Source organism: Schistocerca gregaria, chromosome 5 (assembly GCF_023897955.1).
Source record: "Schistocerca gregaria isolate iqSchGreg1 chromosome 5, iqSchGreg1.2, whole genome shotgun sequence".
NCBI lineage: Eukaryota > Metazoa > Arthropoda > Insecta > Orthoptera > Acrididae > Schistocerca > Schistocerca gregaria.
In genome coordinates, this window is record NC_064924.1 from 431,158,548 (window position 1) to 431,230,636 (window position 72,089).

The following is a 72,089-nucleotide window of genomic DNA, read 5'->3' on the forward strand; positions in this document are numbered from 1 at the left end:
TAAAAAGACGAGGGCTAGTAGAAATCCTTGGGTAACAGAAGAAATATTGAATTTAATTGATGAGAGGAGAAAATATAAAAATGCAGTAAATGAAGCAGGCAAAAAGGAATACATACGTCTCAAAAATGAGATCGACAGGAAGTGCAAAATGGCTAAGCAGGCATGGCAAGAGGACAAATGTAAGGATGTAGAGGCTTATCTCACTATGAGTAAGAGAGATACTGCCTACAGGAAAATTAAAGAGACCTTTGGAGATAAGAGAACCACTTGCATGAACATCAAGAGCTCAGATGGAAACCCAGTTCTAAGCAAAGAAGGGAAAGCAGAAAGGTGGAAGGAGTATATAGAGGGTCTATACAAGGGCGATGTACTTGAAGACAATATTATGGAAATGGAAGAGGACGTAGATGAAGATGAAATGGGAGATACGATACTGCGTGAACAGTTTGACAGAGCACTGAAAGACCTGAGTCGAAACAAGGCCCCCGGAGTAGACAAGTCCATTGGAACTACTGACGGCCTTGGGAGAGCCAGACCTGACAAAACTCTACCATCTGGTGAGCAAGATGTATGAGACAGGCGAAATACCCTCAGACGTCAAGAAGAATATAATAATTCCAATCCTAAAGAAAGCAGGTGTGGACAGATGTGAAAATTACCGAACTATTAGTTTAATAAGTCACAACTGCAAAATACTAACGCGAATTCTTTACAGACGAATGGAAAAACTGGTAGAAGCCGTCCTCGGGGAAGATCAGTTTGGATTTCGTAGAAATGTTGGAACACGTGAGGCAAAACTGACCCTACGACTTATCTTAGAAGCTAGATTAAGGAAGGGCAAACCTACGTTTCTAGGATTTGTAGACTTAGAGAAAACTTTCGACAATGTTGACTGGAATACTCTCATTCAAATTCTGAAGGTGGCAGGGGTAAAATATAGGGAGCGAAAGGCTATTTACAATTTGTATAGAAACCAGATGGCAGTTATTAGAGTCGAGGGACATGAAAGGCAGGCAGTGGTTGGGAAGGGAGTGAGACAGGGTTGTAGTCTCTCCCCGATGTTATTCAATCTGTATATTGAGCAAGCAGTGAAGGAAACAAAGGAAAAATTCGGAGTGGGTATTAAAATCCATGGAGAAGAAATAAAAACTTTGAGGTTCGCCGATGACATCGTAATTCTGTCAGAGACAGCAAAGGACTTGGAAGAGCAGTTGACCGGAATGGATAGTGTCTTGAAAGGAGGATATAAGATGAACATCAACAAAAGCAAAACGAGGATAATGGAATGTAGGCGAATTAAGTCAGGTGATGCTGAGAGAATTAGATTAGGAAATGAGACACTTAAAGTAGTAAAGGAGTTTTGCTATTTGGGGAGCAAAATAACTGATGATGGTCGAAGTAGAGAGGATACAAATTGTAGACTGGCAATGGCAAGGAAAGCGTTTCTGAAGAAGAGAAATTTGTTAATATCGAGCATAGATTTAACTGTCAGGAAGTCGTTTCTGAAAGTATTTGTATGGAGTGCAGCCATGTGTGGAAGCGAAACACGGACGATAAATAGTTTGGACAAGAAGAGAATAGAAGCCTTCGAAATATGGTGCTACAGAAGAATGCTGAAGATTAGATGCGTAGATCACATAGCTAATGAGGAAGTATTGAATCGGATTGGGGAGAAGAGAAGTTTGTGGCACAACTTGACCAGAAGAAGGGATCGGTTGGTAGGACATGTTCTGAGGCATCAAGGGATCACCAATTTAGTATTGGAGAGCAGCGTGGAGTGTAAAAATCGTAGAGGGAGACCAAGAGATGACTACACTAAGCAGATTCAGAAGGATGTAGGTTGCAGTAGGTACTGGGAGATGAAGAAGCTTGCACAGGATAGAGTAGCATGGAGAGCTGCATCAAACCAGTCTCAGGACTGAAGAGCACAACAACAACAACAACAACAGTCTAAGCATGTTCCCAAAGATCTTATTGTAGTCTGGACCCTCTCCAATCTTCTAAAATTTATATAGGGTATAAGCAAGACCATCATTGATAATCAGTTGTCTGATTTCTATTACATAAGGGTACTGTGTGTCCTATCTTCCATTTGGCAGTCTTGCTTTTTTCCGGTTGAAATCTGAGCTGGTCTGGTCGAAGCAGTTTCGAGAGGTTGTATGACTGCTGGTTGTGCTAGTCTCCACGTGAGCCGGTACCTCCATCCCTCTGCCTCATTTTTACCTCTTTGTCAAGAGTGTTCTTCCACAAAACTGACACGGTGCAGTCACACTGAGGTGCCGCCGAAGAAAGTACATCGCGCAGGCGTGCATTAGCGACCTCGCCCGCGGAGCCTGATTACTATTGTTAAGATTCCAAGAACGCCAGTTCCAAGAAGAGTTCAGCGCAGAAGCCACACAAATGGTGCCGAGCGTACATGGCGTGGGCAGGACTTGGCCGTAGCACAATGTATTGAAGCTAAATGTTCCTACAGCGAATAATATCCATTGCGTGCATCCATTTTAGTTGAGAAAAAGGGGAAAAATGTCGTTTTCGATGTTGTGAAAAACTTGAACTTGTATTTTGATCGATAATCCGCTGGTTGGGAAATTGAATCACCACGCGGAATTGTTTTATATTTATTTTCAGTTTTTTTACGTTAGCTACACCGGAAAGGAAAACGGGATAGTACTCAATGTATTTATTAATATTTTCATTCAAGGCATGAAAAGGAAAACCAAGGAAAATTTGGGATTGGAAACAAATTTCGAGGAAGGAACTGTAAGACGTACGTGATAACTTCGTATATAAAATTAGATACAGTTATTAGTTTACAGTTCATGATTTACGCTTGTTGCGGTGATGTTCATGGTAAGAACAGGAGGAAAAACAATTTTCGCGGCATCTTGTATACGTTGTTTAGGCCACATTGTTACAGTTTCTGTTCTTGTTTTGAAGTTTATAATTAGAAAAAAACCGATTTACGCTCCTAAAAGGTTCTCTCTCGTCGCACAGCTTAGCAGCAAACCGCGCGTAACGCATGATGCCCGTCAAAAACTGGTGAAGATAGTCTTTCCTGCAGTCTTCTGGTGATGTGATTTTTTTCCCTCTCTCCACAAGAAGAGAGCTTTTTGAAGATTTATGATCAAATTCTTTAGCTGACGATATGAATAGACATTGCAGGGTTGCACTAGTGGTGTGCATTTGCGAGGAATTGCTTTAATACGATACGGTGGCAATCCTAGTTCATCTTAAGAAGTCTCATCGTGTAATTGTGGATTTGTTTGCCCTCCACGTGAGTCAATTAATACAAGAAATTTATTTTCCTGCGCATAGGGTTCAATCACATCAAGTACGATATGCTGATTTCCGTTTCTTTACAATGTCAGTACTGTGAAAATTGATTACAAAATAATTTACGTACCCGCATAGGCACTCGATCACATGGTCGTCGGACTATCGTTCTATACTCTTTTGGCTGCATCAGTCACTGCTAGTGCGTGTACTAACATAAGTAGCTTATTATTAAATGAAACAACAAGTTCACCTCCATCATCAGGTGGATTTACATTTGATAATAATTTACATTTGATAATACATTTTGGATTTACATTTGGTGTGTGTGTGTTGTGTTACGATTTTTTGGAGGCACATGTGGCACTGTGTAGCGGAGAAAGAAAACACTGTTTCAGGACATGTTCAGAACGCGTCGCGGAGATAAATAAACAGTAATTGTAACACAAAACACACACACACACACACACACACACACACAAATATCATACTATCAAATGTAAATCGACCTGTTGATAGAGGTTTAGACCTTTGAAACGCGTCGTGGAGATAAATAAATAATGATATATTTTTCTAAACAATTGACCATCTGGAGCTCACTTCCGTCACTTTAATTTCCTACCAAGACCCGGATAAACCACACATTTGAACGAAATAGGTGGTGGCGAGTAGGCGCGATCGCCTTGTGAGTGTTTTGGGTCGTACCGTTTGGTGACTGTCTATTAAAGGCTTACCCTCTGTGTGAAAGTACTCTCGAAGAAACAGAAGTAACTGAACTAAGAAAAAAAATAATTCATAACTACATTATTAGTCTGTAACTAGACCTCGGATCCCTTTCACCAAATTACACAGTAAATATCAGTGAACAACCTCCGTACTTTTTTTCGCTTGCGTTGTGGTTCATCCTTTATACCTGGTCGCAGGAACGAAGGCCGGTGACCACATTGGATCCCAACCAAATCAAATCACACTTGTTAACCATTGCTATCGTGTTATGATATACAGGGTGAGTCACTAACTATTACTACCTAGAATAACTCCGAAAGTATGATATCAGCTGAAAATTTTGTGGGACAGAAGTTGCATGGGGCATTGGGGCCCACAATATGACGTTAATTTTTGCTTGCTAGGTAGGATCGCATCGTAGATATGAAGGTCAACTTTGTTTTTTTAAACGGTATGCTATAAAAAATGATTCAAATGGCTCTGAGCACTATGGGACTTAACATCTATGGTCATCAGTCCCCTAGAATTTAGAACTACTTACACCTAACTAACTTAAGGACATCGCACAACACCCAGCCATCACGAGGCAGAGAAAATCCCTGACCCCGCCGGGAATCGAACCCTCGTACTCGGGCGTGGAAAGTGAGAGCTCTACAGCACGACCACGAGATGCGGACAGGTATGCTATAAATCGAAACTTCCTGGCATAATATTTTTATGCTGTCGCGTTGTTTGTATCAGTTACCCCCGCAACCGTCCAAGGATAAGATTCTCTTAATGTTCCGCGCACACGCGTTTCACAATTTTAAAAAATGCAGCGTACATAAACTATAGCTTTCCGTTGCGTACAACTTTCGTGGGTTCCAAAACTATAATAGTTTCCCAAGAGTATTTTTCCCAGCTAACACAAAGTTCGAATTATGTTGTCGGGATCATTTTCACTTCACCCGACAATAAACGTCTCTGATTACTTGGTGACACGCAATGCATTTTAAATGTGCTTGGAGAGTCTTTAAATAATCTCCTTAACGAATTTCGCAGTCGCGTGCCACTTTTTCATCGACTAGCCCGATCGCGATAACTGAAGGTAGAGAACTCAATAATATGTTACATGTTCTTTTATACGTATTAAAAAAACAAACGCGCCCCTATATCTTTCTGTCCTGTTTGGTCTTTGCTACTTTGCTTTTTATTACTTTTCGTTATATTGCTTCTTATTAATACAGTGCAGTTATTAAAGTTTCGTATTACTTTCTCCTTTTTAATTCTTCCAAAATAAAGTACATTTATCCCCCATTTTAATTAATATGATGCTAATTGACTCGCCTGCCCGCAAAGTACACTTATAATGTCTATGAAACGTTCCCACATAGCAACAAAAAACCAACGTCATATTATGGCCCCCGTTTTACCATGCAACTTTTGTCCCACTAACTTTTCAACTGCAATCATACTTTCGGAGTTATTCTTGGTGACAATAGTTAGTGACTCACCTTGTACATAAAAACCAGTAGGGGCACATGATCGTGGAATGAAGAACTTCTCGGTTTTCGAGCACTCATGCGACTACAGAGCTTCCGAGAGCTTGATTAGCAGAGCTACACACTCTGATGAATTCCCACCAGGATCCTTGATTTCAGCCGAGTTGCCGTGTCCCATTTCTCGACCCGGCTTGCAAAACTGATGAGCATGCAGGGCGTCGGCAGCAGCTGACGAGGGGGAATGTGCGGCCGCGGCGAGCAATGGAGTCTAATGAAGCGCAGCTGCAAGCCGCGGTCCACACAGTCCGCGCAAAGTCGCGCAGCCGGCCTCGCGCCTGATGGATGCGACTGCAGCTGGATACGCCGAGCCATGGAAATGTATGCTAATTGCCGCCACCGCCGCTCTCTGCAAAAATAGGGGAAGGGGAAGAGCTAGAGCCCTCTGATTGCCTTGTTCGACGGTTCGACGAGGCCGCTGCACAAAGCAGTCGGCCGTTCCACAGCATCGATGTTTAGCCACGTTTGGGGCACACAGTGGGAAGGGAACCACACAACCAACAAGTCATCTTTCTCTCGGTTTTAGTACGTACTTAAATGCAACAAATGGTGTCCTAGCGCGATGTCCTTCTCAAGTATTTCAAGGAACCAAGTTGCTAAGTTTCTCGAACCTCTTGAAAACTACATGAGAGTACAATTAGTCAGGTAATAGCTTTACCGTAACCAGCTTGATCGACTGATCGGAAGCTTGCACATGTTGTTGTTGTGGTCTTCAGTCCAGAGACTGGTTTGATGCAGCTCTCCATGCTACTCTATCCTGTGCAAGATTCTTCATCTCCCAGTATCTACTGCAACCTGCATCCTTCTGAATCTGCTTAGTGTAGTCATCTCTTGGTCTCCCTCTACGATTTTTACCCTCTATGCTGCCCTCCAATACTAAATTGGTGATCCCTTGATGCCTCAGAATATGCCCTACCAACTGATCCCTTCTTCTAGTCAAGTTGTGCCACAAGTTTCTCTTCTCTCCAATTCTATTCAGTACCTTCTCATTAGTTATATGATCTACCCATCTAATTTTCAGCATTCTTCTGTAAGCTTACACATACACTTTTTTTTTCTTTTGATGAAACGAACTTTTGAATGAAACCAGTAGTTTCGTAGAAGATTAGAAACAAAAGCTTGCACATACACTTTTGTTTCTAATCTTCCACAAAACTACTGATTTCATTCAAAAGTTCATTTCATCAAAAAAAATTATGTCACTTAATGATACAGATAGCAATTAACTAGTGTTTATCACAAAATATAAACACCGTGTACTATACAGGTTGGTCATTTTAACTGAAGAAATTGAAATATCTCGAAAAGTACCCATCGTACCAGAAAAGTTATAATTTAAATTTGTTTGTCTCTGTGGGGAACATCCAATGATACACTCGACCGTTAGCCCGTGCGGGGAAAAACTGTTAAAATCTTCAATTGGAAATCCCGGTTTTTATTGCAGATTACGATTCTACGACAAAATCTGCATGCGTTTCGTGTGAAGTATTTTCTTTGTTTCGACACAGATGGCGCTGTATTCGGAGGGATAGAAATGGATATGAGCCGTGGCGCTTGTTACTGGCGCGCCAGTCTCTTGCATGTCCATTATCGATCTTCCGATGTTTGTTATCTTTGCTTGCCTTGTTGTTTTCCACATTCGTGGGGCGAGAGGCAGTTGACGTTTGCTCGGGCGACCTGCTGAGACGCTGCGAGGTAGAGGTGGCAAGCAACCACTTACATGGGAAATTGGTTGTACGCGGTCTGCCGGTTCAGGATGGAGGATATGTGTTGGCTGCCAGCCTGTCTGCTCTCGTGATTTTGCTCGCCGTGCCTTGCGACCGACCACCTAGCTTGGGTTGCTGTCTGCTGCATCCTACACGTGCCATACCGGACGTCCAGCAGGAGTTAAGCAGCCGTGTGTTTCTTTTAAAGAAAAGGTGCAAATGTATAAGACTTTTGTAACCAATTTTGGTGGCCTCTTAAGTGTGGCCTTAGCGTTTACACTGCCTTTCGGGAGAGCTAATTCTTTTAAATTTAAATAGTTGGGGTTCCCTGTTCTTAATAATCTTTTGGGGGTTTTATTTGAATTTTCTCTTTGGGGTTCCTTCCTTGTATTTGGTTAAATGTTTACTTGTATAGCGGGAAGTACTCGGAGAAGGTGTTTGATGTTACTGCCGTCTCCGGCATTCGTATTTTCAATTAAGTGTTGTCATCCCTTCGAGCGACCTGGTACCACTCCTCGTTAATAAATGCTGGTTTATGTGTACTTACTTTTGAATTGGCCATCTGAATTAATATTTTGGAACGCAGTATAGCATTAAGGCAACCTCATTGTATACCACCTTGTGCCCCGGTCTACTACCTTAACTTACAGTGGCACGAGTTAGCTCCACTACCGGTTTTACTGATGTGCTCCCTTCAAAATCTTGTATAAGTTTGCCCCATGTGTGTCTGGGAACACAGAGATGAACTTAAGCGTGACTTCAGTGCTAGTCAGTTAATGGAATCTTCATTTTGGCTTGGCTTCCACTGAAGAGTTTGAGTGGAGCGCAGTGTGTTTGATTTGTTATTCATTTAATTACTGTAAGTGTGTTTACTTAATGGGGAGCAAGACATTTAAAGACTGTTGATATTAACTCCCCTAATTGCTGGGCGTTGCTAATTCGTTCCAATTGGCCTACAACTTATTCAATGGCAAGGCTGTTGATTAGATGGTTACTGTGAGTACAAATTCATGCTATTTATTTGTTGCCGAAATTGTTAAAGTGTCTGTGTCGTGTTTCAGTCACTAGCTACGTGCTTGAGCTAAACTGATATAAACCTTACATTGCCTCCTTAAAATTTGTTGCTAGAAGAAACCCACACGAGAACTAACTTTTGTCACTGCTTATGATAACCTTTACTGGGAGCAATATTGCATGAAGTTAAATTTTGTCTGAAAATGTGTATTTCTCTGATGTAGTAAACGAGTGATAAAAGAAAAAGGAGCCTTTTCCTCCCTATTTTGTCCGGTTTGTAACAAGTACCAGCGTACACAGTCTAATATACTACAAACTACTTAACGACCCCTGAATATCCAGTGGCACGTGGGGTCCAACCTCCGTGCTGCGAGGGTAGGACAGGCCAGTATTTCATAACTTGTAACTGGAAACTCCATTCGTAACATTCTATTCCTCCAACATACCGAACAGGTGACTGTTCGACGCGCCACTTTCGCCATGTAGCGAACTACGAAGTATAATAACAGGCAGTAAACTGCGACCGGAGCTCACACATCGTGCAGGCTTAGAACAGACAGCGGCTGTAAACGTTGCAATACCTACGCAGTGTTTATTGCCTGCACACCTACATATCATCTGGAGAACAGATGCGCAAGTGGGTGATGAATGTAGCAACCACAGAAGAAAAAAATTGAAATGTTTCTTAGTTACGGGGAATGTAGGAGAAAAGTTGTATGCCGAGCTTTTTCCAGAGAAAGCTCGCTCTCGCTCGTTCTTTTACAAGGATGTTATCACCTATACGTCTGATGGCACCGTACAGACCAGTAAAAGGAAACAGAGAACGGGAGGTATTAGACCGTGTTTATACTGGTCGGTGGATCGACAGAGGTGGCCCTATTAACTGGCCCACTAGATCGCATGATTTGTCGTCGCCGGATTTCTTTCTCTGTGTGTACTTAAAAGATAAGGTGTACCAGCAAGTGCCAACAGGCTGTGAAGATATGGTCGACTGTATCAGAAACGTCTGTGCTGACATTCCCGCAGATATGCTTCTGTCCTGTGCACGATTATTTGTAAAGCGGACCACTAAGTGTACTGAAGTTGGCGTCGTTACGTTTGTACATGTATTGTAATTGGAAAAGTAAGTAGACTTCGCATCGAAGCATGGCCATAGTGGCACCTCCAGTAGTCCCCTGTTCGATATATCGGAGGAATATAATGCTACGAATAGGGTTTCCGATTAGAAGTTATGAAATACTGACCTTCACTACCCTCGCATCATTGAGGTGATGTGCAGTTGGATATTCAAGGGCCATTGAGTAGCATGAAGTAAATTGCTATTGTGTACCAATTTCTGTTCCTCCGATTACAGTGCCATCCGCTGCGAAACGAGGACAAAACTCGTGTAGATTTTGTCGTAGAATCGTAATTTGCAATAAACACGCAGGGGTTTGGAGTGAGGTGTCTAGTGTGGTATCATTGGATGCCTCCCTCCGAGACAAACAAATAGAGGGACAAACAAATAACTTTTTTTGATCCGCTGCGTATTTTTCGAGATATTTCAATGTCGTCGGTTGAAATGAACGCCCTGAGTAATCAAACTGCATAAAGACAAGCAATAATTTTTCCAATGTAATTAATCTAAAGTGTTCATCAGTCTGACTGCACATTAACATAAATACACAAACTTATGTTTCATTTATGTATAAACAGGGTAAAAGGAATGTAAGTGCAGATATTTCTATTCACAACTGATAACAGTGTACTGCACAACATTACATCAATATTTACCTCATTTGCAGATTAATAATTATTGCTATTATGAATAGTATGTTTTCAGGTTTGTTAGTACATCCAACATGACACTGCTATATTCAGTGTAAGTGATGAAGAAATTCATGATCTGCTGAATGGAATGAACAGTCTAATGAGTACGCAATACTGCTGTCAATCGACTGTTAAAAGCATTGAACTGTGTTTCATTTACAAAGGGATAAAGATCTACCTGACTGATAGTGTAGTCTCACTTGTAGCAGACCACGCGGGAACGAGTCGACCTAATTTACCGTTACAACACGTGGAAGGATACTACGATGTCGCTTTCGCGGCGATCTCTGAGCGTTGTTCCCTGATCCAGTCCCACATCTCTCCCCTTTCCCCTCCCCCTTTTCACAAACACGTGGCCCCTTTATCAAAAATTAAATTAGTTCTCCGAAATGCTGCTGACCGGGTACACGCAAATTCCATTAAAACCGCGAACCACGGTACCGAGAGTTTTCACGACCAGAGCTGACTAATAAAGTCTTCGCATATGGTCCGGTTGCACGCCCGTTTTTGCTTCATATGAGATGCAATGGCCTCGTGCGATAATAAAAAAAATAATTAAAAATGCTTTTCATACTTCACTCGAAAGCCGGAATTCTCTGCTCCCCGAACAGTTGAGCGCTGTTCGCAGAGGCTAACGGTGTGCGGCTTTTTTTTTGCGCTTCGGGAAAGTAATTTAAAAAAAGTATGTTTTGTCACTGCCGGAAAGGGCAGTTAATTGAAAATTAGAACAATGGAATTACGGGCTGATTTCGACGCTCGAGTGCCGTGGCCGAGCGGGCGTGAAAACGGCGACTGACAGGCCGTTCCATTTGTCTGCCACCGCCAGTCGCCCCCTCCCCCCCTCGCAGTCCCCTCCTATCCAATCCCCTCACGCCGTGCTGACACGGCTCTGCAAATGCGTCGTGTCCCTGGTTCCAACCGTTCAGCCGAACACACTCGCCGTAGTGTTGAAAATGCCTATGCCATAACTACTGCATATGTGAAAATCAGAAATATTTTTATTTTTATCTAAACTATAAAGGGGAGTGGAAGTGGGGAAGCAATAGTGGGAAGACAAGTGGGAGTAACAATAGTGGGAAGACGTGGAAGGCAATGTTAGAGTCGAGAGGGCTGCAAGACAAGGTTACGGCTTATTTGCAGTGCCCTACAACCTGTGCGTCCCATAGGCGCTAGGGAAAGTGAAAGAAAGTCTCGCAAGACAAATGAAAGTAGCAGGAAAATGGAAATCAATCGTAGGTTCGCAAGTGACATTGTCCTTCAGACCGATTCTACGGAAGACTTGAGAGATTTATGGAAACTATGGACAGCATACTTACAACAGAATATAGATAGATTATGGATGAAAAAGCAAAGACCATGGCTCTGCAGACTGGCAGAAAGGAAAGTAACGATTTGCGTAGCATCCAAATTTAGAACGACGTGCTAGTGGAAGAGTGGAAGAAGAGAAAGAAATCTCTTTTCTTCAAAGTAACATTATAAATGATAATTACAGTCAGGAAAATTGTAGAAACGTATTGGCTCACTATAAGAGAAGAAAGTGTTTTTTTTCCCAGGAAATCTGATAGTATCCAGGATTAATACGGCAAATGAAACTAACTTCATGAAAGTGCACATCTGGAGCACAGTAATTTATGGATAATAGTAAGTCAGAGGGAGAACAAACTGAAAGAATTTCAAACGTGTTGCTATGGAAGAATATTAAAAATTAAATGTTTCCAGAATGAGATTTTTCACTCTGCAGCGGAGTGTGCGTTGATATGAAACTTCCTGGCAGACTAAAACTGTGTGCCCGACCGAGACTCGAACTCGGGACCTTTGCCTTTCGCGGGCAAGTGCTCTACCATCTGAGCTACCGAAGCACGACTCACGCCCGGTACTCACAGCTTTACTTCTGCCATTATCTCGTCTCCTACCTTCCAAACTTTACAGCAGCTCTCCTGCGAAGGCGAAGTAAAGCTGTGAGTACCGGGCGTGAGTCGTGCTTCGGTAACCCAGATGGTAGAGCACTTGCCCGTGAAAGGCGTAGGTCGCGAGTTCGAGTCTCGGTCGGGCACACAGTTTTTATCTGCCAGGAAGTTTCAAAAATTAAATAGATTGATAAAATACGAAATTATGAAGTTCGGAAGAGAAAGAAAATCGCGGGAGGGGGAAACTAGTCTACGGAAGGCTCTTGCCCATAAACAGGGAGAGGTAAGATGAATAATACCATGAATAGTAAACTTGGTACTAGAAGCAGAAATAGGCAGGAAATATAGTACAGACAGTCAGGGTCAAGAATATATAAGATACATCATAGAGTATATTTAAGTGCAGTAATTCTCTAGAGGTAATAAGATTACTGTATGATAGGAAACGGTCTACGAACGCGTAACTCTAGTGGAAAGTATGATAACTTTAAGTGCGAAATGTCTCTTAGATTGAACAGACATTTTCAGTAATTCGGTTCAGTGTTACTTTCCGTTACGGAATGGCTGTGGATATTTTAATTATGTAATTTCCTATTTATATAGTTTCCCTTAATTTAAATTGCCCTCAGTAATTGTTATGAAAACAAGGACTCTGTGAAGACATGATCGCGTTTGTTCTTGGATCAAAGTCTCGTAGAATTTTTAAAATTTCATCACTTTCGCCATAGAGTACACAACTTATCACAACATACGCGACAGCAGTTTCAACTATAGGTCACATTCAAATGCTTAAAGCTGCTGAAAAAACAGCAACTGTCAACATTGGACTGATGTTGACAACTGCTTGGTTTTCAGCACCTTTAACCGCTTGAAAATCATCTAGGGTCGAAACTACAACCGCAGAAATTGTAATAAGTATTACAGTCGAAGACGAATATAACGTGAGGTAAGAAATGTTGTATAGAGGTAATAAGTTTGGGAGGGTGATACATGACAGATGGATAACTAGCTTCCTGAGCAAAAGAGTGAGAGAGAGACTGTTGTCGAGCGTTGACTGACACCGCGCATGTGTGAATCAGCTGTGTCTTGTTCCGAGTAATTAACCAAGTACACCCAATGGTAGTTTCATCACTCAGTGTTATTCTGAGTGGCGCGGCTCCAAACTAATTTTACTGTGATGTAGTTCATATCTAGTGAAGGTTGAATGCCAAGTGCGCCTTTAGCAGCAAGTGCAAACGTGGGTTAGCGAAGAACTTAGTCTAATCGCCGACGCTCCAGAAAATCCGGCTAATCAACGTATGAATTACTGTTTCGAAGGTAATCGTGTTGACTTCAAGAAAGCAGCCACGGCTGCAATTGTGAGTACCGACCATGTTGCAAGCCGCTTCTGATACAGATAAATGACCATGAACAGGTTGACTGTCAGGAAGATTTCCCTGCCATGTTTTGGTAATAGAATTTAAATAATGAATGTAAATTTCCATTGACTATATTTCACGGTGGAAGTCTTCGAGTCTCACCTTACCCTATGTCTTCATAACCAGTTTTATCAAAGCGAATGACTTGTGAGATTAATAAGGATAAGGACTTACCACTGTCTACAGTGAGCGTAATTTTTCTATGGGCAAAAATCCATTTTTTTTATTAGAAATCTCGTGCGTTCTGGAAATGACTTTACCAGAAAAGGCGTGACTCGAACGCTTCCGAAGTGCTTCTTCTGCAATTTCGTCAATATTTTGTTTTTGATTTAAGTTGTTTTTAATAATTCTAAAATGACTTATTGATAGTCAGCTGTTGAGAGATATTTATATTAAAAATTGAAGTCATTCCAATGAGTAGTTTAACTAATAATAATAACAATACTTTAACGTTTTGGCGCCCTTGCTCCGAACACAGCAGCCAATCACAGTGCAGTAGCATTATGCAGGCGGTCTTTCTCACGGGAATGATACCGAATCTAACATCTGTCACAGGTACCTCACACCACATTTCGTCATCTATATACTTCTTGCATCTCCACTTCTCTGGGAACAGCTTCTTGGAGCATAATGTGATGGCAGACTAAGCCAGAAATATTACAACTGATGAGATATTTTTTTGTGGTAGCATTTATGTATGTGGATAGAAATTTCTACAACGTATGCAGGGTGGTAATTACGTCATGAGGGCCTCAGGGCAAGTCCTCCATATTCCCGCATCAGTTCCCTACCCGGTGAAACATTGACCATAGTTCATGTCTTATAGCCCTCCCTCCACCCTACCCACATCACCTCCACCAACCCCGACACAACCTCGGCCGCTCTCCTCCTAAATTAACCAAAAAGTAAAATGTGTCTTCAATTTTTAATACTTTTGAGAAACAAGGTATGATCATAACAAAAGATTTTCTACAGCTGCTCACCCCTAGATCATTACAGATTACACATACTGTACACTACCCTAATGTAAATGCGCGAAAGCCACTGCGTGTAAAAACTTACCCAGACCAAGAAAACTAATTACGAGCTGGCCACGCTATTAATTTACTATGCCCATCTTTGATGGATAAAGCGATTTCTTCGAAGGAAGCACTTGAGATACTAATTCATGACCTCCAGAAACGTATGACCCAAGTAGGCCAATATCGATTATTTCTGAGAGGTGCATCTGGGGCCTGAAGATGGCATAATGAACTGCCAAAATTGTTAGCGAAAGTAAAATAAAGTAACATCTCAACTGGACGACTGTTAGGAAAATTTCGCTGTCAAATAATAAACAGTATCAGTGAGTCACTTCTGACGCCGGTAATCGGTCAGCTCATGGAAGTACGTTCCTGTAATGATTTGTAGGGATAAGAAGTGCAACCACAACAATGCTCAGTCGTAAGTAAAGCAAGTGACAGACTTCGGCGCACTGGTGGGATAACAGGAGAGGACAATCAGTCTACAAAATAGATTACTTACGTGTGACCCACCTTAGGGTACTGCTGAAAAGTGTGTGATTCGTTATAGAATAGGACCAACAGCGGATCATGTGATATTTCAAATATGCAAAGAAGGATGACAAAAATGAATACAGGTTTGTTCAAACCTTGCGAGAGCGCTAGAAGCTATGTCGAAACGTCTCAACTGGCAGACGCTTGGAGATATACGCCAAATTTCTCAACAAAACCAACTTACCGTGTTTCAAAATCTAGATTTAAGCGAGGAATCTGGGAATGTACTACAACCCCTGCGAATCGCTCCTGTATTTATTGAGAAAAGATTTCACTAATCACAGCGCACACAGAGGCGTAACAGAGTCATTTAAGCAGCCATTCTTCCCACTCCCCATACGCGAACGTCACAAGAAGACATCGTAAAATATGAAATACACCCTGTTGTGCACTTCGCAACTGTTTTCAGAATATAAATTAAGACTGTAGATGTAGCGACCCTTCATATGCTGTTTTCCTTCCAATCAGCGTACTTGTTTGTCTTGTTGCGGTGCGGTGGGGTAATATAGGCCCTATCGTGTACGTGACATGTGTCTGTGAACTACTGACAAAGTGTGAACGGACCGAAATCCGTTTAGCTTCCCTTCGAAGTTCGAGTACCGAAAACAGTTACTGAACACCAACATACCACGCACATTTACGAACATGCACCGGTATACGCTGAGTTGACGAAAACTTCCTGATGTCGTGCCGGGCCTCATTTGCCCTGCGTAGTGTAACAAGGGTGTAAGACAAGGCTGTAGCCTTTCGCCCCTACTCTTCAATCTGTACATCGAGGAAGCAATGATGGAAATAAAAGAAAGATTCAGGAGTGGAATTAAAATACAAGGTGAAAGGATATCAATGATACGATTCACTGATGACATTGCTATCCTGAGTGAAGGTGAAGAAGAATTAAATGATCTGCTGAACGGAATGAACAGTCTAATGAGTACACAGTATGGGCCGGCCACGGTGGTCTCGCGGTTCTAGGCGCGCAGTCCGGAACCGTGGGACTGCTACGGTCGCAGGTTCGAATCCTACCTCGGGCATGGATGTGTGTGATGTCCTTAGGTTAGTTAGGTTTAAGTAGTTCTAAGTTCTAGGGGACTAATGACCACAGCAGTTGAGTCCCATAGTGCTCAGAGCCATTTGAACCATTTTTGAACACAGTATGGTTTGAGAGTAGATCGGAGAAAGACGAAGGTAATCCACTCTTATTACTCCCTCTTGGTTGTTGTACATATTGTATATGACCCGTCTCTCCCTATAGCTTACCCCTACTTTTTTCAGAATCTCGAACAGCTTGCACCATTTGATATTGTCGAACGCTTTTTCCAGGTCCACAAATCCTATGAACGTGTCTTGATTTTTTTTTAGCCTTGCTTCCATTATTAGCCGTAACGTCAGAATTGCCTCACTCGTGCCTTTACTTTTCCTAAGCCCAAACTGATCGTCACCTAGCGCATTCTCAATTTTCTTTTCCATTCTTCTGTATATTATTCTTGTAAGCAGCTTCGATGCATGAGCTGTTAAGCTGATTGTGCAATAATTCTCGCACTTGTCAGCTCTTGCCGTCTTCGGAATTGTGTGGATGATGCTTTTCCGAAAGTCAGGTGGTATGTCGCCAGACTCATATATTCTACACACCAACGTGAATAGTCGTTTTGTTGCCACTTCCCGTAATGATTTTAGAAATTCTGATGGAATGTTATCTATCCCTTCTGCCTTATTTGACCTAAGTCCTCCAAAGCTCTTTTAAATTCCGATTCTAATACTGGATCCCCAATCTCTTCTAAATCGACTCCTGTTTCTTCATCTATCACATCAGACAAATCTTCACCCTCATAGAGGCTTTCAATGTATTCTTTCCACCTATCTGCTCTCTCCTCTGCATTTAACAGTGGAATTCCCGTTGCACTCTTAATGTTACCACCGCTGCTTTTAATGTCACCAAAGGTTGTTTTGACTTTCCTGTATGCTGGGTCTGTCCTTCCGATAATCATATCTTTTTCGATGTCTTAACATTTTTCCTGCAGCCATTTCGTCTTAGCTTCCCTGCACTTCCTATTTATTTCATTCCTCAGCGACTTGTATTTCTGTATTCCTGATTTCCCCGGAACGTGTTTGTGCTTCCTCCTTTCGTCAATCAACTGAAGTATTTCTTCTGTTACCCATGGTTTCTTCGCAGCTACCGTTCTTGTACCTATGTTTTCCTTCCCAACTTCTGTGATGGCCCTTTTTAGAGATGTCCATTCCTCTTCAACTGTGCTGCCTACTCCACTATTCCTTATTGCTGTATCTATAGCGTTAGAGAACTTCAAACGTATCTCGTTATTCCTTAGAACTACCGTATCCCACTTCTTTGCGTATTGATTCTTCCTGACTAATGTCTTGAATTTCAGCCTACTCTTCATCACCACTATATTTTGATCTGAGTCTATATCTGCTCCTGGGTACGCCTTACAATCCAGTACCAGATTTCGAAATCTCTGTCTGACCATGATGTAATCTAATTGAAATCTTCCCGAATCTCCCGGCCTTTTCCAAGTATACCTCCCCCTCTTGTGATTCTTGAACAGGGTATTCGCTACTACTAGCTGAAACTTGTTACAGAACTTAATTAGTCTTTCTCCTCTTTCATTCCTCGTCCCAAGCCTATATTCTCCTGTAACATTTTCTTATACTCCTTCCCCTACAACTGCATTCCAGTCGCACATGACTATTAGATTTTCGTCCCCCTTTACATACTGCATTACCCTTTCAATATCCTCATACACTTTCTCTATCTGTTCATCTTCAGCTTGCGACGTCGGCATGTATACCTGAACTATCGTTGTCGGTGTTGGTCTGCTGTCGATTCTGATTAGAACAACCCGGTCACTGAACTGTTCACAGTAACACACCCTCTGCCCTACCTTCCTATTCGTAACGAATCCAGACCTGTTATACCATTTTCTGCTGCTGTTGATATTACCCGATACTCATCTGACCAGAAGTCCTTGTCTTCCTTCCACTTCACTTCACTGACCCCTACTATATTTAGATTGAGTCTTTGCATTTCCCTTTTCAGATTTTCTAGTTTCCCTACCACGTTCAAGCTTCTGACTTCCACGCCCCGACTCGTAGGACATTATCCTTTCGTTGATTATTCAATCTTTTTCTTATGGTAACCTCCCCCTTGGCAGTCCCCTCCCGGAGATCCGAATGGGGGACTATTCCGGAATCTTTGGCCAATGGAGAGATCATCATGACATTTCTTCAACTACAGGCCACCTGTCCTGTAGATACACGTTACGTGTCTTTAATGCAGTGATTTCCATTACCTTCTGCTTCCTCACTTCGTTGATCATTGCTGATTCTTCCGCCTTTAGGGGCAATTTCAAACAACCGAAAACTGTTTCCCAGCAGCCGAACGTACCGATTTCGAGTCAGTTATCGGTTCAGTCCACGTAAAAACATCCCACACAATAGTGGAGCCAGCATCAACCTGCACAGTGCCTTGTTGACATGTAGGCTCCATGGCTTCGTGGGTTCTGCACTTCATTCGAACCCTTCTATGAGTTCAAACAAACTGAAATCGGGGCTTATCTGACCAGGCCACACTTTTCCAGTCGTCCAGGGGCCAATCGTCTAGTGTCCAACCGATATGGTCACGTGACCAGGAGAGACGTTGCAGGCGATGCCGTGCAGTTAGCAAGGGCACTCGCTTCGGTCGTCTGCTGCCACGGCCCATTAACGCCACATTTCGGCGCACTGTCCTAACGGATACGTTCATCGTACGTCCCATATTGATTCCTGCGGTTATTTTACCTAGTGTTACTTGTCTTTTAGCATTGATAACACGCAAACGCCGCTCCTCTTGAACACCATCGGCGAATGCGTTTGTGGTGGAAGGTAATGCGTGCAATTTTGTATTCTTTGCACACTCTTGACACTGTGAGTCTTGGAATGTCGAGTTCCCTAATGATTTCCAAGATGGAATGTCCCATGCGTCTGTCTCCGACTACCAATCTGCGTTCAGAGTTTCTTGATTCCCGTCGTGCTGCCGTACTCATCTTGGAAACCTTTTCACATGAATCACCTGAATAAAAATGACAGCTCTGCAAATGCACTGCTCTTTTATAACTTGTGTATGCAATGCTAGCGCCATCTGTGAAGGTGCACATCGCTATCCCATGACTTTTGTCACCTCAGTGTGTGCCATATTCTCTATATTTCCACTTTCTCCTTTCATTTTACTTCTTTTGGGCGCCATGAGCTCCCTCATCCTGGGTCTCGCGGAGACATTGTTTCCAGCGTAGTTAGGCAACTGATCATGTAGTGTCGTTCCTAAATCGCTGCGCCCTGTTGTCTGCGCCAGTAGGTAGGCCATTACCAGTCATTCAGTCTGTAGCACGACTTTTCCCGCTCATGGAGACTTCAGGCGGTGTGTAATACTTTATTAAACTTTTTCCTATACTTTTCGTGATTATGTTTCAGTATTTCCTGGTTGACGAATGAATTTTCCTCTATAGTAGGTGTGTGCGTATTAATTATGAAAGTAATATTAATGATTAATGAAAACTGTCTTACCTGCATTATTATACTTTTATAATCATATTGGGGTTGAAGCTCTTTTCTTCCCTGTTTGCTTTTACAATACGTATGTTTTTGGATAGGGTCCACCTTTAGCAAAACACAATTTTGTTTTTTAACCCAAACATGTTTCACTGCAGTTGCAGCATCTTCAGTGGGCTTTTATTTTTCATCTGTTAAAGATAACAGCTGGTAAAGCAGCGAAACAGTTACAGTGAGAGTGACAGTGGCAACTCAATATATAGTGTTTGACAGTGATGAAAATGACTAAAAGTAAAATGTAAGTGAAACATTTTGTAAATAGACACACACACACACACACACACACACACACACACACACACACACACACACACACACACACAGAATTTAAATTTCAGGCATAGAAATAACAAATTTTCAAATCGTAATTGTGGCTTAAACAATTTATCTACTTAAAGGTATAAGTGGTTGCAGATGACACACTGGGGAACAAAACGGTCACTGTGGAAACACAGCACATCAAAAAAATCACACCATGTGATAAAAAGGAATGAATTCGTGATTTTTGTGGTTCTTTTCAAATATTTGTAATTACGATTAAAAAACTAATAGCTACATATATATAAACAGATAAGAACACGCTTTATCTTTAACAAATGAAAAATAAAAGCCTGCTGAAAATGCTGCAACTGCAGTGAAACGTAGATAAATGTAATGTATTGCGAATACATAGAAAGAAGGATCCCTTATTGTATGATTATATGATAGCGGAACAAACACTGGTAGCAGTTACTTCTGCAAAATATCTGGGAGTATGCGTTCGGAACAATTTGAAGTGAAATGATCACATAAAATTAATTGTTAGTTAGGCTGGTACCAGGTTCAGATTCATTGGGAGAGTCCTTAGAAAACGTAGTCCATCAACAAAGGAGGTTGCTTACAAAACACTCGTTCGACCTATACTTGAGTATTGCTCATCAGTGTGGGATCCGTAACAGATCGGGTTGACGGAGAAGGTAGAGAAGATCCAATGAAGAGCGGGGCGTTTAGTCACAGGGTTATGTTGTAACCATGATAGCGTTACGGAGATGTTTAGCAAACTCAAGTGGCGGACTCTGCAAGAGAGGAGCTCTGCATCGCGGTGTTGCTTGCCGTCCAGGTTTCGAGAGGGTGCGTTTCTGGAGGAGGTATCGAATATATTGCGTCCCCCTACTTATACCTCCCAAGGATATCACGAATGTAAAATTAGAGAGGTTCGAGTGCGCAAGGAGGATTTCAGGCAGTCGTTCTTCCCGCGAACCATACGAGACTGGAACAGGAAAGGGAGGTAATGACGGTGATACGTAAAGTGCCCTCCGCCACACACCGTTGGGTGGCTTGCGAAGTATAAATGTAGATTAGATGTAGATGTTTGGGTTAAAAACCTCCTATCCAAAAACACACGTACCTTTTATAGTTTTACAACAGGTTTAGTTCTTAGAACGCCTTAAGGTTACGAGTGGTGCCAAAAATCATCTTAAAAACGATCCGATTGCCGTATATAATCTTAGCGACCAAATCCGGAAACAATTATCATAAACGTTCTACCGACGGTCTGGCAGAAGTATGGCGATCAGACAAGGCTTGCTGCGCGCACTAGACTTTCGAAATGGTTTTGTTGTTACTGAACTCGCGATTGGGGTTGGCGTTTTTACAGTCACTCCTATAATAAAGAGTTAAGATACTCTACCTCAGTAGTAACTCGTTAAGAACCGTCTGGAAATTTGAACAAAAATTATGTCATTGGAGAAGTCTCTGATAAGTGAAAAAGTTGAAGGAACCCTATTTACACAAGGCCAGTGTTTGGCAATAAATAGAAAAGTTGTGTGGCATCGTTGTTTGCGATACGCGTGGAGGTTACTCTGCAGGAATACCGACAAGCTCTATTTGTTCTTTACTGAGTAGCAGGTAAGCAACTAGTGTGAAACAGTGAAGTAAACAGAACGCAGTACACCACATTCAGTGCGGATTCATTTTCAGATTCCGAAGAACCATGGAGCATATCGTAAAGCAGCATAGTACGCAAAATCGCAAATGACGTAGTTATATATATATATATATATATATATATATATATATATATATATATATATATATATATATATATATGCGAAAACTGTTGTGAAATGCATACTGTTCTGAAGATAATCAACGCTTGCAGTAGAGGACTACACTTCGCGCTCAACACAAGCAGATTAACGTAAGACGTGAAAATAGAAAAAAAAATGTAGTACTATTTGGCGAATCATATCCTCTCAGTCGCAGACTTTACAAACATTTGTGTAAAACTTAGGGAAAGAAGTAACTTCCGCATTACTTTTTGATGCCAAGTAACATAGCTGTATGAAACTTGGACCGTGAGTAAAAGAACTACTAGATTACAGAGCTAAAAGAAATTCGCAATGAGACGAAAAGAAATGAAACTTTTAACCAAAGCCAATGGAAATGAAATGAGCGTTTGGCGTCATTGGCCGGGAGGTCCTTGCGGGGCAGATCCGGCCGCATTGGTGCAGGTCTTACTACATTCGACGCCACATTGGGCGACCTGCGCGCCGGATGGGGATGAAATGATGATGAAGAAAGGCAGCACAACATCCAGTCCACGAGCGGAGAAAATCCGCTACCCAGCCGGGAATCGAACCCCGTCCTGCAGGTCGCCAATGAGTCACACTGACCGCTCAGCTGATTGACTGCGAATAATGTTGGTACCCTGAATTAAAAAAAAAAGCGGGACATGGTTCTTAATATGGTATATGATCACCACAGACGCCAATAGATGCTCTGCAACGTTCTCCCGCAATCGCCATAGGGGATAAGGAGATCTTGTGGTAGCATTTGGACGTGCTGAAGTAGGTCCTCCCAACGCATCCCACATCTGCTCTGTGGAATTTTAGTAGGGCGAACGGGCAGGCTAGTCCATTCGCCAAATATCCTCTTAGTCCAAGAACTGCTCTACCTGCGCTGTTAGATACAGTTGTGTATTTTCATCATTAAAAATAAAGTGAGGCCGGAATGCACTTCTGAATAGATGCACATAGGGAAAAAATAGCGTTTCACAAAACGTTAACCAGTGAGTGTACCTTATTCAAAGGTTTGGAGATCTTTACACCCACGCAACATTATGCCTCCCCACACCATTACCCCTCGACCACTGAAGCCATAATATTCGACAGTGTTGGACGTAGCCTCATATCGCGAGAGGTGGGAACACGTGATGCATCGTTTTGGTGGTCAAGGTGATACTGTGTGGTGAGACATAATGTTGCATGCGTGTACTGGCCTGTAAATCTTTTGAAGACGGTACACTCACCGGTCGGTGTTATTGGTACGCTGTACTCCTTCTCCATGTACATGTATTCAGTACCACATTTAGCCCTGACTTGAGTTTAATGGATGGCGCTGTGTGACCACATCGAACAGCGTAGGTGGAGAGTTCTTGGAACGAGAGAATATTCAGCGAATGGTGCAAGACGCCGCTGGGGTTAGGGTTACACTTTTACTGTGCCTTTGATATGCACCGATTATCCCCTGTTTGTACGATAATCGCCCGACTACTATTCGGAAGCAGGGCCTGACATACAAACCGTAGCTGTGAGCTTTAAATGAAATTAATAAGCATGAAATAGCGATTGGACTAGATGGCTACTGGAATGAAATAGGAATTCAGGAACATTATGATTTATTAACAGATTAGTCGAATGTAAATTACCACTGAAGAAAAAGAAGTAAACAAAATCTCTCTCCTAGAAGAAATGAGTGCAAAACCTGAGTTCGTGGAAATAATTACGTTAATTGCTAGGGTGTGGCTCGTAAAGGAATTAAGATGACTCTAGTAACAAATCCTAGCGCAGAATGTAACTGAATGTAAATATGGGGTCGTTCCGGTTGTGAAGATTGCATTTGGTAAGCGAAGCATGAGGGAATACCCTATAATAAAGTCATAGCCAAGAGATCAAGCACTAAGCGTGACCGAATGATATTGAGTGAGATAAAGTTGCGTCCATCCGTTACGAGTGTTACTCCCCACATTGCGCCCGAAGCTGCACGCTTTTACAGCCTGGCACCCAGTCGCCCCAACGCGGGTGGTCACTAACAATTTCCAGGCTTCGTGGTATTGCGGAAGAACGGGAGGCCATTGGCGCACCGCCCTGGCCCAGGCTCCGTCAGTTCACGGAAATATTAATCTCCTCAAAGGGAGAAACCGCCGAACCTCTGAAGTACTATGCTGAAACGGGCAGCGGAAGTCGCCTACATCGGGGTGACTGGTTCCCCGGACGCTGTCTTCCCTCTCCCCCTCCCCCCCCCCCCCCCAAAACCCATCGTGCGGCCTGTCCTAACGGCATCCTTTGGCCGTCGCTCTGCAGTTCTACCGTGTAACTACGCAGAGGTTCAACACAGCAAAATGTGTTAAAAGCGGGAATGGGTAACGTCCGAAATCATCACTCACGCCCCTTGAGAATTAAGTCCTACATTACGTATTCAGTAAATGTACATAATTAGAATGAAGTTCGAGGCTAACTACAGCCTGACGCATTTCATTTGATTGGGTTTCTCGTTCTCCGATTTCGTTTCCATCGACCGTATGTTGAAATATTAGGGAGACCTACTGCGGCACGTCCGTGTGCATCAGCGTTCACCAAGTGTTTGTCAACCGCGCTGGTACACAAATGATATGACCTCCCACAGGAACTCGTTACTAACCTTGTGGCCTGCATGGCAGTACGTTACAGAAAATTCACTGCTGTCCGTGGTCATCACACACCATATTAAGAACCACGTCCCACCTTTTGTAATATCCAGGCAACCACTGTGAATCGCAGTCACTTCAGCGTAATTATTGTCTGAATAAGTAGTTTCTTTTAGTCTCATTCGTATTTATTTCAGTTAAATTCTTTGATATACTGTAAAAGCTCTTTCGTAGTATGGCCAAAGTTTCATTGAGCCATGTCACTTGGCAAAGACACGTCATGTGAAAGTTACATTTGATCATACGTTTTGCACGACAGTGTATATTTGGGTACACTACAAGCATGTAGTTCGGTGGCTGAGTGGGCTAGTGCCACACTGCAAATCCACTCGGCTGAGTGTTGGCGAAAGCTACACAGTACACACAGTAGAGCAATGTTTCGCCTATGGAAAGGAACACCCTCCGTAGGGAACGAGCAGACACGGGCTCTCTAGTACTCAGCACTGATGAAGGTAGAGTATAATGATAGTTTTCCTCGCAGGAGAGAACTGGAAAGTGGAAAAAACAGCCTCGTAGTGAAGGAAATGCAGAATAGGTGTCGAATCGAGCAAAATGTTCCATTGCGTAGGAAACGCGGTGTGGTGCAGCTATCGCTATTAAACGATAGCCAATCAGCGATGAGAGTGATGAAGTGTAAGAATTCAGACTGACTTGCCCCATTTAATACCTGTTGCGAGAAAGAGCGCAGTTAATGGTTAAATTAGCTGAAGACAATAATTGGTCGAACTGAACAGTCAAAGCCACACAAACTTAACATTCCCACACATGGCTGGTTGCATTGGACGGAAAATTTCTGTTACGTTCACTGCGAAAGGTCTGAATACTAAGGCAAGTGTACTAAACGTTTGTAGAGATAATATGCTCTACTGCAGAAACAGCATTGTAAGAAGATAGTCGACATTTAGTACTGTAAGGTGCTATATTATTAATTATGAAACTTAAAGGTAACATGTTTTAATTTTTGGTAATATACAGAGAACTTGAATGGACTTTTATTCTAACAGGTACAGTAAATCAGTAAATGTAAAATAATTTCACGGAGAAAAACAACACAGGAATAAAAAATTAACCATCCTTCCCTTCTCAGATCAATCTTTCTTCTACTGAAAAGGCTAAAAATTCCTACCTCCAATATTTTATATGGAAACTCTTCTTCGATTCGACGTCCCCCGACCACGCTCTTGTCTTACCATCATGTTGTTCTTCTCCACTCTCATAAAATCAGTGTTTCACTATGCGACTGAAGATATCGTTGGATCGATAAACGCCTCCACAAACAGCGTAATGAGGAAAACTTTGGTAATTCTGACCTGTTGTGAACAATATAGAAACAGCTCCCTGTCATGAATACTTTTATAATATCTGTAGTGAACATACCATGTTGTAAGTGGACATACTCTTAGTTGTGGTAGACTAACGAACACCTCGTTGTCATTAGGGCAGCATGTATTGTTCCTAACCAAGGTGTCTTAACAAACAAGTCCAGCATCAGGGAAACTGTACTAAACCTACGACGAGATTCATTTATGCATTTGAACATTTTTGTTAAATTTTATTTTTAAACAGCACTAGAAGTTCTGACTTGTTATTTATAAAAACGTGACAGCAACATTCGAGCACACACTCTGCAAGGGGGCCATTTTATTTTACAGTGAGTGTGTCGATGTCGCTACAGAGGTCCTTTGTCTCTCCTGGTGATCAGTCTTTTTGCGGAGAACTCTGAGAAGCCGGTACTCAAACCAGCGTTTTTAAAATGTACGGTATTCTGGCGATGTGCTGACGATACATGTCTATTTCAGCCGCATGGTTCGGAGAGTCTCTAATCTTAATCTTAAAGGCATGCATCAAAACGAAACGTACTGTGAAGATGGGGAGAGTCGATTGTTTGTATTTTAGTTGTCTTAGTGCTATGTAATAATTATGCTACATTCGGACATCTACCTTCTCGAAAACTCACCCACAGATACCCGTATTTATTTGCAAGCAGTTGCTATCACCCGGCACAAAAGATGGGCATTCGCAAGGCATTCAGCCAGATTGTACCATCTCAGATGCAATTGCAAGCAGTTGCTATCACCCGGCACAAAATATGGGCATTCGCAACGCGTTCAGCCAGACTGTACCATCTCAGATGCAGAGAGCTTGAGACGGAACTCTCCAAACTTTGTTTGTAGGACGTGACTGCACAGACTTTCACAAAGTAATAGTTCTTGGTAGTCTCCCCGGGTTTGCTGCTGGAATGCCTGCATAAGAAATGTTAACTCACCTTCAGATGATTTTTTTATGCAACACACGCCTGCCAAGAGTGCGACGAACTTCTTGGCTAAAATAAAAAATTGTAAGGAAAATTAGCCGCATTAGATGTACTAAAAGGTGCAATAATTGTTTTCTAGTACCACTTCCCTATGCACCACAGTCCTTTAAATCTCACAGGTCCTAAAAACATTTTTGCAGAGATGTGCGTGAACACGCCTGACCGTAACGTGAAATGGACGCTGAGTCCTGCAGACTCCATGTCGCAATCTCACTCACAGTTTTAATATCACGAAATATCTTGCTACTGATTGGTCGAGTCGCAACACAGCCAATCAGCTTTCTATTTAGGTCTACACGCTTCCCCATTTCCAATCCTGTGTCAACGCCATTGTCAAGTTACATTAGACAGAATTATTAAATTTTAAATTTCAGAAAAGAAAAAAAAAAGTGAGAGAAATTTAACCCCTTCATCGATTGTCTGGAAGACTGAACTAGATATTACGATTACAGAGCCCCGAAAAACAAGCAGGTTCCCATGCTTGTGTGCATTCAGTTACTTACAACTGCAAATATTGACACGTCACATAAATAAAACATTTATTTCTCGAATAAAATTTTCACTCTGCAGCGGAGAGTGCGCTGATTTTGAAACTTCCTGGCATATTAAAACTGTGTGCCGTGCCGAGACTCAAACTCGGGACCTTTGCCTTTCGCGGGCAAGTGCTCTACCAACTGAGCTATCCTACCACGACTCACAACCCGTCCCCGCCGGAAGTACAATTGCGAGGACGGGGCGTGAGTCGTACTTGGGTAGCTCAGATGGTAGAGCACTTGCCCACAAAAGGCAAAGGTCTCGAGTTCGAGTCTCGGTCTGGCACACAGTTTTAATCTGCCAGGAAGTTTCATTTATGTCATCATCTACTTACCCAAAACTACAAATAAATTAATAAATAAATAAAAATAAAAGTGAAATCGGCGATAATTCACAGAAGCCGTGACGTCAACATTTGATAAAATTGCTGAGTAAAATTCAGTTATTTTTCAGAATATATGTTCTTCTTTGTTATTGAAATGCTAGATACATAGTTGAACGTCTTTATTGACTTTATCTAAACAGCTTATAAGAAAGTTGCTTATTCACAAAAGTATAAATTTTGCTTTTGTGTATCACAAAAGGTATTGAAGATATGGGCTGAAACAGACACTGACACTGATATAAAAAAATGTTGTACCAAGTTTTATTCCCTTTGACATATGGCAAAGGTGCCATATAACTTGTTGTAGTAAACGTAATATTTCGCCGCTTGGATGGTAGTGACACCTCTCGGCTGAAGCTGCTAGCTAGTTCACATAAGAAAACATCTGCCACAGTAAGCCACACGTACTAAGCTAACTATCGTCTGATTTTTCTATGGGCTACGTGTGTAGCTTCGCCACAGTACCCTAAAATCAACACGACTCGATATTTCCAAGGAAACAGATAGCCGTCTCATTAGATACAGAGGTCGCTTAAACGGAACAGGGAAGAGGATGAAGTGTTCAAGACGATAACTCAGCTGCTAGTTGAATATGGAAATGAGGCGCCCTGTTTCCGGATCGGGAAGAAAGTGGCGAGGTGTAGAGCCGGTCGCCGTGGCGTATGGCGGCGCGTGGCAGGTAGGATGCGTGGGCCAACAAGTGTGGGTGCCGCGTGGGAGCGGAAGCGGCCGCCTGCTCGGGCTGAGGCCGCAGACTTCCGCCGCCAGAAAGGCGAGACGGCTCTTCCCGCGCCGCCGAAACCCGACCGGCCAGGGCCGCCTTGGTCCCCGGAACCCGCACTTCTCTCGGCGATATCGATTCACCTCATTTCCACAGTCGCTCTATTTATGAAAAACATGTCTTTGGCACAAGACGTTCACCAACAGTGGCGACTTATTTCTTACGAGCCTCCTGGGAGCGAAAATAATTTGAGAACGATACGAAAAATAGGCTCTGACACAACAAACAAATGATTACAATTTCAATAAATTGGATGATTTAATCACGAGGAAGAACTTCACAAATTGAGCAAGTCAATAACGTGTTGGTCCAACTCTGGCCCTTGCTCGGATTGGCATTGGTTGATACAGTCATTGGATGCTCTCCTGACGGATATCGTGCAGTTGATTTGTTAGATAGTCAAAATCACGAGCTGGTTGGAAGGCCCTGCCCGTAATATTCCAAACTTTCTCAACTGGGGAGAGATCCGGCGACCTTGCTGGCCAGGATATGGTTTGGCAAGCTTGAAGGCAGGACGTGCAAACACACGCCGTGAGTGGGCGGACATCATCGTGGCGATCTACATCTACATCTACATTTTTATTCCGCAAGCCACCCAACGGTGTGTGGCGGAGGGCACTTTACGTGCCACTGTCATTACCTCCCTTTCCTGTTCCACTCGCGAATGGTTCGCAGGAAGAACGACTGCCGGAAAGGCTCCGCGCGCGCTCGAATCTCTCTAATTTTACATTCGTGATCTCCTTGGGAGCTATAAGTAGGGGGAAGCAATATATTCGATACCTCTTCCAGAAACGCACCCTCTCGGAACCTGGACGGCAAGCTGCACCGCGATGCAGAGCGCCTCTCTTGCAGAGTCTGCCACTTGAGTTTGCTATGCATCTCCGTAACGCTATCACGCTTACCAAATAACCCTGTGACGAAACGCGCCGCTCTTCTTTGGACATTCACTATCTCCTCTGTCAATCCGACCTGGTACGGATCCCACACTGATGAGCAATACTCAGTACAGGCCGAACGAGTGTTTTGTAAGCCACCTCCTTTGTTGATGGACTACATTTCCTTTTACAGAAGTAACTGCTACCAGTGTTTGTTCTACTATCGTCCTTCTTTCCATGTATTCACAATACATTACATTTGTGTATGTTAAGGGTCAGTTGCCATTCCCTGCACCAAGTGCCTATCCGCTGCAGATCTTCCTGCATTTCGCTGCAATTTTCTAATGCAGCAAATTCTCTGTATACTGTACGTAAACCCAGGATTGTTTGCCATGAAGGGCAACAAAGAGGGGTGTGAAATATCGTCGACGTAGAGGTGCGCTGTAAAGGTGTCACTCATTACAACCGGAGAGAACCTGCTACAAAAAGAAAAAGCACCCCAAACCATCACTTCTTGTTGCCGGGTTCTATGGCAGGAGAATTCATTGCTACCGCACTGCTGTTCGGGGCGTGTACAGACACGTCTTCGGGCTGGAATCTTATTGACTGCAGTAGAATTGCCTTCAGCGATGAATGTCCCTTCGAACTGAGTTCCGATGACCAGTGATGTTTCTGGAGATACCCCGGTGAATGCTGCAATGCCAACACGTCGTAAGATAATGCCCGCCCGCACACGGTTATATTTTCTACTGGCTGTCTTCGTGCTTGCTAAACCCTACCTTTGCCAGCAATGACGCTCGATCTCTCCTTAATGGAGAATATCTGGAGCATTACGAGCAGGACCCTCCAACCATCTAGGGATTTAGACGACCTAACGCGCTGTTTGGACAGAATTTGGCAGCATATCCGTCAGGAGGACGTCCAATAACTAATGCCAAGCCGAATAAATGCTTGCATAAAGGCGAGAGGTGGACCAACGCGTGAATGACTTCCTTAATTTGTGGATCCCTTTCTCTTGAACAAATCATCCATTTTTTTAAAATTTTAATCATTTCTTTGTTTGCACATGTACATCATATCTACATCGGAAGTTCACTGAGGCTTTTTCAGGATGATGCTGTAGTACATCGAGAGGTTGTAACAATGGAAAATTGTACTGAAATGCAGGAGGGTCTGCAACGAATTGACACATGGTGCAGGGAATGGCAACTGAATCTCATGTCTAATGTGCTGCGAATACATATAAAGAAAGATCCTTTATCGTTTAGCTAAAATATAGCAGGTTAGCAACGGGAAGCAGTAAATTCCATAAATTATGTGGGAGTAGGCATTAAAAGTGATTTAAAATGGAATGACCATATACAATAAATTGTCGGTAAAGCAGATACCAGATTGAGATTCATTAGAAGAATCCAAGGAAATGCAGTCCGAAAACAAAGGAAATGTGTTACAGTACGCTTGTTCTCCCACTGCTTGAATACTGCTCACCGGTGTGGGATCCGTACCAGGTAGGGTTGATAGAAGAGATAGAGAAGATCCAACGGAGAGCACCGCGCTTCGTTGCAGATCATTTAGTAAACGCGGAAGCGTTACGGGAATGATAGGTAAACTCCAGTGGAAGACTCTGCAAGAGTAGCTCGGTACGGGCTTCTGTTGAAGTTTCGAAAACACCCCTTCACCGAGGAGTCAAGCAGTATATTGCTCCCTCCTACGTATACCTCACGAAGAGACCATGAGGATAAAATCAGAGGTATACCGACAATCTTTCTGTCGACGAACAATACGAGGCTGGAACAGAAGGGAGAACCGATGGAGGCACTCTAGGTACCCTCCGCCACAAACCGTCAGGTGGCTTGCGGAGTACGGATGTAGATGTAGATGTAGAAGATACCGATTGTTGCCCCATTCGGATAATTCCTTAGTGGTGGTTTTTTTTTTGTCTTAGAATGTATGAGCAACATGGAGTGGAATGTTAGTCATAAGCCCTGTCACACACAGAGTGTGTTTCGATGTAAGTTTGCTCCACGGCACGCGTGTTCGTTGTCCAACAGGCAGTGGGGTTGGGTGGCTCACCTGCCGAATCTGTCATACGGTGTTAGCGTCTGCGGCAACTGTTTTCATTGCAAAATGTCTTATCAGTAGATAATAAAGTCCACATAGATACTGTAAGTAGGCTGTTTAGGTTTTTTTTATCGGTAACGCCACATAGCGCTCTGTATGAAAAATCACTGGCTGGGCTGTGTGCAGTCAGTGGTTGGTTGGCATTGTTGTAATAATCCATTGTAGTCTTGGGCAGCTGGATGTTAACAGCGCGTAGCGTTGCGCAGTTGGAGGTGAGCTGCCAGCAGTGGTGGATGTGGGGATAGAGATGGCGGTCCCCGTGGATCCGGCAGCATTGTTCCTGGTGGTGGGCCACGAGGGGGATAATGCGATGCATCCCAGGTGGTGGTCTCTGTTGTGGGCCCTGTGGATGAGGTCCTTGAGGCAGGCCATCAGCTCGAGGTCCATTCCAGTTGCCATGCTGGAAACCTAGTGGTGGGTGTCCTTGTGATGGTGGTCCTTGTGAGTGACTATGTGCCTGAGGTCCTCCGTGCGCTATGGGCGGGCCGGGCACTCGTTGTCCAGGACCTGGTGGTGGCATGCCAGTAGGTGGCATCCTAGGCCTCATTCCTTGTGGAGGACCCATCATCATTCTGGGAGGATGTGGATGCTGATGAGGATTCCTTGGACCATGACTTGGTAGCGGTACTGGCCTTGTTTTTGATTGTGCTTCAAACTGATTAAGTGCTGCCTTAGTTGGAAATGTCACAACTGGGCATTGACCGTGCAACTCTTTCTTTGGAAGTCTTTCCATACCCATCCCCATGCTTGCTTCTGAGCCTAGTGTTACAACGCAAAAGCCCTTAGATTGGCCGTTTGCATGATTTTCAAAGAACTTCACTTCAACAAAATCCGTAACTCCAATGCCCAAAATGGCATCTGTAATGTCTTGGTCAGTAGTCCACCAAGTTAGATTTCCAACATACAACTGCCGCCTTCCTACTTGATTTGGTTGAATATTATTACCCATCTGATGGTATGGGGGATTTGAATTAGGTCTATGTCCATCTGTATTTGCAGTAGAGCCTGGTGTGTGTGATGGTTGAGAGTTCTCATCAGGGAGGTCCAGTGCCATGTGATGCCACCTCAGACGCCTCCGGGCAGATGAAAGTCATGTTTGGGCATTTGGCACCATTACCGTAACAGGGGAGTACTTCTGTCTCTCATAGATTTTGTTGAAGTGAAGTTCTTTGAAAATCGTGCAAACGGCCAATCTAAGGGCTTTTGCATTGTAACACTAGGCTCAGAAGCAAGCACGACTATGTGTATGGAAAGAATTCCAAAGAAAGAGTTGCACGGTCAATGTCCAGTTGTGACATTTCCAAATAAGGCAGCACTTAATCAGTTTGAAGCACAATCAAAAACAAGGCCAGTACCACCACCAAATCCTGGTCCATGGAATCCTCATCAGCATCCACATCCTCCCAGAATGATGATGGGTCCTCCACAAGGAATGAGGCCTAGGATGCCACCTCCTGAAATCCCACCACCAGGTCCTGGACAACGAATGCCCGGCCTGCCCATAGGGCACGGAGGACCTCAGGCACATGGTCACCCACAAGAACCACCATCACAAGGACATCCACCACCAGGTTTCGAGCATGGCAACTGGAATGGACCTCGAGCTAATGGCCCTCCACTTCAAGGACCTCATCCACAGGGCCCACAACAGAGACCTCACCACCTGGGATGCAGCCATTCCAAGGTCCTCCTCCAGGACAAGGTCCCCCTCGTGGCCCACCACCAGGAACAATGCAGCCGGATCCACGGGGACCGCCATCTCTCTCCCCACATCCACCACTGCTGGCAGCTCACCTCCAACTGTGCAACGCCACGCGCTTTTAACATCCAGCTTGTTAAAGATAAAATGAATGGATGAACTAACTTGCCGTTAGCTACCCTTCATGAACTACGATAAAATGTATCATTGGGTTTAGAATGCCTACTACTTTTACAGGCAAGCTACGGATCTTCTTTCTGTAGCGCTGGGACTCACCATCAAAGGTTGGAGCACTGCTCACGATATGGACATTTTGCCACGATTAAATATAACATTTAACAGGTAACACATCGCTACAATACGAGAAATATCTGATATGGATGCAAATGAGGAATGCAAATATGTCTCCATGGCAACAATTTGCCATCCAGTGCCCAAGTCGAATCGTTGAAACCACTTCATTATCTAGTAAGAAGGTGTTCAGTTGTTGTATTTCAGCAAAAAACGTATTATACTTAAACTTTCATCGCATTATTGTTTTGTTCTGAACGCGCAATTTGATAGTAAATCTCTTCATCTATTTTCCCTAGATACTGCAAGCCTGTTCATTTTAAAGTGCTTTTTTAGTATTATCTGCTTCGTCCAGCGAAGCCTTGGCCTTTGTCATACATTTCTCCTACTGCTGTTTTACGATGTTAGGAGAGTGTCTGTACAAGTGTCCAGTCCATCAGTCCTCCACAACGATCTTTTCACTCCCATGGTATTGGAGATTTATTCGCCGAACACTTTGCCTGTCACTGACACCTTCAGGATTTTATCTGTTTTGAAGCCATCGTACAGCTGTATCACTGACCAAATCTGACAATACTATGCACCAGTAGTCGTAAATGTGTGATTTATTTCTTATGATATGTTTCGGGGCAATATTTTGCCGTTATCGAGTTATATAAAACAAGGAGACACAGAGCATGTCTGTGTATTGCTAGACATACCGAAACACATATAAATCTGTCTATATTGCCCCTTAGTGCTTCACAGATTAACCCTTAAGTTGAGTTACCTATACTGAGATATAGGTTGTGAAGTGAAGGCCACCATACCGTTTTGCTTCACTTTTTTCGTATTTACAGAAATCTCAGATTTGATATATCGATTGTAGAGAACAGAATTTTGTGAATAACTGAAACAAATAAAGTACTATATGCTAACAAACGTCTATGTATTTAAGCTTTATACAAATTGCTTGAATTCAGCTTAAGAAAATTACTCATATTGATTCCAATCTTTGTACTAAGTGGATTAATAAAACCAATAAGTGATTGACTGCATATTTAGAGATGAATGGGTGCAACTGAACCATTAAAAACTGAATGTATTATAATGTATCCTGGTTCTCAATTTTTACAATATTACAAGTATTTGTTAACGATAATGCACAATAGCAATGTTTTGTAAAGAAGAAAAAAACACATGTGTACAATATTTACAGCTCATTGTAGTAAAAGGTTCACAAGGCTACTTCAACCAGTTTCTTCCATAGTAAAACTTACTAACAACATTACATACTGTAACGTCTCCTCTTTCATGGCCAGAAATTTCAGAATCTGAATTATCGTCACATACACCATGTAGAAGCTTTCTTCAAACTCATCAAAATCACTTGCATTGTTTAGACACGATTTTATTACGGAATCGAAGTCCGGGTCACTTTGACGAACCCTGTTACGCATGGCTTAACTCCACTCGAGATAACATAACTTGTGAGGTGAGTCACACACATTGCACCTCCAAAAACTCGTAATAACACTACAGTTTTCGCTCAGTAACAGCTGGAGATAAAGTGAAACCTCAATAATCCTCAAGGACATTAACGCGTAAGTTAGCGATAAGTGGGGCGCAGCACCGCAAAACATGGTGTCACCGGAAAATTTTAGAATGGTCAGTGCGGAAGACCGTTAAAGTTAATATGCTATTAGACAGCGTCAAAATTAAAAAGCAAGCAACTAATACGTTTTGTCCCACATAAAACTCTTTCTTGTACATCTCATACCGGCGTATAATACTCACTCAAAGCTCCGTTATTAAGTAAAGCCTTGTGGCCTCATCTACTATAAGATTATACTATCATGTTAAGTATACATATACCACAGACCTCAACGATGCTGCTGTCTGCAGTAAAATGAATGAATGTTTCATGTTAGGACATTTTTAGTTCTTCTGACTGCTTTGATAAGGCCTGCCAGAGAAGAACTTCCAACCTACATTCTCAATTATTTGCTGGAAGTATCCCAATCTCTGTCTTCCTCTAAGGCTTTTACCCTATACAGCTCCCTCTAGTACCGTGGAAGTTACTCTGTGGCATGTGTTACCACCTGTCCTTTCTTCTGGTCAGTTGTTCCATATATTCCTTTCCTCGCCGATCCTGCAGAGAACCTCCTCGTTGCATACCATATCAGCCCACTTAATTTTCGACATTCTCCTGTAGCACCACATCTCAGATGCTTCGATTCTCTTCTGTTCCTGTTTTCCACAGTCCATGTTTCACTACCATACAATTCTGTGCTCCAAATGTACATTCTCAGAAATTTCTCCCTCAAATTAAGGCCTGCGCTTAATATTAGTAGACTTTTCTTGAACAGGACTGCCCTTTCTGCCAATGCTAGTCTGATTTTTGTATCATTCTTGCCCCATCCGTCATGAGTTACGTTGATGCCTAGGTAACAGAATTTCTTAACCATCTGCTTCGTGATCACCAGTCCTGTTGTTAAGTTTCTCACTGTTCTCATTTCTGTTTCTTCTCATTACTTTCGTCTTCCTTCGATTTACTCTCATTCCACGGTCAATATTGTTCACCCCATTCAGAAGATCCTGTATTTCTTCTTCACTTTCATTCAGGAATTCAGCGTCATCAGCTAACGTTATCATTGATATCCTTTCACCTATAGTTTTAATTCCACTCTTGAACCTACCTTTTATTTCTGTCATTGCTTCTTCGATGTGTAGATTGGACAGAAGGGTATATAGTTACATCCCAATCTTACACCCTTTTTAATCCGAGCTCTTCGTTCTTCGTCGTCCACTATGATTATACTTCATATGCTCTTGTACGTGTTGTGTATTACCCGTTGAACCATAGCAAGTCCTAAAAGACCAGTCTGACATCTATGTTCCCTATGTTCGTATCTCCTGACAAGAACTAACAAGTAATATTAAAACTCGACAACCACAAAGGAGATTATTTAAAAAAATGTAGAAATCGTAGGACAGGTGCTTAATACACAATCTTATATTCTGTACAAACGAACATTTTCGGAACAGCTGAATTTCTATCATCTGGTCCAAAAACTTAAATCATTTAATCGTCTGAGGTAATCATCCCTTCCATTATTATCATGGAACAAAACATTCTTTGTCAAAAATTGTTCCATGACAATGTTGGTGGGAGGATGACAGCAGCCGATTAAGTGATTTTGTTTTTTTGCATAGAATGATGGAACTTTAACAGCTCCAAAAAAGGTCGTGTGTACACAGTAAAAGACTGTGGGTTAAGCAACTGTCCTTCGGTTTCTTGAGTTTGCGAAATGGTCTCTTACATATGCGGCTGTACTGTAAGGAGAACTCTTTGCACTAAGGATATTAGATTGCCGGGTGCTTCTCAGTTCTCTTAGGGAGTCCAGATGTGTTCGTAGGAGACATGTGTCTTTTCATTAAATATGTCGACGCATTCCTCTCTCAAAGCGCAAAGATACTCTTTTTCCCCTAAATTTGACAGGAGACGACCTTCATCTTTCAACACAACTGCCATCAAGGAGTGTGGCTGAATGAAATTTAAAATATTATTTTGACACCACAAACGGTCGTCAAGCCGCAGCCACTAATACCATGAAACCATGAATTTTTTAAATAGCTGCGTCCTTTTCAAATGTAATCAGAAACCTGGAAAACTGCAATAGTAATTGCAACCTCGCTTCTTTTAAATGTTACGAAAACACACTAAAACCAGTAAACTGAAGCAAATACAGCTGAAACGGGCCACAAGACATCATGACAAATATTGGTTGATCAGTCATTTCACACCTTAACGCAGCGAGTAATCAACTAGTAACTGTCATGTCTTGTGACCCGTTTCTGCTGCCTTTGCTTGAGTGTAATGGTTTTAATGTGTTTTTCGTAATATTTGAAATAAGTGTTGTTGCAGTTAATAATGCAGTTTCTCAGGTTTATGATTACATTTGAAAATGATGATTCAATTCGTCGAAACTACACTAGTGACCAAAATTAAAACAACAAACGGAAATTTTGCAAGCCTGTGTTTATTTTGCCACAAAGCACTACAAGCAGGTCATAGTAAAGTAGAAACAATGTAAAGAATACACAACGTAAAGAAATGCAATTTGCGTATAGGCAGACAAATCTGCTTTTCGCTTGTTCCAATTAACGGATTTGCACAAGCATTCCTACACCTGGTTAATGTGCTCAGTATGGGGTGTGACCGCCTCTGGCAGCAATACGGTCCTGACAACGACGGGACATGTTGTGAATAATATCATCAATCTCATGTTGAGGCAATAACGCCCATTCTTCCAGGAGAGCTGCTTGCTTGTAAGTCTTGGAAAGTGGTTGGCGGATGCTGACATGATGCAACCTGTCTCCCAAGTGCACCCCAAACATGCTCTATGGCAACCAAATCGCTAGAGCGAGTAGGCCACGCCATGCGCGCAGTATCTTCCAAGAAAAGTCAACCGCCCTTGCTCTGTGAGGTCCATCATTAGCATCCATCATTACGAAGTCTAGGCCCATACCATATCGCAACAACCGCACAAAAGGCCCCAAGATCTTGTCACGATACCTGATAGCAGTTGAACCTTGCCGATTCACCCATACAGTTCCAAGAAGAGGTGTTCATGTGGTCAACATAATCCTGTCCCCAACTTTAGGGATCTTCCTCGTTGTCGACCTCTTTCTATAACGTGTGGTTCCCGAAATCGTGTTCCACCTTCCCTGGAGATGCCAATGCGTCGAGAATTGCTGTCCAGACCAAAGTGGGACTGGCCCACCGTTCGACCGCCCATGTGGCATGTTGGCGACTCCAAAATGTTCAAATGTGTGTGAAATCTTATGCGACTTAACTGATAAGCTTACACACTACTTAACCTAAATTATCCTAATGACAAACACACACACCCATGCCCGAGAGAGGACTCGAACCTCCGCCGGGACTAGCCGCATGGCAACTCCACTCCACAAGTTCCCTTCTGTGAAGACACATCAGAGGTACACATACAAAAAGTCTCCATCAATAAAGGCCACTCTGCTGAAGCCTTCTATACACCGTTTGTCTCGATACGACACGTCCAGTGGATGCTGGTAGGTCAGATACCAGGTGCCGTGCAGTACTTACGAGATACTATCATGTCCTTAATCCAAATAGCGGCCCTCTCTTTCTGATAGTACACGTGCTCCGCCCTTCCCTGCTCACTGGGGTACTATTTCGGTCTCTATAAATTGTTGAGACTGGGGTAATGTTTCGGTCTCTATAAACTGTTGAGACATCCGACAAACAGAAGGTTTCACATCGGGCCATCGGGACTCATCAGTTTGCGATTGTCGTGCTTCCATTCTTCCTGTAGCCTTCCATCGCAGAGAGTCCGGCAGCTGTTTCTTTATGCAAAACTGAATACACAGCGATGGAGGATGTAGGACCAGTCAGCAAACATTACCCCATTTGATAGGTGCCCTGAAGTCATCGTTGACCGTTGGTTGTTTGGGGGGAAGAGACCAAACAGGGAGGTCATCGGACTCATCGGATTAGAGAAGGATGGGAAAGGAAGTCGGCCGTGCCCTTTCAAAGGAACCATTCAGGCATTTTCCTGGTGCGATTTAGGGAAATCACGGAAAAACTAAATCAGGATGGCCGGACGCGGGATTGAACCGTCGTCCTCCCGAATGCGAGTCCAATGCGCCACCTCGCTCTGTCCTGTCAACGGTGACGTGGTTGTCCGTCGACCGGAATGCCATTTTCCGTATAGAACATCACTGTACCGAGCTGTGTTGACAATTTGTGTGTGTGATTATACGGTGTATTAGACGCAAGACGGCGATACAGCGGTTCTTTGCTTTAATTTTGGGCACCAGTGTGGTTATGTAACCTTTTAGAAGTTTCACTGTTTTAGTGACTGTGGCTTTATGACCGTTTGCGCTGTCAAGTAAACGTTTCTTTTTCTTCCAAGTGGGATAATTCATGCCGTGTGTGTTTTGGTTGCTCCGGTGAAGGAGCCAGAGGGAGGAGAGACTACCTGGGCAGTTACGACCGGGTGTAGAGCTGCTGCAGCAGCAGCAGCAGTGTCCCTGGGAAGTGTGTCGGAATGGCGGCCGCCGGCCACGACCGACACACCCAAAAGGTGCAGACGTTTCGCAGGCAGAAGTGGCTCCCGAGGACGCGCTCCGCGTTGCGAAACGAGCGCAGGCGGGCGTCACGGGAAGCCGACCGCGCGCGCCCGCCGGGCCTCGCCCCGCCGCTGTAAAACGGCTGCCCGCTCGTAAAGGCCGTAATTGGTTTTTAGAAGTTGGCCATTGTGCTCGCGGCAAGGCGCGCCGCGCCGCCGAAACGACGTTTATTTAGCAGGCCTGCGCTGCCGTTATTATAAACCCGGTCGCCGCCGCGCTGCTCCTAGCGGCCCGCACCACCGAACGACGGCGCGCCGCCACCGCCGACGCTCAGGAGTTTCGGTAATTTCGTTTTTCCATTACGGGCATTAACGTCCAGGTATTATCCCGGCGAGTGTTTTTAGGATCGCGCCGTTTCCTGATTTAATTATACAGTGACATACTTAGGAACAGCAGGCCGCCTAACTTTCACGACAGCCGCGCGAGGCCCCCGAAGAGAATAAGTTTCGCGGACGGTCGTCCTCGGAGGAGGCTGCGTGCGTTTTCTCCCGCACTCGGCGAGAAAGCGTGCCTTCGCAACCTCGGTGCAGCGGCGGTGTCTGCGCCACCGACCCAGACAGACGCACTGAGGAACTTTTCATTGCGTGCCGTTTACGGCCGAGGACGTGCTTCCGTGTTCGAAGTCAGTTGACGGCATTGTAGTCCCCAATTGGTCGTTCGGCGCTCTTGCGAGACGTGACCGCCGACGGCAATTTCGCCACCGCTGTTATTTGAGCGGGATATGAGATGCCGTACAGTGACAAAGGACCGCAGATGGAAAGCGATTCCATCGACACCGCTGACAGTTTCCAACTTTCGTCGTGCCAGATATGGCAATTGCAAGTGCGACACTACCAGAAGCTGCTGTGCCCGACGTTGATGGAAGCGGGCAGTGCACTGTCTTAACTACACTCATGCTCATAAATTAAGGATAATTGTAGAATGTGGTGCCACACAACGTGGCACTACAAGAAACTGGCACTAATAGCATAGACGGTATTGGTGATAAGTGGAGAAAACCTTCCCGAAACACCTGTGCTAGAAAACGCCATTGTTTCCTGCGATGTACCCCAACATCAATATGGGATTTGATCACCATGCACACGTACACAGGCAGCTCAACGGGTTGGCATATTCTGGAGCAGGTGGTCGAGCAGCTGCTGGGGTATAGCCTCGTATTCTTGCCCCAGCGCCTGTCGGAGCTCCTGGGTTTGAAGACGTGCAGCGATACGTCGACCGAGAGCATCACAGACGTGCTCTATTGGGCAGAGGTCTGGAGAACAGGCAGGCCATTCCATTCGCCTGAAATCTTCTCTTTCAATGTACTCCTCCACGATGCCGCGCGGGGTTAACCGAGCAGTTTGAAGGCGCTGCAGTCATGGAGTGTGCAAGGGTCCCGGCGGAGGTTCGAGTCCTCCCTCGGGTATGGGTGTCTGTGTTTGTCCTTAGGATAATTTAGGTTAAGTAGTGTGTAAGCTTAGGGTCTGATGACATTAGCAGTTACGTCCCATAAGATTTCACACACCCACTCCTCCACGATGGCAGCCCGGTGGCGCCGGGCGTTATCTATCAGTAGGTAGGTTGGACCCACTGCACCCCTGAAAAGGCGGACATATTGGTACAAAACGACGTCCCGCTGCACCCGACCTGTTACTGTTCATCTGTCAAAGACATGTAAGGTTGTACGTGCACCAATCATAATCACACCACGATCCCCATACAGGTCCCTTTCAAGGACATTAAGAGGATGGTATCTGGTTCTTGGCCGGCCGCGGTGGCCGAGCGGTTCTAGGCGCTCCAGTCCGGAGTCGCGCTGCTGCTACGGTCGCAGGTTCGAATCCTGCCTCTGGCATGGGTGTGTGTGATGTCCTTAGGTTAGTTAGGTTTAAGTAGTTCTAAGTTCTAGGGGACTGATGACCACAGCAGTTGAGTCCCATAGTGCTCAGAGCCATTTGGACCATTCTGGTTCCTGGTCATCCAGATGAAAATCCGGCGAGAATCACTGTTCAGACCATACCTGGATTCGTCCGTGAACATAACCTGGGACCACTGTTCCAATGACCATGTACTGTGTTCTTGACACCAGGCTTTACGGGCTCTCCTGTGACCAGGCGTCAGTGGAATGCATCTTGCAGGTCTCAGGGCGAATAAACCATGTCTTTTCAGTCGACTGTAGACTGTGTGCCTGGAGACAACTGTTCCAGTTGCTGCGGTAATGTGCCAAGCAATGCTACTTGCAGTTCTACGTGGTCGTCTGCGGGCACTCATGGTGTGATACTGGTCTTTTTGTGGTGTTGTATACTATGGACGTCCCGTACTATAGCGCCTGGACACGTTTCCTGTCTGCTGGAATCATTGCTAAGCCATAATATTGAGATCACACTTTGTGGCACACGGAGGGCCCGTGCTATGACTTGCTGTGTTTGATCAGCCTCCAGTCGCCCTAGTATTCTACCCCTCATAACGTCATCAGGAGGTGTTCTTTGAGCCATTTTCAACGAACAGTCACCATTAGCACGTCTGAAAGCATTTGCACACTTCCTCGCTGCACTGTACTCTGACATTACCAACACACCTGTGCGTATGTGGACTGCTGCCAGCGCCACCGTGCGACGACCGCAGGTCAAATGCACCGCATTATCATACCCCGAGGTGATTTAAATCCGCAAACCGCCTACCGGAGCGTTGTTTCGCCATGTATCAGCATTATCCTTAATTTATGATCATGAGTGTAGAATACTCGCTTACTATATCTAATCTTTATAGTTCTGTACTCCAATCTGTAGAAGAGAAAACCTTCTATGATCACTTTGTTGCCTCTGTGAATGATCAAATATTATCACACGATTGTGACCCAAAAATATGCAAACATCAGTACTGTGCTGTCTGTCTGTTGTCCACCCGACTGTTAAGTCCACCTTTTCTTAGGAACAGATAGAGGTGTCAAACTGAAATGTGTGTCAAATACTATGGTCCATGGTCTCTCGGTGGTCTAAGAAATTTAACGTTCTAAGTCAAGGCAATTAAAAGATACGTCCATCTTTTGATACTTGCAAACCCACACATCTGACACTATAGAACACTTCCCATTGACCTAGCACGAAGCTAAGATTAACAGTAGAAGTAAAGGGAAAAATAAGAAAATCGTTAATTTTTAATTATATCACATAAAAATATCTTTACAAATTTACATTGCATTGGTATTCCATCAAAAGCGTTACAAACTACTGTAAGGATTTTGTTCTGGCTTTGAGTAGTAGGTGCCAACGGCCTTGCCGCAGTGATAATACCGGATCCCGTCAGATGACGGAAGTTAAGTGCTGTCGGGCTGGGCTAGCACTTGGATGTGTGACCATTCGGTCCGCCGAACGCTGTTGGCAAGCGGCGTGCAGTCAGCTCTTGTGAGGCAAACTGAGGAGCTACTTGATTGGGAAGTAGCGAGTCCGGTCTCGGAAACTGACATACGTCCTCAAGAGCGGTGTGCTAAATACACGCACCTCCATATCCGCATCCAGTGACGCCTGTGAGCTGAGGATGACACGGTGGTCGGTCGGTCCCGTCGGTACCGTTGGGGCCTTAATAGCCTGTTCGGGCCGAGTTTAGTTTAGTTACAGTAATAGGTAGAGCGATACATGATAAAAGTTTGTGTATATAATTTATAAATTTTTCGTTCTAACTCACTGAGCTACAATGAAATGAAATCCTCTGTCACGTGAAAACGATACCTTTTCAATCTAGCGCTGATACGGTATAAGGCCACCCGATCGCCTCGCCATACTGCCACTAGCATGGCAGTTTCTTTACGAACCGCTCAAATCAAAATCAAATGACTCCAAGCACTATGGGGCTTAACATCTGAGGTCAGCAGCCCCTAGACTTAGAACTACCTAAACCTACCTAAGGACATCGCACATATCCATGCCCGAGGCAGGTTTCGAACCTGCAACCATAACAGCAGCGCGGTTCCGGACTGAAGCACCTAGAACCGCTCTTCCACAGCGGCCTGCTATGAACTGTTCATTTTACGTACAAACATCCCCTGAAAATTTACGCCTATGATAAGTATAACATCTGGAGCGCTTCAGAGTCAGATAATACTGGTAACTGAGGCAGGACTGCACATCCATTGTTGGGAATGAGCTTTCGATAAGCCACAAAATTTCGGCTGGAACATTCTACTGTGCAAGTCGCCATTTGAGTAACATCTGTAGTCCTATGGTGGGTTGTGCCATTTTCTTCTCTAGAGACTTCCGTCAAATATAACCATCAGCAAACTGTCAACTTATCTTAAACTAACAATTAACATAACATGTCAACATAATTACAAAACTAATTAAAATAAATGAAAAATCACAAAAGTGAGTGCAGTATTGCAAGTGTTCCTCAAAAAGTGATGCACGGCATTTTTTCCAACAATTCTTTATTAAACATCATGAGGAATAAACACACGAGAGAGTGGTTTCTCATCTACACACCCTGTTTTCCACACAATCTCCATCCCATTCTATGGCCTTCCTCCAGGGTGAAGCAAGGGCGTGTACGCCCTGTTGGTACCAATCTTTGTCCTCAAAATGTATTCCACGAATGGCAACCTTTAATGGCTCAAACAAGTGGAAGTCCGAGATGTTCGGATAGCTCTAAGCACTATGGGATTTAACGTCTGAGGTCATCACTCCCCTAGACTCAAAACTAAGTAAACCTAACTAACCTAAGGACATCACACACATCCATGCACGAGGCAGGATTACAACCTGCAAACGTAGCAACCGCGTGGTTCCGGACTGAGGCGCCTAGAGCAGGTCGACCACCGCGGCCGGCAGTCCGAGAGGGCTAGGCCATGTGTGGCAGGCGTGACAGCCGTGGAAGGTCTCCCCGACCGCTGCAAATCGTGGAGCTCCGCCTAACCGCCTTCTGGTGACCTCACCCTCCGTGCCCAGCCTAACTGCATTTCTGTCGACAGCAGATGCTCCACAGACTTTGCACAAGCGTTTGTGAATATTCCGCACGGTTTGTTTCTCTGCAGTGAAATTGATGACGGCACGTAGCTTGTAACGTACATCAGCTGCTATTTTGAAACTGTCCTGCAGCTACGGAAACATGGCACGTTCATTCAGGAGACTTCAAGTAATACATATGTAACGTTTCACATTCGTAGCATTTTTTTCGGCTGAGATAGAAAGTGTGGAGCATTACTTTCTGGGCAACTCTCGTAGCAAAAAATTAAACTTAAAATTAGAACACTCTTGAAAGTTTGGGAATTACCAGGATCGACATCTTGCCAGTATTCATATCGATAACAGGCAAAAATCATTAAGACTTTCTCTTTCCGGCATGAATGAACCACCTACATGCATTATACCGTTTGTGCAGAACCCTCGTTTCTCCTTTCACTTGAACTCAATCAACCTAGTTTAAATGAAAGAGGTCACTCGCAGTATCGTAGTGAACTATCTCCCTAACTGACAACCGGGGAAGTGTCAACATGTTTCCAGCGATTCGGAAGCCATTAGTGTTAAAATTTGGATAGTGAGCCGAGGATTTGGATTCAGGAAATCGAAGTTCAAGGCAGCTTGAGATGATGAATGAGAAATCTATACTGAGGCATGTGTGTGGATAGTGGTTACATTTCTGCAGTCTTGTAACCACAGTGGACTTTTTCAATGGGGTTACATGATGTTACTTACTTACTTATTCCGTCCGAATATGTCTCTGGAAGGCCCACGAGTACAGACCGACCACCGTGTCGTTCTCAGCCAATAGGCGTCACTGGATGTCGGTAAGTAGGGACTTCTGGTCAGAACACCGCTCTCCCGCCCCTTGACAGTTTTTGTGACCAGAGCCACTACATCACAATCAAGTAGCTCCTCAACTGGACTCACGAGGGCAGAGTGCATCCTGCTTGCCATCAGCGCTGGCAGGCAGGACAGTGATCCATCCAAGTGCTAACGAAGGCTGACAGTGCTTCACTTCGGTGACCTGACGGGAACCAGTGTTACCACTGCGGTAAAGCCATTGGCTAAAGATGTTAGTGAACGAAAACCCAATAAAAACTGTAAAGGAACTGGTTGGTATGACCCTCACTATCAGCCTCACTGTGCAAAAGCGATCAGAAACATTTGAAACAGTAAAGTTGAATACACTGTTGGCCAATGAAATTGCGACACCGTGAAGTCGGCTTGAGATCAACGTCAATTTGTCACAGAGTATACCACATGCTTCGATATGAAAATTAGCAACTCAGAGAAAGCACTAAATGTACTTTACAGTTTACTCAGTGGGTTTCTCATTCATAAATAACATTTGACACGCTTTTTTTTGTGAGAAGATCTTGTAGGAAGCAGAAAGGTCTACCAGCGGCAGAAATAGAATTTAAATGTTTATTTTTTATTTTTTGGGAGGGGGGGGGGGGGGGGGGGGAAGGTTGCGTTATATCTCGTTAAAGAAGGAGAAGCGACAGTCAGAAGTTGTCAGAATTCTACAGTGGAAGGTACGTGGCCCACCGAGATTGCAATTGACCTTTCAGCGTCACTGTTGCTCACCTTCTCCAAGACCCCTGAACGTCACACGAATAACAAATCGAAGTGGCCAGGAAGGGTATACTCAACGCCATGAAGGATCTCAGCCGCCCCACGCGACTAGCGTCAGAGGGGACAGACAAATTTTTCAAATGACCACGCAGGATCACGCAGCCACGTCAGATACCTTGAGGCTGGAAATGAGGTTGTTTGCAGCGTGACAAATATCTACAATTATGGTGCATAGAGGTCTGCATCACAAGACTGACAGCACAGTGAGGAATGTCATGGCTTCCCTTGCAGTGAAATCAGAGAGAAGCACATGGTCTTTATTTCCTGTAACAACAGCACCAGAAGTGGTAGAACAATGGACATTTCATATGAGGAAGCACCGAGGAGAACGGTCTTTTGTAGACTGCATACGTCCTCGTCTTGAGCGCACATGACCAGCTGTGTAGGTATGAGGTACGATTGGACAGCAAATAGTACGTTCTGTTTCGAACAGTCGCTAATTTTAGACAAGAAACGTCGCATTTCAGACGTGTTGCGGTTAGTAGCTGTACCATATCTTTGAGGTCTCCATGGCGTTGTATTTGAACGAGATAAAACAAGACCGCAAGTTCAATATGCTTTCCTGGCCTCCTTCGATATCTGGCCTGGCCAGCAAGTTCTCTGTATCTCGCACCCAACGAAAACACTTGGTCGTACGTCACTGAAAGCTTAGTATGCCAACCCTCGCTAGGCACTACGATTGACAAACGCCGGCATACAGTTCAAGCAGCATGGAATGCCATATTGATAGCTGTCATCAAATCTCAGTTCGACTCGATGCCCAGCCTTCGTTGCTGCCAGAGGTGGCTTATTTTTTAATCTTGCATACCCAGTATCACCTACGAAGTTAATTATGCACTCTTTCTGCTACATTGCATATGCAGAACCAGCATATTATCGTTATTTATGGTTCTTTTTGGTGTTTCAGTTTTAATGGCCAGCTGTGTACTATGTTCTACAGTAATGCAAGCATTTCCCTTCGTTAGTTCCCTAATAAGCTTAGGCTCCTTTATCACCTATATAATTTTGACCCTAAAATTTTGAGACACACTGCACGCAGGTTACCTCTCGGTGGTGAAGTGTGAGAATGTGCTTAGTGCGATCCGATTGTCAACAACAAAGGAAGATGTAAGCTTCTACTGTTATACTGGTCATCAGAGACCTAACAGAGGAGCTGACACCCACCCTGCTATATGATTATCGCCAGGAGAAAGATTACCACAGCCGGCCGGTGTGGCCGAGCTGTTCTAGGCGCTTCAGTCTGGAACCGCGCGACCGCTTCGGTCGCAGGTTCGAATCCTGCTTCGGTCATGGATGTGTGTGATGTCCTTAGGTTAGTTAGATTTAAGTAGTTCTAACTTCTAGGGGACTGATGACCTCAGATGTTAAGTCCCATGGTGCTCAGAGCCATTTGAACCATTTGAAAAGATTACCACAATATATAAATGCGGATTACAGGACAATTTACACAGCAGAAGAAACGTAACCCCTTTATAGGGCAACCTGCGTTGGATAATGCAGCGTTGTTGCAAACGAAGTGGTGCAGGTTTTGCCTGATGAGGTCACTGACATCTGAAAAACTTTTCCTGTAATCGTCAATCCGGGTATTGGTTGAAAGCAGTTAATTTGGCAGGAGATATCCACTTTTAACGTTTTGCTAGTTCCATCTTTATTTCTCCATACGTCTTACACCCCACATCTTTCACGATTTTTTGTTTATACTTTAGTCAGGATCTTCCTTAAGTTCTCTTTATTGTGTTGTGGAGTCCCTCATCTCTCATTACAAAGCCAGTAAGTCACTATCTCAATGTGACAAATGGGTTCCACAAGAGTCTCCTCTCATTCCCTCTTTTAAGGACCTCTTGGTTTGTAACCATGTCAGTCCATCTTTCGGCATGAGCCTATAATACAAAATCCTGAAAAAGCTGTGTTTCTTATATCTGTTCTCAAAGTCTAGGTTTCACAGTGGTAACATATCACATTTCAAAGACAGGTAAAGAAATCTTTTCCTGATTTCGAGGTCAGTGGCTTTTTAAGTTAAGATCATCCTGTTCTGGCTGAAAGCTGTATTTTTCTTGAGCAATCCTACTTGTGACTTCTACTATCACCGTCCAGCTCATATTGATCTTACTTCATAAATAATTAAATAAATCAGATTGCTCAAGTAACTTGTTATCTACGTAAATTCGGACTTGGTTTTCCCTGCCATCACTTCTGTTATGGACTTTAGAACAGTTAGAACTTCAGTCTGGGAAGCGTGGGGCAATGAATGATAGGAATTCTCAAAAAGTAAGGGGCGTCTGGATATAAATATACACTTCGCTATTACTATCTTATAGGTATGACAAATGCCGATCTTGAAGGCTCTTCGCAACCATCACTGCGCACCAGAGCTTCAGTCCCGTCTTTTTCGAGGAAATCTGCGCTGCATTGGTCTTACACCGTCCTTGTTGTGTGTATATTATGGAAACCAGCCTTGTCGTCTTCAAAAACACAATGAAGGATTCCACGGTTAGTGAATTATATGCCAATTTTGCCTCTCAAAATGTCTCCGGCAGATGGGGCGAAACGTTGAAAAGTAGGTTTTTAAATTTTGTTTCCATTAATTTAATTTTCTTTGAATTATTTATTTATTTATTTCATCGATCACGACCCGTCAGTCTCTAACTTTTAACCGAAGGTTTTCTTCAGTGTATGTTTCACAGGCTCCGCACCTAGTATAAGATAGCAGATGACATGTTTATAAAGAATGTAGAGACTTGCTGCTGAGTTATATTAATTTTTTTTTGTCTTTCACTACATACCTTCCACTATTAAGCGATCCGCAGTTCAATTGGATGACTTTATTTTCATTATATGGTGGTGTTTTTTATTTTTTTATTTTATTTTTTTATTTTTTATTTTATTTTTTTATTTTTTTATTTTTATTTTTATTTATTTTTTATTTTTATTTTTATTTATTTATTTATTTTTTGCTGTCGTTCGGCCTGCTATAGACCACGAAGATTTTTATCTCTTCCGTGATTGTGTTTTCCTCTTTTTCCAGTAGATTTTCATTTTGGCTTCTTTTCTCTGTTTTGACCATTTGCAGACAGGACATGGAACTGGCGTAGTAAGCGAAATAAAATTTTTAATAATTCTTACTTTTTCTCTGAAAGCTTCTCGAACCTGAGTGTCATCAAATGAAATTTCAGCTTCTTGTACATCCTTAATAACTTGGCTTGCCCATTTTGAAATAATTTTGTTTTTGAAACTGCTGAATGTATGCGATGAGTAAGTCTTTGCGGGTTCATTCTCTCCAGATAACCAAAAAACATCATTCTCCGCTTCCTCATGCTGGTAACAATGTCTTCTGTATGTCCGTATAATTCACACTTGTCCTTCGGTGGAATTCTCATTTTTCTTTGATAGGGCCAAGGATTTTCCTCAAAATTTTCCAGTGTTTTATTTCAAATTTTCGTAGTGGTCATTTCTTCGTCATGTTTAAACATTCTGATGCATAAAAACCTGATGGTCTAATTAAGGTGTTATAATGACAGTTTTAGGTTTAAAGACAGGCTTTTGCTTTTGCATAAGTCTTTGTACAGATGAAAAGCACTCTGTAATTTAGAGCACCTACTTTCTACAGCTGCATTTTCTGAACCGTCAGGTGTAATTATTTCTCCAAGATATTTAAATTTCTTCGACTGCTTGATTTTCTCTTGTTGTATTTCAATATGAGGAGGAGTGTGTTTGATGTTTGTGATGAATTCAGTTTTGTTAAATGTTGTTTTTAGGCTAGTCTTAGCAGCAGTTGATTGTAGGCTGAACACTTAAACCTTAGCTTCGTCAATATTATTTGCAATGAGTGCCAGATCTTCAGCAAAAGCCAAACATTTTCCACTGAGGGCATTTCTTTTGTGTCCAATTTGAAACCTATAACCTGGCGGTACGGTTGTTTCCCATTCTCTACTTTTCAGGACACAGTTGAAAAGCAATGGAGACAGCAGGTCACCTTGTCTCACCCCTGTAAGGATTTCAAATGGTTCTGATAGTTCACCTCTGAACTTGACCTTTGACGCTGTGTTATTTAAAGTGGCGCTTATCAGATTGATTGTTTTCCTATCTAGACCAAATTCGGCAAGGGTGTTCTTTATTGTTTCTCGATCAATTGAGTCATGTGCTTTTTTAAAGTCGACAAAGGTCACAACAAATGTTTTTAATCTTGATTTGGCGTATAACAGATTTCAGGTTACGGAACTGCACAGCACAGGATGTTGATGTCCTGAAACCAGCTTGATATTCACGCAGTTGTTGATCTAAGACCGACTCTGTTTGCAACAGTCTGGAAAAGATCTTGTATGTCATTGGTAGCAAAGCGATTCCTCGGTAATTATTCAGATTTCATTATATGTATTTATGTAATAGCAGATTGCATAGCATAGATTCCTAGTTACTTATATATTGTCTAGACGGATTGACATACGTATAATATTAACGCAATAATCAGTTTGTTATGACATTAACTTGCCCGCTTTGGAGCTACAATGTCATATGTTTACAAAGCATCAATACTACTAAAAAAAATCATTGAAATATTGGAAAAGGAGAAGAGATAAATTCAAAGCACAGTGTACAGTCAAAAATGACGCTCAGCGAAATAGAGTCTTATCGTTGTTGCTCATACAGATACTCTGGAAATCCGGCCGTGGTGACCGAGCGGTTCTAGGCGCTAAAGTCTGGAACTGCGCGACCGCTACCGTCGCAGGTTCGAATCCTGCCTCGGGCATGGATGTGTGTGATGTCCTTAGGTTAGTTAGGTTTAAGTAGTTCTAAGTTCTTGGGGACCGGTGACCTCAGATGTTAAGTCCCATAGTGCTCAGGGCCATTTCAACAATTTTTTACTCTGGAAACGTATGTCGGAGCGTCAATTCAGTATGTATGAGAATGTCATAATTTACTGAAAAATATCGAAAATAAAACTTAACAAAAGAGTACATATCAAATACAAAAACTGCTACCGAATAATGACTTATAAATTCATAGCACCTACGATCGCCCTAAACATAGACTACTACAAGCATACAGCAACCACAGATATCCGCACAACCTAATTACATTTATATCACCTGCATAACAGTGCTCATCATAGACCGTAGATAACATAAACCGGGCATGTCCCAATCTCTGCCGGGTTGAAGTTTGAAACCAACATCTTAGTCACGTGAGTCGGGGCAGCAAGCTAAACTCTCTGAAGCAAGCCGAATCTATGGCATTACGAGCTATGCGAAATTCAGCTGTCATTTTTTCTCATTTCTACCTGAAATCAGGTTGATTTTAACCATAAAGTGACTAGTCTTATTGCTATTATACGTCATGTAGCAGTACAATAAAACTAATTTATCCGAAATTTCTAATATTAATGCGACGGTTATCGTTAATACACGTGACCATTTGAAAAGTATTGACAATTCTTTCCACAATTACAAAGAATTACAGCCCTTTAGTGAATACCTGTTTTTGTTACACTGTCCGTCTTAATTTATCGCTTCCACAGGAGTAAAAGACCAACTATCGGTTTGGCAGACAGCATTAGTTTTCTGACGATTCCTCAATAACATGTTTGGAATGTTTAATTAAACCTTTATAAGAAATGAAATCAATGTATAACCATAATGAGCATTTTTTCCCAAAATAGGCGTTTATGTTTTACGACGTTTGCTAAATCCAGTACAGATACCAAAGCAATCGATATAATATATCAGGAAACGTTGATTATAGATCATTCCTGTTGTGAGTTAGATATTAACGTTCTGTCATTTTAAAATGTTAGTCTTTGATCGAGTTTTACATCTAAGGTCCGAGAGACGTCCTAATTGTCAACTCTTGGCAGTATTTCCGCAAGGGTTTTGAAGCAGTTTATTTCCACAACGGTGATTTTCGCCAGTTTATCTAATCTCCATGATACAAAACAAGACTTATCTGAGCATATGGGAAGGTCATTACGTCTTTTAGTGCAAAGCACAACATTTGCTCTGTTATAAAACTGTCATAAATTGTGCACTATAGGTGCGTAATGACATGACACATACTCGGCTTCGTGCCCCGAGTCACGTGACTTAGATGTTGCCTTCATTTAAATTGACGTCATGCGCAGTCCATGTTATCTACGATGTATGGTGCTTATTTCGTAAACTATGACATCGTTGTTCAAAAACTGTCGAATTACTGTCGTAAAAAGTTAATTACTGTCTTTATTCAACAAATATAGAACGGCCATCAAAGTACTGTTGCCAAAGATTGATATGTATGTTAGTCCAAATGCACAGTGTATACATAAGTAGCAAAACATGCTCAACGTTCTGATATAACATAATGACGTATAATGAGAATAATTCACCCATATTGTATTTCAGGTCACTCGATAATGTCAATTCAGCTGAAACAGTTCAGTGGTGAAAGTGAAATAAGGAAAAATTGACATCACACAGTATCGAGCCTGGATATTCATTATAAATATCTTCTTCAGTTGCGTAAACTGATGTGATTCTACAGAATCATTACAGAGACATTCTACAAGTCAACTTTCTCCTACCTTCTTCAGTGACGTCATTAGATTCGAAGAACTATTAGTTATCCAGGGCACTGTACGTATTTGCAGACAACTTGGAAATCTGTTTTAAAAGTGGGGTTATTAGGGAAGAGTTTACATTATAAAATGAATAAAATGTACTCGATTTCCAAGAGTCGGCACTTCAAATGAAACTATCGGCCTTAACTGGACTGTGGATGTATTTATTTAGTTGTGGAAGAGCACAGGTCCTTTGAAATTAACAACCATAATTCATGACTTGAACGATCACTTGTAGGTAGTGGTACGTTAATTGATAAAATCTTTTAGAACCGGTAACAAACTAATTCACAGTACATTTTATTACAATTACTGATATCAGAAACTATCATTGCAACGTTTACATTATATATATATATATATATATATATATATATATATATATATATATATATATATATGGCTTGTGAGTCTGCTACCTGGTTTGATGCAGACCGCCACGAATTCTTCTCCTTGCCAGCCCTTACATATCAGAGTAGCACTTGCAACCAACGTCCTCAATTATTTGCTCAATGTATGCAAGTTTCTGTTTTCCTCTACAGTTTTTACCGTCTAGAGCTCCCTTTAGTACTATGGAAGTTACTCCCTGACGTCTAAACACGCCCTGGCATCCTGTCCCTTCTTGTCAGTGTTTTCCATATATTCCTTTCCTTGCCGATTCTACGGAGAATCTCCTGATGCCTTATCTGATCAATCCAGATAATTTTCAACATTCTTCTGTATCACCACGTCTCAAATGCCTCGAATCTCTTGCTTTCGGGTTTTAGCGCAGACCATGTTTCAATACCACACAATGCTCTGCTTCAAACGTACTGTCTTAGGAATTTCTGCTTCCTATAATCAGTTATGTTCCGCACTATATACCACTCACTATTTTCCCCTAATTTTCAGTGGTAAAATAGCAGAACTGTCCGCAAAAGGCAATGGACACTTGGTACGTGATTGTGGAAACAAACATGTAGCGACCTCGAGGTGGCAGTGGCAGGTGTGGGATCTCTACGCTTCACTACAAACGCACGGGAAGCTGCAGTTCTGCGAGACAGCAGGCGACATTGCTGTCGCCGCAGGCCGTCACAGCTTAGGTCAGCAGCTGACAGCTGTCTGCGCGTTTGACAGTGGACAGCAGACGATGGCGTCAGCATTGTGCAGGGGCCACACTTAGTACTCAGGCCTCAGCGCCGACCATATAGGAGTGCCTAAATTTAATATGGGACTCCACTGAAGGGCTGTACGTGCTCAGATTTACTGTCATTCTCTTGTGCTTATCCAGAAAGTTTACTTAGCGTAAACTATTATATTCTTAATGGTCATACATTCAAACGCTAACGATTTCTAACGCTATCGATTTCTAATGCGCTGAACATCGTCAGGGTATGAGGAAGGAAGGCAGCGCTAGTGAGACGAGTAAAGTACTGATTTTTTTCCAGTGGCTTAGCTATGGTGAGCCCCACAGAGTGCCTAACGTATGCCTTGAGGAACTGAGAAAGACATTGCACCATGTACCTACATAATGTTCTTGTTGTTGTCTTCAGTCCTGAGACTGGTTTGATGCGGCTCTCCATGCTACTCTATCCTGTGCAAACTTCATCTCCCAGTACTTACTGCAACCTACATCCTTCTTAATCTGCTTAGTGTATTCAGCTCTTGGTCTCCCTCTACGATTTTTACCCTCCATGCTGCCCTCCAGTGCTAAATTTGTGATCCCTTGATACCTCAGAAAATGTCCTACCAACTGGTCCCTTCTTCTTGTCAAGTTGTGCCACAAATTCCTCTTCTCCCCGATTCTATTGAACACCTCCTCTTTAGTTATGTGATCTACCCATCTAATCTTCAGCATTCTTCTGTAGCACCACATTTCGAAAGCTTCTACTCTCTTCTTGTCTAAACTATTTATCGTCCCTGTTTCACTTCCATACATGACTACACTCCATACAAATACTTTCAGAAACGACTTCCTGACACTTAAATCTATACTCGATGTTAACAAATTTCTCTTCTTCAGAAACGCTTTCCTTGCCATTGCCAGTCTACATTTTATATCATCTCTACTTCGACTATCATCTGTTATTTTGCTCCCTTCTCTGCCTCGTGATGACTGGGTGTTGTGTGATGTCCTTAGGTTAGTTAGGTTTAAGTAGTTTTAAGTTCTATGGGACTGATGACCATAGATGTTAAGTCCCATAGTGCTCAGAGCCATTTGAACCATTTTTGCTCTCCAAATAGCAAAACTCCTTTACTACTTTAAGTGTCTCATTTCCTAACCTAATTCCCTCAGCATTACCCGACTTAATTCGACTACATTCCATTATCCTCGTTTTGCTTTTGTTGAACCTACATAAAATTAAATGTTTAATTATTGTTTAATACTAAGTGAAGGATAAATATTGTCAACATAGTACATTAATTTCCCTCTAAAATCCAATTTTTGTAAAATTTTATCAGGTGATAAAGCTAGAAAGTGCTACTCTTGATATTAGATGCACTTTATGATAAAAACACGTGGTAGAAGTTTTCAGGAAGCAACCTCTTCCACTTTTTGCCTTATTCCACTGTTTTAGAAATCGTAAAAGAGCATAATATTAATTTTCTACTTATGGAATTAGGTTCAACTTATCATGAAAAAAATTGATCGTAGAAGTTTCCATGAAGCTAACTTACCTGCTTTTGGAATTATTAACAAAAAAATCAATTTTCTTACCTGAATTAAGCAACTTCTATAATTAAGCTGCAAAGCCAAAATGACAGCAATATTTTATTAAATGTAATAATGAAAAGGTTCCAAGTTTTAAGGTAATATTGTGACTTTTTAAGGGAACAGGAAACATAGTCCGTTCAGAGGCCACCATCTACCCTCAGTTCCGTTAAAAAAATTATGGAGTTCCTAATTTAAGAGGTATCAAGCTAAGAATTTTATAGGACATAAAGCGCATACTTATTTAGAGAAAAATATGGATCTTTATTGTCTAACAACGATATAAATTATTTTGTAGTCATAAAGGCAATTGACTGGGCGCTGTTGCCAGAAGCGATTTTTGAGCAAGTGATTCCTTCGCTGTCCCATCGAGCTTAAGTGAAGACTAGCGTGTGCGCACGACAGCGGTTATTCGATCGTTGTCAGTCATACGGAAATGTGCTTCGCTTCTCGTGGTTCTGCTCGCGTCTGATTAGGCATTGGATGGCGTTAAAGGTGACTGACATTACTGTGTTTCGGTGAATGATATACCGTGTATATCTTGTTTAACTGCGTAAAAGTGAACTAACTTTGGTTAAGAATTTATCTGGAAAGCCGGTGTTTCGTTCTTACTGTTCTGCTTTATGTGCCGCTCTCTCTATTGTAGAAAACCACATGAAAATCGTCTGAAATTACTTTCCACTTTGAAGACGAGCAATTAACTTTAAGTAATTAGGAACGAAGAGTTAAAGTCGTCTCCGAACTGTTTCGAGGGCTGAGAACGCTAGGAGAGCTTCAATGATTTTAGAACTTATTCTTTTGTATGTGAATACTGATAGTAACATACTATTTCGTCGTGCTTCGTGACTCGTTTGTCTGCATTATTCTTAGAGTCAGAACGTTTTATTTGAGTTTCGGCGACCTGACTTGCAGACATGTGGATAGAAGATTATTGAACAGCACGTTTCACATCGCTTTCTGGCTGTCCACACTAACAGTTCTCAGGCACTTGTGCAGCAGCTGTGGCATCCAAAAACTGCACAAGATTATCCAACACTTCAACTTAGATAAACTATACAGCAACGAAACATCTTATTATTACCAGCCCCCCACAACGGTCTATAGGAGAAGGAACAGAGAATCACAACAGATCTAGTGCTTACTTAAAGGACCGTCTTATATTGGATGTGTTGACAGTCAGCACGGGGTGTCTCAACACACGTGAATTTCATCATCTGAGTACTAGATATGTTTAATTTTAATTTTTTGTTATTTTCTTGGCTTAAGATTTCTGACTGGTTTGATTCGATCTGCAACGATTTCCTCTATTACCATCCCAGGCTAGGGTTTACACTCAACCCTCTTAATATCTCTAGTAGGTATTTCAATCTCTGTAGCTATCCAGTTTTTATCCTCTAATACTACTGGTGTATTTACACATGTCCGAGCACCATGTCATTTCTTAAAATCAGTCTTTTGCACGTATTCTTTACCTAGCCAGTTCTGCGGAGAACCATATCAGATGATTTAATTTTTACCGTTTTTGTCCAAAACCACATCTCAAATGCTTCTTTTGTTTTCTGGTTTTCCCTAAGCCCACAATTCACTTCCACACAGTGGTGCTTTCCTCCAGACGCCTAATCTCAGAAATTTGTTTCCTTATTGTGTTCTTTCGTCGTCCTCCTTGAATCGTTTTACTTCCTAGTTATCAGAATTTCTTGACATTGTACGCTATGTGATCCCGAGTTTTGATGTTAACTTACGCTCCTTAATGCTTTCGTTTTCTTTACTTATACTTCGTATTCTGTGTTCAATAGAATTCGTTAAATTCTACGGATCCTGTAATTGTTCCTCATTTTCTCAGAGGATGCCAATGTCAGCAGCGAATGGGTAGGGGTAGACGGTAATTGGTAACGGATTATGGGTAGTTAGAGGGTAACAGGCACAGTTTGCCTTTTACTGATCACCTGTTTACCTGTAGTTTGCACCTAGAGGTCCTGGTTTCATAACCCTGTGAGGACGTATTTAGCATGACATCATCAATTACCTTGAAACCTCATGACACCATGTGAAGTCAATGACCTCGAGCGTATCGTTTACAGTCTGCCATTTACGGTTTACCGCTTACCATTTAGCATTTACCGTTCACGTAATGACCACTTCACCCATTCACCAGTTTGTGCTTTTAATGTAGTGAATTTATAAAGATGACGTCCAGTGCAACACTAGTGGGATCCATTATTGAGCCGTCTGGGATCATCATCAAGTTAGATAAAAAGATTCCGGGCGGGAAGGAGCACCTGGTCCCCGGCACGAATCCGCGCGTTGGATTTGTGTCGAGGTCCGGTGAACCGGGCAGTCTGTGGATGGTTTTTAGCCGGTTTTCCATCTGCGTCGGCAAATGTGGTCTGGTTCCCCTTATTCCGCCTCAGTTACACTATGTCGGCGATTGCTGCGCAAACAAGTTCTCCATGTACGCGTACACTACAATAACTCCACGACGTGCAAACGTAGGGGTTACCATCGTTTGGTGTGAGACGTTCCCTGGGAAGAGGGGGAGGGGTGGGGTCCACCGGGGGCCGAACAGCACAATAACCCTGCGTTCGGAGTGGGGCGGCGGAGGGGTGAAGTGGACTGCCGTAGTCGCCGTGGGGTTGTGGACCACTGCGGCTGCGGCGGGGACAGAGCCTCTCCGCCGTTTCTACGCCCCTGGTTAACATACAATACAATACAGTACAATACAATAGATCAAAAGAACCCGCAAAGCAGTTCAAATGTGTCCGCTCTAGATTTGTTATTGATAATTTCGATAGACGTGAGTATAACGGAGATGCTTCGTGAACTCAAATAGAAATCCCGTCAGAAAATTTAGAGAGCCGGCATAAGATGTTCATCGCAGAACGGTTCTATGGCCTCCAATATAAGAATCATAAATCAAAAAAAGAAAAAGATAGTACGAAAGATTCCACAACGGGCTAGTCGTTTTCCCTTTGTGTTATTTTGAAATAAGCATACTTACAGCAAGTAATAAGTAACAAAACCTTTTACCTTACCATCGCCGATGGGGATATTGCGAACGAACTTGTATTATTAATTGAGAAAGAATAACTTGCCTAAGGATGCCACTAAATGCTTTTCATTTCATTATACCATGATAGATCTCGAGGATTCCAGTCTGATCATCGAATCTTCCTGATAAATATGCATCAAATCGATGTTAGATGTGTTCATGGAACCGTGTCTTACTGACACAAACCGTCTCCCGATAAAGTGCTCTCAAACCGGGGCCAACGGCACTATTGACAAAGCCAAACACCCGTTGGTAATGGTTTGACCGTTCACGTGTTGGAAGGATAGTTGATATCAATAGGACATGGTCCTAAGTTGATCACACTTCAAAGTGCTTCGACTTATACGTATCATGTACATTTGGTGATGAGGTACGGGGCATCAAAGTCGATCGTGGTATAATAAAATGACGAGCATTTAATTACAACCTGTGGCAATTTATTTCTTCCTCATGATTATCTAAAAAACTGTATCGAACTTGGAGTGTAGCAGAGTGTTAAATTAATCAGCTCAAACAGGAACAGAGAAGAAGCACTGTAGCGGCAAACTGCCATCTGATTTGCGTGAGGTTTGCCTCGTTGCGCGTTACAAGAGCGCTGATGTGAACACTGCCAACAGCGGACTCGCCACTCGGCTCACGGCGAAATGATGTAAACAGAGCTAGCCGCTGGGGCTCTCTGCCGCACACCCCGCCAATTTACATAAACTGAAATACGGCTTGCATCCGCCAGCACGTGATGCGCAAATAAAGAATGGAGGTCCCTGAGGACAAAAATGGTTTTTTAACTCTCTCTTCCCACACACTCTTTTTCGTTTTTCTCTTTTTTTGGGAAGGTTTGTTGTCAGTTGGTGTTCTGCACGAGAAAGAGGGCGTGGTAGGGGGTTGGTAAAGGAAAAGAAATAGCGTGGTCCGGGGGCGCACCGACGGCCATCAATTGGTCAGGGCCCATCGGCTCTCAGATTCGGGCTCGGCGTGTACACACACTAGGTGAGGCCCGTTATTAATACCCGGGGGACGCCGCCGGACGTGGGAGCCGCAGCGCCCCCAGATTTATGTTGCGTGCGATATTTATTGCGGCAAGACAATGGCGGATCGGAGGCCTCTGTTTTTACCCGCCACTGCCGCAGCCCGCAGGTTAATTTATTTTCGCTGTCGGCGCAGCGAGCCATCGCCGTGCACCGCCGCCTCTCGTCTGCGGTTCGCGAACGTCTCTCGCCACAGCTGCTGGACTCGCCGATCTACTGTGTTCTTCACTCCCCCAGCCGACTATTTGGAGAACTGTTGCTAGCTCTCCCGACATTTGCACAATGTACTGATTTTTAAGAGTCTCATACCCCGACTTTCCCGTTTCTGTGCACTGTTTACAATATGGAGTACAAGGGTCGATCAATAAGCACTACAACACTTTTTTTCTGAGCGCTGGTTGGTTTTATTCAGAATTCCAATACACTATATTATTCCCCATCCTTTTGGCTACAAAACCCTATTTTTCGACTATCCGTTCAATGGGACTGCCTTCCGCCATCTTACTGGGAGGACCTGTATGCTCTCACGGCGCCACTTTAATGGTCGATGTCGGAGCCAACAACTTGCTGCAACAATAATTTCCCCACCATCCACATATTGCTTCCTGTGAAGTGCATCCTTCTTTGGGCCAATCAAATGGAAGTCATAAGGTGTGATATCCGGGCTGTGGGATGAATGAGGAAGAGCAGTCCAATGCAGTTATGTGACCTTATCTTGGATGCCCACACTTGCGTGAGGCCCTGTGTTGTCGTGGAGAAGGAGAAATTTGTTTGCATTTTTGTGGTCACGAAAAACTGAAGTCTTTTCACCAGTTTCCTGATGGCAGGACAGTACACTTCAGAGTTGGTTGTTGCACCATCATGGAGGACTTCAAATAGAATTGAAATGCCTGGGCTAGCAGGACAGACCGGATTAGGTTGTGGAAAAGGGCCAAAATACTTTGCTGTCAGTTGCACTCAACATACAAACTTTATTTATCAACACAAAATATTACAACAAGGATGCAAAACACTCAAAACTTTAGTCGACCTCCTGCGATTAACTTTAGGTCGGCTGAAGGCCACATTCAAAATCCAAGACACAAGGCCTAAGCAAGAAATTGAAAAAGAAGATTGTTCTGGAGGTTTCACCTAAGAATATTTTCTAAATCTTCCATCTAAACAGGCTGAAGGCCTTAGCAATTTAATTTTAGTGCAACTTGGCTGGAGGCCGCATATTAAGCAATATGAAGAGTTTCAATGAAAAGGCAGAAGGCCTTATCTTAAAACATTTCATGCAAAATTCGGCTGAAGGCCCCATACAAAAGCACAAAAACCTTATGCCTTAAGGGCAGGAAAAGTACATTAATTTAAGTGATATTGGTACTCGGCTGAAGGCCACACATCAACCAAATAACTAAAACCCAAACAGGGAAATTACTATGTAACACACAAAGAACGGGGCTCAGAAGTTTCCAAGGGTCAGCCTCGAATTGTAACACTAACGCCCGATCAGGTGAGACAGGCAGCCTGTCTAACGACTTCTTAATCTGAAGGCAACCCATCCGACAGGCAGCCGACCGGCCAATCAACAAAATCAGTTCCGCTCCACGCTACCAGCAAAACGCCGACAAGGTTTCAATACAACGACACACAGAGTATTGGCGCCCACAAAGACCAACACCACCTCAGCTGTCGAACTACATGCTGCGCTGGACAGCAACAACATGAAGAGGAAAATACACTGCCAAAAATTGCGTCAACGACCAGGGCAGGTAACCGGACGTCAATGGCCACAAGGCAGAAGAAACTGCCGGTCAAGTTCAATAACAGGGGATAAATTAAGTTAAACTCCACAGGAAGATGTCTGGACTCTTAGCTGATTTGAATACACACACGTTGTTGCTCGCAGGAACGTCCCACAAGGTACAACCAGGATCAAACGAAGAAATATAAACAGTTGAGGCTCGATAGTAGGTTAAGTGAGCACTCAACTTTCATGTCCAAGATTGGTGTGGGACGAACTTCGTAGCACTTGCAAGCAGCGGCTCACACTCCAACCAAGCATGCACACCGCCAGCTGCCCCTGCCGGAATACCAGCGACAGGGACTTCCTTGCTGCTCCACGCCAACCGACCGACTGCCCAGGCCCAGAAACGGTGAAAGGACCAAACATACGACGGCCGATGAGACGACCAACCAAACGACCAATGGTCGTCCCGCTCCAGTCTCCCTCCACCAGACAGTTCATATGTGTCACCAGCATTCGGCGAGCACTGGCTGTCCGCGCCTCACCGGCGCTCCGTCCCCGACTTCACTGCTGCTGCGTCCCGACTGCACTGCTCGTCCGTATCCATCTCACTGCCAGACACACGACGACCTGGAAATACTATCGGTCGCCCCAAATATGGTAAGACAGTGCACTTATCGATACGCGCTGCTGCTTCTGCTCATGGGCAAGAACGGAAGGAAGTTAGTGACACCAGTAAACGGAATGAGGAAACGAGGTGGCAGAACCGTAATAAAAGATGAAAAACAATAAATGGCATGAACACGAGCCGTGCACGGCTCAAATAACCCCTTCAGAGTCCCAGAAGATCGTCGCCATAACTTTACCAAGTGAAGGTGCGGCTTTGAACTTATTCTTCGGAGGAGAGGTGCCGTGGCACCGCCTCATGGGCTGCCGTTTGGTTCCGTTTCGAAGTGATGAACCCATGTTTCATCGCATGTGACGATGCTCGACAAAAAAATCTCACGGTCAGTCTCTTAAGGTTCAAAGAATTCTGCACAGATGGTCCTTCGTTGCTCTTTATAATCTTATGTGGCGAGACACCCAGCTGGCACATCTCTCAGTAGCCTAAGTAGTGTACGAGTGTGTCAGCACTACTATCAGAGACGTCCAGTTGAACAGCGGAGAGGTTTGATTGTGATCTGTCGGTCGCCTCGAATGAGAGTGTCAGTACGTTCCAACATTGCCTGGATCACAGCTCTGTGCAACCGGCTGGCACGTGGGTGAGCGTACAGGTGTGCGTGACCTTGTTGCCACTATGATTGTTGCCACTCACCGTGGTTTGGTTCACTGCTAAGTCTCCGCTGACATTCTGCAAGCGCTTATGAACATTTTCGATGTTCTGGTTTTCAGGCAAAAGAAACTCAATGATAGCTGTCTGCTTGAAACACACCTCGGTTACAGCTACGTAGAGCAGCGCCACCTATCGGAACTTCATGAAACTAAAGTGGCTACAAGCGGAATATTTCACTAAGTCACACAGCAAATTCCACATTTTTTCACCCAAAACACGTGTATCATTACTTATTGAACTCCTTTCTTACAATTAGATTTTAAAATATTTTCACCTAACAGCAAGATAGAAAAGAACAGAATGACATGAAGGATCATGATGAGAGAATGACAGAAAATAGATTGCCAAAACAAATAACAAATCGCTAGCCACCTGGAAAGAGAGAACTAGGTAGTCATCGTAAGAACTGATGACTATACAGTACCGCCACACGGTGTACGCACTGTTACAAACGGTATTTCGAATAAAGGTAAACTATAGTTTGGAATTTCGATTTTTGGGACCTTTCAGTATTCCTATACTGAATGATTTTAAGGCGACATTGTTCTAAGAAATTGACAGTTGAAGGCAATCGCCCTATGACCCAGTGACCTTAGATGTGGAATAGGGAAGCTTTTTCCTTTTATTTTTTATTTTTTTTTTGTTGCTACATTCTATCTTTTGTTGTGTGAGTGATCAATGTGAAATATTGTGTGTGACCTTGTTAAATCGTATCCAGTAATTTAGCACTCTTGCCCCACGTGAATCGGTCCGAATGCTGCGCTGCATAATGTGCCATGTGTCGTTGCATGCGCTAGCATCCCATGTAACTGTATTTTAACTTTTGTGTGTGTGTGTGTGTGTGTTTTACTCTTAATGAGAAAATAGATGCGAATTATTGCTAAATTCTTCGTTATTTCGTCTCACAGTGCCATTCCGCTCCCTAGTCAGGATCCTTAAAATCAGTCAGATTGCACCTCCTCTTAGCAATGTTTCCATGAGATCTACCCTGCTTATTGTATATCCAATATACGGATTTTTATTTTATTAAATCATCAAATGATCTGTGAGGTGGCGCCTTTTTATCAATTTAATTAATTAATATTTAAATCAATTTGGCCCACTAATCAGAAATTTTGTGTTTGGTACTTGTTGCAGTTATGCAAACGTAGCCCCTAGTTGCAGAGTCATTCTTGGCAGTTAGGGAATCAGTAAATAGATATTTTCCTTAGCCGATCTTACCTGTAACATGCAGAAGTAAACGACGACAGGCACCATACAGTGTTCCGCCCAGGATGTGGAAATGGTTTTAGTAAAATGTCACAACCAGTTTCGTAGCACTTGATAAGTAGCACTTGATATGTTTCTTTATGTTTCTTAAACAGTCATGGTGCAGCATATTAAATGCTAGCAGCCAATTCCCTCCGTTCATGGTCAAGCTTAAACCAAAAGAGCGCTAAAAGTGTTTCTCTATGATCAAACTGACTGGGACCGTGCCGCACATGCCGTAGACAAAATAGAAGAACCGCAGGACTTTACACTAGCGCCTTGGGGTCTTCTGTGATGTCTACGGTATGGTGCGGTGTGATCCCATTCAGGTAGATCATAGACCACCCCTTTTAGCGCTCTATGTTTAATCTTGATGATGAAGGGCAGAAACTGGCTCGTAACATTTTCTTTGCAGCGCCTTAACAAAGTAAAATAAAATAAAATAAAGAAACTCATCAAATGAAGATGCATCTCTACTGATGCGAAGCCGGTCTTGACTTTGTAATAAAAATATTTTAGCAGCCAGTGAGAAACATTTTATTCACGACATTACACTTTGACTGTGGTTGCCCAATCTTCAGTACAATTGTGGTGAGCTTTGTGGTAATTCATCCTTCATTCGTGGAATCAACAAGTGTCGAAATTCATCAAAGAGATCTGATAGTCAGAGTTTCCGAAGTATTATCCGATTACCCTTCCGACCTCGCTACAATCTAGCCAGTCGCCACTCTATTGTGCTTCAGCGCTCAGCTGCCCCGACCATTCCTATTGGGTTGCTTCCACCCAAGGCCGGAGTTACGCCTGCCTTTTCATTTCCACTGGCATTCCAACCTCTGCTAGTATAGGTGATCATTCATTACCTTTGATGCAATAAGCGTTAACAATTATTTACAAAGTTTACAGTATGTGACAATGTCAGTCTTCTTTAAATATTCAAATATTCGATGTAAAACCTATCAAATGATACCCAATTCCATTTGTAAACTACGGCAAAGTATGTAGATGAGTGCTTGTAAAGTGTGGAATTATAGCCTTCTTACAAGCTATGAAATTACTGATATGATTGTTTTCAAATGAGCTGTATTACCAGTGATTGTTTTCAAATGAGCTGTATTACCAGTTGTGGCCAGCGCTGTGAGCCGTCATAAACGTTCATCTACTTCAATAACGTCATTGTAATCTGTGTATTGTAAAGATCAACTGCTAATTTTTTGTTCTAAATATCGATAATGCAGGTACCACGTTCTACACCCAATAATTTGTTTCCATATGACTTTACTGAGTGTCTCAGTTCTCACAAAACGGCAGTTGGTACTGCTGTTGAGTGTTTGAATTTTCCTGTCAGTGTACAAACAGATGTTCTGCATCTTCCTCTCAGATCGATTGTGGGTGTATGCCCATGGAATTCAGACATAGCATTACATAAAATGGTGTTTACCTCATTGTTTCTGTATATATACGTATTATAATCTTTTAAAAGCCTCCTGCGAGCCCCATCATTCTGTTCCCTCATTTTATCATTAAACAGAGAATGGCACTGTGAATGCAGCAATTTCCACATTAATTTGTAAATTCATCGAATATCATGTCGGTTCCTTCATGTACCTGATAAATGTGTTTTAAATTCATATTATCTTGGTTGAACTGCTTTGGAATTCTAGAGTATGTCAACAAAAGACATCAGGCAAGTCAGAAATATCTCCATATTTGGATATTTGATATTGATTTTTCACGACACCATTATTAAACTGAAATACAGTATTGAGTTTTACTCCTTCAGGTAATGGGATACCACTGCTTGTGGTAAAATCCCATACTTAACACCATTAATATCTGAAAGTATCACCTGCAGTAGTTGATATTTCATTTGGAACGGAATTTTTGAAAATACATCTACATGATGAATTCTTCTCGGGTTATCGGCCGAGTTGTGGCGTCGTCTTGTCGCCAGAAGATGATTGGTACGAAAATCATCGAAACGTTGCGACAAGATGACGCCACCACTCTGCTGATAGCCCGGAAAGAATTCATCACTGGAATATGCCGAGAAAGACTGAAGACGCATAAAATACATCTACATGTCGAAGCTAATTCCATCTTTATGTGTTAGCAAGGATGTGAAGACATTCGCTCACCACAGTCAGATGGTCCTGCAATTATCGATAGTATACTGTCTGGTAATAGTAAAGCACTCATCTTGTTCTGTTTTTCTCCAGTTTTGTCAGACGAATCAGTTATCACAAAGTCCTTGTGAGGAACATGCTCATCCACCTACTCATAGTGCAGATTATACGATTATATCAGCATACAAGGGCTTTTGTAACAAAAACTATATTCAGATGTCATACCAAATCAGTGATTTTTGTAAGCTTTTACATTCAATTAGGCATATCAACACACTGAAATAAGAACACAGTTCTATCCTCACATCTTGTGTGCTCAATTCAGACATATTATAGTGTACTGACATGTAGTATGTGTCAATATACGGAGCTATATTGTCTTTAGTCTGATTGAGAGTTTGACTTTCAATCAGTCCATAAATTTTCATAAAAACTATACGAGTAGAGGCGAGCTCAATCTCTTATTGTCTTATTGAATTAATATCGAATTGCACAACTAGCTATCACAAATTCTGAAAGGTTTCTCCTGCACATGAATGGATTTTGTTTCAATGAAAATTAAATCGTAAGCATCCATCTTCTGATTGACTAATAACACTGTTGCATTTCGAGTCATTAGAGTAAATATGCCTACAATAGCCACAGAATTATTATTCAACTGCCAACACTTTATTGGGAATAATATCATTTTACGGCCAGAATACAATGTGTTTGCAAAAATCACAGCTTGGTATAAATCATGATAAGACATCATTCCAGCAGCAACACACATTCTTTTGCTAGAATTGAATCTGTGTGGAGTAATGAATAATGGTATGTGCTCCTGTTGTGGCATCTTCATGAATGGATATTCCACCAGAAAGACCTCCTCGCTCGTATTTTACATTTGTGTGCTCAAGTATAGGACTGTAAAATCAGATCAGCAACATACACTCCTAGAAATGGAAAAAAGAACACATTGACACCGGTGTGTCAGACCCACCATACTTGCTCCGGACACTGCGAGAGAGCTGTACAAGCAATGATCACACGCACGGCACAGCGGACACACCAGGAACCGCGGTGTTGGCCGTCGAATGGCGCTAGCTGCGCAGCATTTGTGCACCGCCGCCGTCGGTGTCAGCCAGTTTGCCGTGGCATACGGAGCTCCATCGCAGTCTTTAACACTGGTAGCATGCCGCGACAGCGTGGACGTGAACCGGTGAACCGTATGTGCAGTTGACGGACTTTGAGCGAGGGCGTATAGTGGGCATGCGGGAGGCCGGGTGGACGTACCGCCGAATTGCTCAACACGGGGGGCGTGTGGTCTCCACAGTACATCGATGTTGTCGCCAGTGGTCGGCGGAAGGTGCACGTGCCCGTCGACCTGGGACCGAACCGCAGCGACGCACGGATGCACGCCAAGACCGTAGGATCTTACGCAGTGCCGTAGGGGACCGCGCCGCCACTTCCCAGCAAATTAGGGACACTGTTGCTCCTGGGGTATCGGCGAGGACCATTCGCAACCGTCTGCATGAAGCTGGGCTACGGTCCCGCACACCGTTAGGCCGTCTTCCGCTCACGCCCCAACATCGTGCAGCCCGCCTCCAGTGGTATCGCGACACGCGTGAATGGAGGGACGAATGGAGACGTGTCGTCTTCAGCGATGAGAGTCGCTTCTGCGTTGGTGCCAATGATGGTCGTATGCGTGTTTGGCGCCGTGCAGGTGAGCGCCACAATCAGGACTGCATACGACCGAGGCACACAGGGCCAACACCCGGCATCATGGTGTGGGGAACTTGCTGTTCCAACAGGACAATGCACGTCCGCATGTATCCCGTGCCACCCAACGTGCTCTAGAAAGTGTAAGTCAACTACCCTGGCCAGCAGGATCTCCGGATCTGTCCCCCATTGAGCATGTTTGTTACTGGATGAAGCGTCGTCTCACGCGGTCTGCACGTCCAGCACGAACGCTGGTCTAACTGAGGCGCCAGGTGGAAATGGCATGGCAAGCCGTTCCACAGGACTACATCCAGCATCTCTACGATCGTCTTCATGGGAGAATAGCAGCCTGCATTGCTGCGAAAGGTGGATATACACTGTAGTAGTGCCGACATTGTGCATGCTCTGTTGCCTGTGTCTATGTGCCTGTGGTTCTGTCAGTGTGATCATGTGATGTATCTGACCCCAGGAATGTGTCAATAAAGTTTCCCCTTCCTGGGACAATGAATTCACGGTGTTCTTATTTCAATTTCCAGGAGTGTAGAATCTGTCGACAAAAGATGCAAAATGTATTGCAATTGACGGTTGCGTGTTTGGATATTTTTTATGTGGAAATGTACACAATTAAACAAAATAGTAGATTACAGTGTTTCACTATCACCTGCATGCGTTGTGTTCCACACTGTTTTCAGTTGCTCCTCAGAAACTATTTAAAACAGGACAAATGTTCATATGATGTTTTTGTTCAGTATCATTAATACTATCACCCATCAAAGCATGTACCTTTTCTCCTGACTCACCCCGTGTAATGGGGCATAGACGAATGAGGAATCGTTCAAGCGACGATCAATGGGAATGTGATGGCTGAGTGGATAATCCCATTTCGTTACAACTTGATGACGGTTGTGTCCAGATATGCCGCCATCCAGGCGAATGGTAACGCACCACAGGCACAAACCTTCGGGACAGTATCATGCAATGGGAGACGTCCACCTGAGAATCCACCGGACCTGCGGTAGTAATCGAAGACATCTTCCAGCGTGACAGTTGTCCATTTCACAATTAGTATTAGAATGGTTTGATGATCAGGACAGCGAACACATGTTGATGTCTTGGCTACTAAATTCGCCTAATACGAACTCGATGACGCACATCTGGGACACCCGCAAACCAAGGGCCCGTAACTGAAGGGAAATGTGACGCCCATGAGTAGGCATTTGGTGCTACATACTTCCGAACCCTACCAAGGGCTTGTCCAGTCCATGTCACACAGAATCACTGCCATGGTTGGTTCCATAAGTGACCCAACACGGTAGTATGCAAGTGGTAGTAATGTCTGAGCAGTGAATGTACAATCATCTTCAGTTGCTTAAGACTTTGTTCTTTCTTCTACGTGGCTTTTTCTTTTATGAACATAGCACAACCTGCTGTTCTTTTGCACTTGAGGGCTACCAGGAACCTATGACTTCAGAGTCAGGCCTCTCGTCTATTGGACGTCGTACTCATGGAGCTCTCTCGTCCTATCTCTCTTAATGGCTCACCTTAAGCATCGAACCTTGTTCCATTTCACTGATAACTCCCTTTAATGCCAACTTAACAGGTTAGAAGAAAACATAACATCCTTCATTCCATACTTTCTTACCTCATTCCCTTTTCCAGGGAAGGATTAATTTTAGCTTGCAACAGACCCAGGAATGCTTTCTCCCACGCTTTTATACGCGTCGCCTTGTTGAGACTTCCCCGCACACCTTCTTTCTCCTTCACGTTTTCGTTACTTAAATTCTTCCGAAGTCCAGAATTTTTATTAATGCTACACCAAATACACCACAAACACCAATAGCATGCTTTCTTTTCGATACTTGCGCTTGCTTTATGTTTACAATGCCACCGTGACATGTTAGCAGTTCCCAGAAGTGCCCTTTAAAGCGTGTTGTTTCTTCCATGACCTTTAAAGCGAGTTGTTTCTTCCACTAGCAATTTACGAATCCTTTCTATACTGAAATGTTGGACTGCTTATTTCGTCGAACGAACGACCTGTCCGTGTCATGTCTCTGATTTCCAAATACCGTCTCTGAGCGCCTCTGTTTTCCCAGGAGCCATGATTCGCAATGCACGACACAACTTGATTACTGCAAAGACCGTCTGTAACGTTTCATTTCCAAGCCTAAACGAAGGAATGATCGGCGGAGTAATTACATGATTCGCCCTTTAATTGGGGCAACACATTTACTCTCCTTGTAATCTGTCCCGACAGACGTCGACGTGATCTTTGCTGCTAACGTGGGTGGCGTTCACGAGGCGTTTAGAGGCCGTTTGGGCTGGAATGAATTTGTCTATAGGTCGGGATTCTTGCGCCATTTGATAAAGTTATTCTCAGAGATTCACAATACATACGAAATGCTGTAAATAGGCTCCTGTATACGTTAGACCCCTCTCATTGACGTCAGGTATTGTCCTAATGACATTAAATGGAGAAGTTCGAAGCACTTCTTCCTGTCAGTCTCAATACTTTTCCCCCAGACTTAAGGAATATGGCCCGTTCACTTGTGTCAAACACTAAAGTAAATACACTCATCTTTTGTCAGCTACGTCTCTTTCTCTTTTCATTTCTAAATCATCAATTGTATTTTATCTACGTTCTTCTTTTTCGTCTTTATCCACAGCATTCATGTCCATGGCTGCTGGCGCTCATATTTGAAAACTCCATGCCTGTAATTTGGTTGTTATAATTTTCTGAAGAAATGAAAACTGCAATTTTTTCCGGCACTTTAATAATGTTTAAGTCTTGGAGTCTACAGGGTATTTCTGTAAGAGCATGTAAAATTTTAAATGGACATAGAGGATGCTCCACTGAATAATATGATGTAGAGAACATGGGATCGGAGAAGCAAGCTTAAGGAGATAATAGAAATGAAATCACACTAATGTATAACTTTTTATTTACATTATTTACAGGTAACTTCAGATACCGTCACTAATGCCATGAACGTACCATTTGCACTGTATCTTACAAATTGTGCTTAAACTGACGGCCATCAACCTCAATGCAAGCATGACGTCGGCGAACAATATTTCGTCGCAGCCTGACAAATATCTCTGATGTGTTTCTAATCACATCACAGGTAGCTACAATTCTGGCAACTAATTTCGATATCCACTGGGGTCTCATACACAAGTGACTTTAGATATGCCTATAGGAAACAATAAAGGGAATTCAGTTCAGGTGACCTCACAGGCCATAGAACAGGACCTACGCTTCCAATCCAGCGACCAGAAAATACAGCACTGTGATGGTTGCTTAGGATTGTGGAAAGGGCCAAATATGGTTGGGTTCAGTTTCACCTTAATTGTAATTTATTGTAGTTTAATATCAACTTTACAACTAGGAGTTTTAAAATCTAAATCTTTCACGGCTGAAGGCCTTCAAACAAGAAATCTTAAAAAGCAACAAGATAAAAATGCAGTTAAAATTACAAATAAAATAATTCAAATATACATATTTTTACAGTTAGCTGAAAGCCTCAAGGCAAAAGCGGATAGACCAACATAAAATGCAAATTTTCAAGATTTTAAAAATAAAGTACCATAACATTTCAAAGGCAGAGGCCACAAAGTTTAACCTTGAAAGGTAATTTTAAGAATAAGGTTGCAAGGCTGAAGGTCCACAGTTGATTTACATAAAACATACTCATAATTAAACTTTCTCCTTTTAAGGCATTGGCTACAATAGATTACCAACAGACAATTAAACATCGGTGAGAGAGACAACAACGACAACGGCACTCAGAAGCATTCAGGGGGTCGCTTTGCCCTCGTTCACTTAGGTGAGACAGGTGGTGAGCCCAACTGCTCTTGATCCGTCGGAACCCAACAGGTGGACAACCACGAACCGACAGACAAAACGAATTGCTTGCCACCAATCGGTATATGAGAACTCAAACACAAAAAGATTCGAACGTGATTATCCACAATGGAACGTCTATTAAGCTGTCAAAACTAAACACCATGTTGGACAGCGACAACAAGTGATGAAAGGACGCTGCCACAAGGCAGAAAATTCTGCTGGTGCACTTGAATTGTAGTCAATCAATATAGTTAATTGCACCACAAGGCGGCTAAATTTCAGCAATCAAAACACTCGGTGTTGCTCACAGGAAAGCCTCCCCAACAACGAACCACCGAAACGAAACATACAACATGAATGGTCGTGTCTTGAGTTGTTGAAACCACTTCTCAACTTCGACGTCCTGGGTCGGCGAACCACGAAGCTCGTAGCGATCGGACAGCTTCACACACCCTCCGACACTGTGCAGGGACCGCCAGCGGACCCAGCCCACTGCACCGCCCGAAGATAACTTCTCTGGTCCGCAGCAACCGACCGACTCCTTTCAGAATGCTGACAACATCTAAAATAGTCGTCAGTGGAAATAACGCCAACTACAAACACAACCTGACAATCACTTGCACGAAGACCTGAACGATTCCCAACAGTAACTAAGCACAGACGAACACAAATCGGGAGTCGATACAAACACACACACACACACGCACGCACGCACACACACACACACAGCCGACTCATGAACGATCCGCGAGCCAAAATTTG

The 72,089-nt window shown here is 43.1% G+C and overlaps 1 protein-coding gene across 1 annotated transcript; it reads left to right on the top strand.

The window, feature by feature from the left end:
- Nucleotides 1-32,522: 32,522 nt before the first annotated feature.
- LOC126273375 (proline-rich protein 2-like) lies at nt 32,523-39,603 on the top strand. Its single transcript, XM_049976927.1, has 2 exons — nt 32,523-32,984; nt 39,262-39,603. Exons 1-2 carry the CDS (start codon nt 32,523-32,525, stop codon nt 39,601-39,603), a joined length of 804 nt encoding a protein of 267 aa, XP_049832884.1.
- Nucleotides 39,604-72,089: the final 32,486 nt, after the last annotated feature.

What these genes read in the sequence shown, in the direction of transcription:
- LOC126273375 (XM_049976927.1), top strand. Translation starts at nt 32,523, where the DNA reads ATGTGTATGGAAAGAATTCCAAAGAAAGAGTTGCACGGTCAATGTCCA. An exon ending in AGGTCCTCCTCCAGGACAAG is followed by an intron (nt 32,985 to 39,261) that starts GTCCCCCTCGTG and finishes TGAAGGAGCCAG; the next exon opens with AGGGAGGAGAGACTACCTGG.